This window comes from Salvelinus alpinus, chromosome 11, assembly GCF_045679555.1.
Source record: "Salvelinus alpinus chromosome 11, SLU_Salpinus.1, whole genome shotgun sequence".
In the NCBI taxonomy this organism is placed as follows: Eukaryota; Metazoa; Chordata; class Actinopteri; order Salmoniformes; family Salmonidae; genus Salvelinus; species Salvelinus alpinus.
This window is the reverse complement of record NC_092096.1, coordinates 1,379,658-1,447,492: the sequence shown is the minus strand read 5'-3', so window position 1 is coordinate 1,447,492 and position 67,835 is coordinate 1,379,658. Positions and strand designations below refer to the sequence as shown.

The window sequence follows — 67,835 nt, the reverse complement described above, 5'->3', positions numbered from 1 at the left end:
CTGGCTGGATTACACTCTAAAGAAGACCTGGCTGGATTACACTCTAAAGAAGACCTGGCTGGATTACACTCTAAATAAGACCTGGCTGGATTACACACTAAAGAAGACCTGGCTGGATTACACTCTAAATAGGACCTGGCTGGATTACACTCTAAAGAAGACCTGGCTGGGTTACACTAAAGAAGACCTGGCTGGATTACACTCTAAAGAAGACCTGGCTGGATTACACTCTAAAGAAGACCTGGCTGGATTACACTCTACAGAAGACCTGGCTGGGTTACACTCTAAATAGGACCTGGCTGGATTACACTCTAAAGAAGACCTGGCTGGATTACACTCTAAAGAAGATCTGGCTGGATTACACTCTAAAGAAGACATGGCTGGATTACACTCTAAAGAAGACCTGGCTGGATTACACTAAAGAAGACCTGGCTGGGTTACACTATAGAAGACCTGGTTGGATTACACTCTAAAGAAGACCTGGCTGGATGGATGAGGAGAGAGGAGAGGGCCAGTAAACCCCAGATATGACCTGGTTGATGAGGAGAGAGGAGAGGGTCAGTAAAACCCAGATCTGACCTGGTTGATGAGGAGAGAGGAGAGGGCCAGTAAACCCCAGATCTGACCTGGTTGATGAGGAGAGAGGAGAGGGTCAGTTAAACCCAGATCTGACCTGGTTGATGAGGAGAGAGGAGAGGGTCAGTAAAACCCAGATCTGACCTGGTTGATGAGGAGAGGGTCAGTAAAACCCAGATCTGACCTGGTTGTTGAGGAGAGAGGAGAGGGTCAGTAAAACCCAGATCTGACCTGGTTGATGAGGAGAGGGTCATTAAAACCCAGAACTGACCTGGTTGATGAAGAGAGAGGAGAGGGGGTCAGTAAAACCCAGAACTTACCTGGTTGATGAGGAGAGGGTCATTTAAACCCAGATCTGACCTGGTTGATGAGGAGAGAGGAGAGGGTCAGTAAAACCCAGATCTGACCTGGTTGATGAGGAGAAAGGAGAGAGGCCAGTAAAACCCAGATCTGACCTGGTTGATGAGGAGAAAGGAGAGAGGCCAGTAAACCCAGATCTGACCTGGTTGATGAGGAGAGAGGAGAGGGTCAGTTAAACCCAGATCTGACCTGGTTGATGAGGAGAAAGGAGAGAGGCCAGTAAACCCAGATCTGACCTGGTTGATGAAGAGAGAGGAGAGGGTCAGTAAACCCCAGATCTGACCTGGTTGATGAGGAGAGAGGAGAGGGTCAGTAAAACCCAGATCTGACCTGGTTGATGAGGAGAGAGGAGAGGGTCAGTAAAACCCAGATCTGACCTGGTTGGTGAGGAGAGAGGAGAGGGTCAGTAAAACCCAGATCTGACCTGGTTGATGAGGAGAGAGGAGAGGGCCAGTAAAACCCAGATCTGACCTGGTTGATGAGGAGAGAGGAGAGGGCCAGTAAAACCCAGATCTGACCTGGTTGATGAGGAGAGAGGAGAGGGCCAGTAAAACCCAGATCTGACCTGGTTGATGAGGAGAGGGTCAGTAAAACCCAGATCTGACCTGGTTGATGAGGAGAGAGGAGAGGGTCAGTAAAACCCAGATCTGACCTGGTTGATGAGGAGAGAGGAGAGGGCCAGTAAACCCCAGATCTGACCTGGTTGATGAGAAGAGAGGAGAGGGTCAGTAAAACCCAGAGTTGACCTGGTTGATGAGGAGAGAGGAGAGGGTCAGTAAAACCCAGATCTGACCTGGTTGATGAGGAGAGGGTCAGTAAAACCCAGATCTGACCTGGTTGATGAGGAGAGAGGAGAGGGCCAGTAAAACCCAGATCTGACCTGGTTGATGAGGAGAGAGGAGAGGGCCAGTAAAACCCAGATCTGACCTGGTTGATGAGGAGAGGGCCAGTAAAACCCAGATCTGACCTGGTTGATGAGGAGAGAGGAGAGGGTCAGTAAAACCCAGATCTGACCTGGTTGATGAGGAGAGAGGGTCAGTAAAACCCAGATCTGACCTGGTTGATTAGGAGAGAGGAGAGGGCCAGTAAAACCCAGATCTGACCTGGTTGATGAGGAGAGAGGGTCAGTAAAACCCAGATCTGATCTGGTTGATGAGGAGAGGATCAGTAAAACCCAGATCTGACCTGGTTGATGAGGAGAGGATCAGTAAAACCCAGATCTGACCTGATTGATGAGGAGAGAGGAGAGGGCCAGTAAAACCCAGATCTGACCTGGTTGATGAGGAGAGAGGAGAGGGTCAGTAAAACCCAGAACTAGTCTTCAGTGAAGAGGAGGATACTGAGTATATCAACACAACTACATTTTGTAAACAACTCATAGCCCCTTCACCACATGACTACTACAGTACGCACGCACGCACGCACGCACGCACACCAAATCTATTCCAGTTTCTAGGGCATTTCACCACATGCCTTGTGAAAACAAAATCTGTTAAATATCACTGATAAATAAACACAACTCAGCTTCCTGCTAAATATGTTAAATAACACTGAATAAGTAAGAACAGCGAGTTACACAAATATTTCTCTGTAATCTTTTGTTCATGTTCCCAATCCTCCTCTCAACACAGCTGTTGTCCTGTTTACAGCTGTTGTCCTGTTTACAGCTGTTGTCCTGTTTACAGCTGTTGTCCTGTTTACAGCTGTGGTCCTGTTTACAGCTGTTGTCCTGTTTACAGCTGTTGTCCTGTTTACAGCTGTTGTCCTGTTTACAGCTGTTGTCCTGTTTACAGCTGTGGTCCTGTTTACAGCTGTTGTCCTGTTTACAGCTGTTGTCCTGTTTACAGCTGTTGTCCTGTTTACAGCTGTGGTCCTGTTTACAGCTGTTGTCCTGTTTACAGCTGTTGTCCTGTTTACAGCTGTTGTCCTGTTTACAGCTGTTGTCCTGTTTACAGCTGTTGTCCTGTTTACAGCTGTGGTCCTGTTTACAGCTGTTGTCCTGTTTACAGCTGTTTACAGCTGTTGTCCTGTTTACAGCTGTTGTCCTTTTTACAGCTGTTGTCCTGTTTACAGCTGTGGTCCTGTTTACAGCTGTTGTCCTGTTTACAGCTGTGGTCCTGTTTACAGTTGTTGTCCTGTTTACAGCTGTTTACAGTTGTTGTCCTGTTTACAGCTGTTGTCCTGTTTACAGCTGTTGTCCTGTTTACAGCTGTGGTCCTGTTTACAGCTGTTGTCCTGTTTACAGCTGTTTACAGCTGTTGTCCTGTTTACAGCTGTGGTCCTGTTTACAGCTGTTGTCCTGTTTACAGCTGTGGTCCTGTTTACAGCTGTTGTCCTGTTTACAGCTGTTTACAGTTGTTGTCCTGTTTACAGCTGTGGTCCTGTTTACAGCTGTGGTCCTGTTTACAGCTGTTGTCCTGTTTACAGCTGTTTTCCTGTTTACAGTTGTTGTCCTGTTTACAGCTGTTTTCCTGTTTACAGCTGTTGTCCTGTTTACAGCTGTTGTCCTGTTTACAGCTGTTGTCCTGTTTACAGCTGTTGTCCTGTTTACAGCTGTGGTCCTGTTTACAGCTGTTGTCCTGTTTACAGCTGTTGTCCTGTTTACAGCTGTTGTCCTGTTTACAGCTGTTGTCCTGTTTACAGCTGTGGTCCTGTTTACAGCTGTTGTCCTGTTTACAGCTGTTGTCCTGTTTACAGCTGTTGTCCTGTTTACAGCTGTGGTCCTGTTTACAGCTGTTGTCCTGTTTACAGCTGTTGTCCTGTTTACAGCTGTTGTCCTGTTTACAGCTGTTGTCCTGTTTACAGCTGTTGTCCTGTTTACAGCTGTGGTCCTGTTTACAGCTGTTGTCCTGTTTACAGCTGTTTACAGCTGTTGTCCTGTTTACAGCTGTTGTCCTTTTTACAGCTGTTGTCCTGTTTACAGCTGTGGTCCTGTTTACAGCTGTTGTCCTGTTTACAGCTGTGGTCCTGTTTACAGCTGTTGTCCTGTTTACAGCTGTTTACAGTTGTTGTCCTGTTTACAGCTGTGGTCCTGTTTACAGCTGTGGTCCTGTTTACAGCTGTTGTCCTGTTTACAGCTGTTTTCCTGTTTACAGTTGTTGTCCTGTTTACAGCTGTTTTCCTGTTTACAGCTGTGGTCCTGTTTACAGCTGTGGTCCTGTTTACAGCTGTTGTCCTGTTTACAGCTGTTTTCCTGTTTACAGTTGTTGTCCTGTTTACAGCTGTTTTCCTGTTTACAGCTGTTGTCCTTTTTACAGCTGTTGTCCTGTTTACAGCTGTGGTCCTGTTTACAGCTGTTGTCCTGTTTACAGCTGTTGTCCTGTTTACAGCTGTTGTCCTGTTTACAGCTGTTGTCCTGTTTACAGCTGTGGTCCTGTTTACAGCTGTTGTCCTGTTTACAGCTGTTTACAGTTGTTGTCCTGTTTACAGCTGTTGTCCTGTTTACAGCTGTTTACAGTTGTTGTCCTGTTTACAGCTGTTGTCCTGTTTACAGCTGTTGTCCTGTTTACAGCTGTTTTCCTGTTTACAGTTGTTGTCCTGTTTACAGCTGTTTTCCTGTTTACAGCTGTTGTCCTGTTTACAGCTGTTGTCCTGTTTACAGCTGTTGTCCTGTTTACAGCTGTTGTCCTGTTTACAGCTGTGGTCCTGTTTACAGCTGTGGTCCTGTTTACAGTTGTTGTCCTGTTTACAGCTGTTTTCCTGTTTACAGTTGTTGTCCTGTTTACAGCTGTGGTCCTGTTTACAGCTGTTGTCCTGTTTACAGCTGTGGTCCTGTTTACAGCTGTGGTCCTGTTTACAGCTGTTGTCCTGTTTACAGCTGTTGTCCTGTTTACAGCTGTTTTCCTGTTTACAGCTGTGGTCCTGTTTACAGCTGTGGTCCTGTTTACAGCTGTTGTCCTGTTTACAGCTGTTGTCCTGTTTACAGCTGTTTTCCTGTTTACAGCTGTGGTCCTGTTTACAGCTGTGGTCCTGTTTACAGTTGTTGTCCTGTTTACAGCTGTTGTCCTGTTTACAGCTGTTGTCCTGTTTACAGCTGTTGTCCTGTTTACAGCTGTTTGTCCTGTTTACAGCTGTTGTCCTGTTTACAGCTGTTGTCCTGTTTACAGCTGTTGTCCTGTTTACAGCTGTGGTCCTGTTTACAGCTGTTTACAGTTGTTGTCCTGTTTACAGCTGTTGTCCTGTTTACAGCTGTTGTCCTGTTTACAGCTGTTGTCCTGTTTACAGTTGTTGTCCTGTTTACAGCTGTTGTCCTGTTTACAGTTGTTGTCCTGTTTACAGCTGTTGTCCTGTTTACAGCTGTTGTCCTGTTTACAGCTGTTGTCCTGTTTACAGTTGTTGTCCTGTTTACAGCTGTTGTCCTGTTTACAGTTGTTGTCCTGTTTACAGTTGTTGTCCTGTTTACAGTTGTTGTCCTGTTTACAGCTGTTGTCCTGTTTACAGCTGTTGTCCTGTTTACACAAGTCATCGTATGTTCACAGAGCACATCTTTAGCCTTCCCAAAGAGAAGTCATTTAACTAAACTCAGTGTGTGTTTCCGATGCTAGTCTACTCATCAGCTTGTCTGACGCGGTAACATGAGATACTCTGAGGAGACAACACAAACATCAAGCTGCTTTTAGCGGTAACATGAGATACTCTGAGGAGACAACACAAACATCAAGCTGCTTCTAGCGGTAACATGAGATACTCTGAGGAGACAACACAAACATCAAGCTGCTTCTAGCGGTAACATGAGATACTCTGAGGAGACAACACAAACATCAAGCTGCTTCTAGCGGTAACATGAGATACTCTGAGGAGACAACATGTTCTTGTTAATTCACTGGGCAGATGAAAGGGTTTGGCTTAGAGCACAAAGCTCTGCATCAGAGTGTGTGTTAGACCCCCTTAGAGAGAGAGAGAGTGTGTGTGTGTGTGTGTGTGTGTGTGTGTGTGTGTGTGTTTGTGTCAAAGCAGCACTAACGAGAAAGAGGAAAGCTTTGAGACACTTAGAGCAGAAACACACACACACACACACACAGACAGGAAGACACATGAGGACGGTGATCTTAAACCACTGAAATAACAGATTATGACTCGGCTGTTGTATTTTAGCAGCAGAAGCTGTAATTATGCAGGATGACACATGAAAGGTTGGTAGAGGTCAGGTGACTCTCATTACAGCTTGGGTCTGTGGTTTATTAATACAGGTAGATTCATAACAGCTTGGGTCTGTGGTTTATTAATACAGGCAGATTCATAACAGCTTGGGTCTGTCGTTTATTAATACAGGCAGATTCATAACAGCTTGTGTCTGTCGTTTATTAATACAGGTAGATTCATAACAGCTTGTGTCTGTCGTTTATTAATACAGGTAGATTCATAACAGCTTGTGTCTGTCGTTTATTAATACAGGCAGATTCATAACAGCAGGTGTCTGTGGTTTATTAATACAGGCAGATTCATAACAGCTTGGGTCTGTGGTTTATTAATACAGGCAGATTCATAACAGCTTGGGTCTGTCGTTTATTAATACAGGTAGATTCATAACAGCTTGGGTCTGTCGTTTATTAATACAGGCAGATTCATAACAGCTTGGGTCTGTCGTTTATTAATACAGGCAGATTCATAACAGCTTGTGTCTGTCGTTTATTAATACAGGCAGATTCATAACAGCAGGTGTCTGTGGTTTATTAATACAGGCAGATTCATAACAGCAGGTGTCTGTGGTTTATTAATACAGGTAGATTCATAACAGCTTGGGTCTGTCGTTTATTAATACAGGCAGATTCATAACAGCTTGGGTCTGTCGTTTATTAATACAGGCAGATTCATAACAGCTTGGGTCTGTGGTTTATTAATACAGGCAGATTCATAACAGCAGGTGTCTGTGGTTTATTAATACAGGCAGATTCATAACAGCTTGGGTCTGTCGTTTATTAATACAGGCAGATTCATAACAGCTTGGGTCTGTCGTTTATTAATACAGGCAGATTCATAACAGCTTGGGTCTGTGGTTTATTAATACAGGCAGATTCATAACAGCTTGGGTCTGTCGTTTATTAATACAGGTAGATTCATAACAGCTTGGGTCTGTCGTTTAGTAATACAGGCAGATTCATAACAGCAGGTGTCTGTAGTTTAGTAATAGAGGTAGATGATATCAGTCCAAGACAGGGACTTCCTGCTCCCCACTGGACACAGTTTAACCAGTTATCAACAAACGTGAATTCAACGTGAAATCAACTAAATAATGACCCATGTCATTGGATTTAGTTATTTTTTTAATGAAATGCCCTTAAATTGTTGACTTTGATTCATTTGGATGAAATGTTGAGGAAAAGATGATTCAACTAGTTTTACCCAGTGGGTCTCCCTACCCTCCCTCCCCTCCTTCTCACCTCTCCCCTTTCTCCTCCCTTCCTCTCCCCTCCCCCTTTCTCCCCTCTTCCTCCTCTCCCTTCCTCCTCCCTCCCATCTTCCTCCTCTCCCCTCTCCCTTCCTCCTCTCTTCTGAAAGTCTACATGAACTCAGACTCTACATAATGAATCAGTTTAGGAGGGAACCCCGTAGTGGGAAGAGACATGGTAAAATAAAAAATAAAAAAAGTGATTACAAAATGTCACAATACATTATTTACCATTAATTTCTATTGGGCACCAAATAATCTGAAACACAACCAAAATAAACAGCAAATGCATCCAACAAGTTTATAGAGTCACCAGCTTCATGTAGTCATTGTCTGCTATGAATATAGGACCAGAAACCTAACTTTTACCTGTTATATTACAATATGTTGTTGTAAAACTAACTTCTCTCTCCCCTCCCATCTCTCCTCTCTCACCCCCTCCCTCCCATCTCTCCCCCTCCCTATCTCCCCGCTCCTCCTCTCCCCCCCCCCTCCTCCTCCCCCCTCCCTATCTAGATGCTGGGAAACCTAACAGTAGTGCCCATCAAGGTTCCTCAGGTCAGCTCTCTACACCGGCTGTCTGGACAGGCCTCCACTGTTCTACCGCACGCACGCACGCACGCACGCACGCACGCACGCACGCACGCACGCACGCACGCACGCACGCACGCACGCACGCACGCACGCACGCACGCACGCACGCACGCACGCACGCACGCACGCACGCACGCACGCACGCACGCACGCACGCACGCACGCACGCACGCACGCACGCACGCACGCACGCACGCACGCACGCACGCACGCACGCACGCACGCACGCACGCACGCACGCACGCACGCACGCACGCACGCACGCACGCACGCACGCACGCACGCACGCACGCACGCACGCACGCACACACACACACACACACACACACACACACACACACACACACACACACACACACACACACACACACACACACACACACACACACACACACACACACACACACACACACACACACACACACACACACACACACACACACACACACACACACACACACACACAGACAATGGTCTGAACCAGTAACCCTCTGATTAATAGAGGGACATTGTGTCAGACTGCTGGGAGGCTGTATTGGGTCTGAACCAGTAACCCTCTGATATATAGAGGGACATTGTGTTAGACTGCTGGGAGGCTGTAATGGGTCTGAACCAGTAACCCTCTGATATATAGAGGGACATTGTGTCAGACTGCTGGGAAGCTGTATTGGGTCTGAACCAGTAACCCTCTGATATATAGGGACATTGTGTTAGACTGCTGGGAGGCTGTAATGGGTCTGAACCAGTAACCCTCTGATATATAGAGGGACATTGTGTCAGACTGCTGGGAGGCTGTATTGGGTCTGAACCAGTAACCCTCTGATATATAGAGGGACATTGTGTTAGACTGCTGGGAGGCTGTATTGGGTCTGAACCAGTAACCCTCTGATATATAGAGGGACATTGTGTTAGACTGCTGGGAGGCTGTATTGGGTCTGAACCAGTAACCCTCTGATATATAGAGGGACATTGTGTCAGACTGCTGGGAGGCTGTATTGGGTCTGAACCAGTAACCCTCTGATATATAGAGGGACATTGTGTTAGACTGCTGGGAGACTGTATTGGGTCTGAACCAGAAACCCTCTGATATATAGAGGAACATTGTGTCAGACTGCTGGGAGGCTGTATTGGGTCTGAACCAGTAACCCTCTGATATATAGAGGGACATTGTGTCAGACTGCTGGGAGGCTGTATTGGGTCTGAACCAGTAACCCTCTGATATATAGAGGGACATTGTGTCAGACTGCTGGGAAGCTGTATTGGGTCTGAACCAGTAACCCTCTGATATATAGAGGGACATTGTGTCAGACTGCTGGGAGGCTGTATTGGGTCTGAACCAGTAACCCTCTGATATATAGAGGGACATTGTGTTAGACTGCTGGGAGGCTGTATTGGGTCTGAACCAGTAACCCTCTGATATATAGAGGGACATTGTGTCAGACTGCTGGGAAGCTGTATTGGGTCTGAACCAGTAACCCTCTGATATATAGAGGGACATTGTGTCAGACTGCTGGGAGGCTGTATTGGGTCTGAACCAGTAACCCTCTGATATATAGAGGAACATTGTGTCAGACTGCTGGGAGGCTGTATTGGGTCTGAACCAGTAACCCTCTGATATATAGAGGAACATTGTGTCAGACTGCTGGGAGGCTGTATTGGGTCTGAACCAGTAACCCTCTGATATATAGAGGGACATTGTGTCAGACTGCTGGGAGGCTGTATTGGGTCTGAACAAGTAACCCTCTGATATATAGAGGGACATTGTGTCAGACTGCTGGGAGGCTGTATTGGGTCTGAACCAGTAACCCTCTGATATATAGAGGGACATTGTGTCAGACTGCTGGGAAGCTGTATTGGGTCTGAACCAGTAACCCTCTGATATATAGAGGGACATTGTGTCAGACTGCTGGGAGGCTGTATTGGGTCTGAACCAGTAACCCTCTGATATATAGAGGAACATTGTGTCAGACTGCTGGGAGGCTGTATTGGGTCTGAACCAGTAACCCTCTGATATATAGAGGGACATTGTGTTAGACTGCTGGGAGGCTGTATTGGGTCTGAACCAGTAACCCTCTGATATATAGAGGGAACATTGTGTTAGACTGCTGGGAGGCTGTATTGGGTCTGAACCAGTAACCCTCTGATATATAGAGGGACATTGTGTCAGACTGCTGGGAGGCTGTATTGGGTCTGAACCAGTAACCCTCTGATATATAGAGGGACATTGTGTCAGACTGCTGGGAGGCTGTATTGGGTCTGAACCAGTAACCCTCTGATATATAGAGGGACATTGTGTCAGACTGCTGGGAGGCTGTATTGGGTCTGAACCAGTAACCCTCTGATATATAGAGGGACATTGTGTTAGACTGCTGGGAGGCTGTATTGGGTCTGAACCAGTAACCCTCTGATATATAGAGGGACATTGTGTCAGACTGCTGGGAGGCTGTATTGGGTCTGAACCAGTAACCCTCTGATATATAGAGGAACATTGTGTCAGACTGCTGGGAGGCTGTATTGGGTCTGAACCAGTAACCCTCTGATATATAGAGGGACATTGTTTTAGACTGCTGGGAGGCTGTAATGGGTCTGAACCAGTAACCCTCTGATATATAGAGGGACATTGTGTTTATCAGACTGCTGGGAGGCTGTATTGGGTCTGAACCAGTAACCCTCTGATATATAGAGGGACATTGTGTCAGACTGCTGGGAGGCTGTATTGGGTCTGAACCAGTAACCCTCTGATATATAGAGGGACATTGTGTTAGACTGCTGTGAGGCTGTATTGGGTCTGAACCAGTAACCCTCTGATATATAGAGGGACATTGTGTTAGACTGCTGGGAGGCTGTAATGGGTCTGAACCAGTAACCCTCTGATATATAGAGGGACATTGTGTTAGACTGCTGGGAGGCTGTAATGGGTCTGAACCAGTAACCCTCTGATATATAGAGGGACATTGTGTTTATCAGACTGCTGGGAGGCTGTATTGGGTCTGAACCAGTAACCCTCTGATATATAGAGGGACATTGTGTCAGACTGCTGGGAGGCTGTATTGGGTCTGAACCAGTAACCCTCTGATATATAGAGGGACATTGTGTTAGACTGCTGGGAGGCTGTATTGGGTCTGAACCAGTAACCCTCTGCTGAAGTAACCAACAGGTGGCAGCACCATTAACCATTAACCAAAAACCAGCCTGAAACTCTTTCTAAAGACTGTTGACATCTAGTGGAAGCCCTGGGAACTGCAATCTGGGAGGACTTGGGCTTATAATTATAGTACTAGCCATTGAAAATAGTGGTAAGACACATTTTTTTGGGAGGGGGGTGGTTTGTCCTCGGGGTTTCGCCTGCCATATCAGTTCTGTTATACTCACAGACATAATTTTAACAGTTTTAGACACGTTAGAGTGTTTTCTCTCTAAATCTACCAATTATATGCAAATCCTAGCTTCTGGGCCTGAATAACAGGCAGTTTACTTTGGGCACGCTTTTCATCCGGACGTGAAAATGCTGCCCCCTATCCCAAAGAAGTTTTAACATGCTCCTTCTCTCCCTCCCTCCTCTGCAGGTTCAGCCAAAGAGTGTGATCCCAGCCAGCCTCCTCCTCAACCACAGCCCTGTGTCTCTCCCTAAGGAGCAGCCAGCCAGCCAGAAACAGTCATCCTGTCAGGCCCTCAGTCTCCTCAACCTCCAGAGAGCTACCGCTGTAGTCAGCCCTAAGAGCCACGCCCACAACTTTAACCACACCCACAGCTCTAGCCACACCCTCACCCAGAGCCACACCCTCACCCAGAGCCACACCCTCGGCCCGGCCCTGCCTACAGCCAACAGCACGTTCAGCCCAGAACGCCTCTCCATAGGCCAGGGAGACACAGCCACCAGCACAACCTCCTCACCCCCTCCCCAGCCCCAGACCCTGGCCTATCTCCAGCCCCAGACCCTGGCCTCTCCCCTGGCCCAGACCCTGGCGTCTCCCCTGGCTCAGACCCTGGCCTCTCTCCAGCCCCAGACCCTGGCCTCTCTCCAGCCCCAGACCCTGGCCTCTCCCCTGGCCCAGACCCAGTCTCTCTCCCCGGCCCAGACCCAGTCTCCCACCCCGGCCCAGACCCAGTCTCTCACCCCGGCCCAGACCCAGTCTCTCACCCCGGCCCAGACCCAGTCTCTCTCCCCGGCCCAGACCCAGTCTCTCTCCCCGGCCCAGACCCAGTCTCTCTCCCCGGCCCAGACCCAGTCTCTCTCCCCGGCCCAGACCCAGTCTCTCTCCCTGGCCCAGACCCAGTCTCTCTCCCTGGCCCTAGCCTGGCCTGGAGGCCTCTCCCCCATCTCCCCCACCTCTACCAGCCCAACAGCCACCTCAGTCTCAGTTGCCCCCGGTGGGACCTTCTCCATCATCTCTGCCTCGCCGCCCGCCGACACCGGGAACAACAGGGTGTGGACCATCAGTGAGGCAGTCAAGGTCCAGCCGCTGGTCTTCAGCACTGACAATAAGGTTAAAGACTGTCCTTGTCCTACACATTCTTCTGTCAGTCCTACCAGCCCTACTGACTGTCTCTGTCTGCATGGTCTCTACAATCACACACTTCACGCTGATCTAACTCTTCTGTCAGTCCTACCAGCCCTACTGACTGTCTCTGTCTGCATGGTCTCTACAATCACACACTTCATGCCGATCTAACTCTTCTGTCAGTCCTCCCAGCCCTACTGACTGTCTCTGTCTGCATGGTCTCTACAATCACACACTTCCTGCTGATCTAACTCTTCTGTTAGTCCTATCAGCCCTACTGACTGTCTCTGTCTGCATGGTCTCTACAATCACACACTTCCTGCTGATCTAACTCTTCTGTCAGTCCTCCCAGCCCTACTGACTGTCTCTGTCTGCATGGTCTCTACAATCACACACTTCCTGCTGATCTAACTCTTCTGTCAGGCCTCACATTACAGGCATCATTACAGGTATCATTACAGGTATCATTACAGGCATCATTACAGGCATCATTACAGGCATCATTACAGGTATCATCAGGCATCATTACAGGCATCATTACAGGCATCGTTACAGGCATCATTACAGGCATCGTTACAGGTATCATTACAGGCATCGTTACAGGTATCATCAGGCATCATTACAGGCATCATTACAGGCATCATTACAGGTATCATCAGGCATCATTACAGGCATCATTACAGGCATCGTTACAGGCATCATTACAGGCATCATTACAGGCATCATTACAGGTATCATCAGGCATCATTACAGGCATCATTACAGGCATCGTTACAGGCATCATTACAGGCATCATTACAGGTATCATCAGGCATCATTACAGGCATCATTACAGGCATCAATACAGGCATCATTACAGGCATCATTACAGGCATCATTACAGGCATCAATACAGGCATCATTACAGGCATCATTACAGGCATCATTACAGGTAGAATTGGGCTTTATCATTCCTAATTTAAATCAATCACAATTTAATTGTTTACCTTCCCTTCCCACTAAATAGTACTAATACTAACCCTAACCCTTCCCAATAAATAGTTATTAGAACCAACAGCCAATTAACTGACTAATGCTTAACGCTCTCCCTGCCTGCGTGTGTGTGTGTGTGTGTGTGTGTGTGTGTGTGTGTGTGTGTGTGTGTGTGTGTGTGTGTGTGTGTGTGTGTGTGTGTGTGTGTGTGTGTGTGTGTGTGTGTGTGTGTGTGTGTGTGTGTGTGTGTGTGTGTGTGTGTGTGTGTGTGTGTGTGTGTGTGTGTGTGTGTGTGTGTGTGCGTGCGCGTGTGTGTGTGTGTGTGTTTTCCCAGTTGAAAATAATCCAGCCAGCGGCTGCTCCCCCCAGCTCCTCCCAGGACTCCCCAGGAGGACCCCAGGGGGCCGACAACCCCTCCACCTCTCCCTCCTCTACACCAGCCAAGAAGAAGAAGAAGCAGAAGGACGAGGACCCAGAGGTAAAACCACTATCCTAAATGATTATACCTCAATGACAAGAACTCAAACCGTGTTGTATTAGAGGATAAAGAAAAGCTTGTCTTTTATATTACATTACATAAATTATTACATCAATAAGGATTAAAAAGCCAATAAACCATTATCATTTATCTAACCACACACTAACTATTAGGTTCTCTGATATGGTGCTACTGCTAACTATTATGTTCCCTGATATGGTGCTACTGCTAACTATTAGGTTCTCTGATATGGTGCTACTGCTAACTGTTAGGTTCTCTGATATGGTGCTACTGCTAACTATTAGATTCTCTGATATGGTGCTACTGCTAACTATTAGGTTCTCTGATATGGTGCTACTGCTAACTGTTAGGTTCTCTGATATGGTGCTACTGCTAACTGTTAGGTTCTCTGATATGGTGCTACTGCTAACTATTAGGTTCTCTGATATGGTGCTACTGCTAACTATTAGGTTCTCTGATATGGTGCTACTGCTAACTGTTAGGTTCTCTGATATGGTGCTAATGCTAACTATTAGGTTCTCTGATATGGTGCAACTGCTAACTGTTCGGTTCTCTGATATGGTGCTACTGCTAACTATTAGGTTCTCTGGTATGGTGCTACTGCTAACTGTTAGGTTCTCTGATATGGTGCTACTGCTAACTGTTAGGTTCTCTGATATGGTGCTACTGCTAACTGTTAGGTTCTCTGATATGGTGCTACTGCTAACTATTAGGTTCTCTGATATGGTGCTACTGCTAACTGTTAGGTTCTCTGATATGGTGCTACTGCTAACTATTAGATTCTCTGATAAGGTGCTACTGCTAACTATTAGGTTCCCTGATATGGTGCTACTGCTAACTATTAGGTTCTCTGATATGGTGCTACTGCTAACTGTTAGGTTCTCTGATATGGTGCTACTGCTAACTATTAGATTCTCTGATATGGTGCTACTGCTAACTGTTCGGTTCTCTGATATGGTGCTACTGCTAACTATTGGGTTCTCTGATATGGTGCTACTGCTAACTATTGGGTTCTCTGATATGGTGCTACTGCTAACTATTAGGTTCTCTGATATGGTGCTACTGCTAACTGTTCGGTTCCCTGATATGGTGCTACTGCTAACTATTAGATTCTCTGATATGGTGCTACTGCTAACTATTAGGTTCTCTGATATGGTGCTACTGCTAACTATTAGGTTCTCTGATATGGTGCTGCTGCTAACTATTAGGTTCTCTGATATGGTGCTACTGCTAACTATTATGTTCTCTGATATGGTGCTACTGCTAACTGTTAGGTTCTCTGATATGGTGCTACTGCTAACTATTAGGTTCTCTGATATGGTGCTACTGCTAACTATTAGGTTCTCTGATATGGTGCTAATGCTAACTATTAGGTTCTCTGATATGGTGCAACTGCTAACTATTAGGTTCTCTGATATGGTGCTACTGCTAACTATTAGGTTCTCTGATATGGTGCTAATGCTAACTATTAGGTTCTCTGATATGGTGCTACTGCTAACTATTAGGTTCCCTGATATGGTGCTACTGCTAACTATTAGGTTCTCTGATATGGTGCTAATGCTAACTATTAGGTTCTCTGATATGATGCTAATGCTAACTATTAGGTTCTCTGATATGGTGCTAATGCTAACTATTAGGTTCTCTGATATGGTGCTACTGCTAACTATTAGGTTCTCTGATATGGTGCTAATGCTAACTATTAGGTTCCCTGATATGATGCTAATGCTAACTATTAGGTTCTCTGATATGATGCTAATGCTAACTATTAGGTTCTCTGATATGGTGCTAATGCTAACGGTTAGGTTCTCTGATATGGTGCTACTGCTAACGGTTAGATTCTCTGATATGGTGCTAATGCTAACGGTTAGGTTCTCTGATATGGTGCTAATGCTAACGGTTAGGTTCTCTGATATGGTGCTACTGCTAACGGTTAGGTTCTCTGATATGGTGCTAATGCTAACGGTTAGGTTCTCTGATATGGTGCTAATGCTAACTATTAGATTCTCTGATATGATGCTAATGCTAACTATTAGCTGCTAACTCAGAGCTGGAGCAGATATCAATCTATCTGATCACTCTAACTCTGATTGGTTAATCCATCTAATTATCATAATAATCCCAGATAATCCCAGATAATCCTGACTCAGCCTTCCTTTCCCTGGAAATCCCTCTATCACTCCTCCCCCTCTCCCCCCACTATCCCTGGTCTCCCCTTCTCCCCCCTCTATCACTCCTCCCCCTCTCCCCCCTCTATCCCTGGTCCCCCTCTATCCCTCGTCCCCCTCTCCCCCCTCTATCACTCCTCCCCCTCTCCCCCCACTATCCCTGGTCCCCCTCTATCCCTCGTCCCCCTCGTCCACCTCTATCCCTGGTCCCCCTATATCCCTGGTCTCCCCCTCTCCCCCCTCTATCACTCCTCCCCCTCTCCCCCCACTATCCCTGGTCCCCCTCTATCCCTCGTCCCCCTCGTCCACCTCTATCCCTCGTCCCTCTATATCCCTGGTCTCCCCCTCTCCCCCCTCTATCACTCGTCCCCCTCGTCCCCCTATATCCCTGGTCCCCCACTATCCCTGGTCCCCCTCTATCCCTCGTCCCCCTATATCCCTGGTCCCCCTCGTCCACCTCTATCCCTGGTCCCCCTATATCCCTGGTCCCCCTCTATCCCTGGTCCCCCTATATCCCTGGTCCACCTCTATCCCTGGTCCCCCTATATCCCTGGTCTCCCCCTCATGATATACTGATTCAACAAGCAGTAACTAATGAGAGTGATTCACTATGGACTGACTGATTCAACAAGCAGTAACTAATGAGAGTGATTCACTATGGACTGACTGATTCAACAAGCAGTAACTAATGAGAGTGATTCACTATGGACTGACTGATTCAACAAGCAGTAACTAATGAGAGTGATTCACTATGGACTGACTGATTCAGCAAGCAGTAACTAATGAGAGTGATTCACTATGGACTGACTGATTCAACAAGCAGTAACTAATGAGAGTGATTCACTATGGACTGACTGATTCAACAAGCAGTAACTAATGAGAGTGATTCACTATGGACTGACTGATTCAGCAAGCAGTAACTAATGAGAGTGATTCACTATGGACTGACTGATTCAACAAGCAGTAACTAATGAGAGTGATTCACTATGGACTGACTGATTCAACAAGCAGTAACTAATGAGAGTGATTCACTATGGACTGACTGATTCAACAAGCAGTAACTAATGAGAGAGATTCACTATGGACTGACTGATTCAACAAGCAGTAACTAATGAGAGTGATTCACTATGGACTGACTGATTCAACAAGCAGTAACTAATGAGAGAGATTCACTATGGACTGACTGATTCAACAAGCAGTAACTAATGAGAGTGATTCACTATGGACTGACTGATTCAACAAGCAGTAACTAATGAGAGAGATTCACTATGGACTGACTGATTCAACAAGCAGTAACTAATGAGAGAGATTCACTATGGACTGACTGATTCAACAAGCAGTAACTAATGAGAGTGATTCACTATGGACTGACTGATTCAACAAGCAGTAACTAATGAGAGAGATTCACTATGGACTGACTGATTCAACAAGCAGTAACTAATGAGAGTGATTCACTATGGACTGACTGAATCAACAAGCAGTAACTAATGAGAGTGATTCACTATGGACTGACTGATTCAACAAGCAGTAACTAATGAGAATGATTCACTATGGACTGACTGAATCAACAAGCAGTAACTAATGAGAGTGATTCACTATGGACTGACTGATTCAACAAGCAGTAACTAATGAGAGTGATTCACTATGGACTGACTGAATCAACAAGCAGTAACTAATGAGAGTGATTCACTATGGACTGACTGATTCAACAAGCAGTAACTAATGAGAGTGATTCACTATGGACTGACTGATTCAACAAGCAGTAACTAATGAGAGAGATTCACTATGGACTGACTGATTCAACAAGCAGTAACTAATGAGAGTGATTCACTATGGACTGACTGATTCAACAAGCAGTAACTAATGAGAGTGATTCACTATGGACTGACTGATTCAACAAGCAGTAACTAATGAGAGAGATTCACTATGGACTGACTGATTCAACAAGCAGTAACTAATGAGAGTGATTCACTATGGACTGACTGATTCAACAAGCAGTAACTAATGAGAGTGATTCACTATGGACTGACTGATTCAACAAGCAGTAACTAATGAGAGTGATTCACTATGGACTGACTGAATCAACAAGCAGTAACTAATGAGAGTGATTCACTATGGACTGACTGATTCAACAAGCAGTAACTAATGAGAGTGATTCACTATGGACTGACTGATTCAACAAGCAGTAACTAATGAGAGTGATTCACTATGGACTGACTGATTCAGCAAGCAGTAACTAATGAGAGTGATTCACTATGGACTGACTGATTCAACAAGCAGTAACTAATGAGAGTGATTCACTATGGACTGACTGAATCAACAAGCAGTAACTAATGAGAGTGATTCACTATGGACTGACTGATTCAACAAGCAGTAACTAATGAGAGTGATTCACTATGGACTGACTGAATCAACAAGCAGTAACTAATGAGAGTGATTCACTATGGACTGACTGATTCAACAAGCAGTAACTAATGAGAGAGATTCACTATGGACTGACTGATTCAACAAGCAGTAACTAATGAGAGTGATTCACTATGGACTGACTGAATCAACAAGCAGTAACTAATGAGAGTGATTCACTATGGACTGACTGAATCAACAAGCAGTAACTAATGAGAGTGATTCACTATGGACTGACTGAATCAACAAGCAGTAACTAATGAGAGTGATTCACTATGGACTGACTGATTCAACAAGCAGTAACTAATGAGAGTGATTCACTATGGACTGACTGATTCAACAAGCAGTAACTAATGAGAGTGATTCACTATGGACTGACTGATTCAACAAGCAGTAACTAATGAGAGAGATTCACTATGGACTGACTGATTCAACAAGCAGTAACTAATGAGAGAGATTCACTATGGACTGACTGATTCAACAAGCAGTAACTAATGAGAGAGATTCACTATGGACTGACTGAATCAACAAGCAGTAACTAATGAGAGAGATTCACTATGGACTGACTGAATCAACAAGCAGTAACTAATGAGAGAGATTCACTATGGACTGACTGAATCAACAAGCAGTAACTAATGAGAGAGATTCACTATGGACTGACTGAATCAACAAGCAGTAACTAATGAGAGAGATTCACTATGGACTGACTGAATCAACAAGCAGTAACTAATGAGAGTGATTCACTATGGACTGACTGATTCAACAAGCAGTAACTAATGAGAGTGATTCACTATGGACTGACTGAATCAACAAGCAGTAACTAATGAGAGTGATTCACTATGGACTGACTGATTCAACAAGCAGTAACTAATGAGAGTGATTCACTATGGACTGACTGATTCAACAAGCAGTAACTAATGAGAGTGATTCACTATGGACTGACTGAATCAACAAGCAGTAACTAATGAGAGTGATTCACTATGGACTGACTGATTCAACAAGCAGTAACTAATGAGAGTGATTCACTATGGACTGACTGAATCAACAAGCAGTAACTAATGAGAGTGATTCACTATGGACTGACTGATTCAACAAGCAGTAACTAATGAGAGTGATTCACTATGGACTGACTGAATCAACAAGCAGTAACTAATGAGAGTGATTCACTATGGACTGACTGATTCAACAAGCAGTAACTAATGAGAGTGATTCACTATGGACTGACTGATTCAACAAGCAGTAACTAATGAGAGTGATTCACTATGGACTGACTGATTCAACAAGCAGTAACTAATGAGAGTGATTCACTATGGACTGACTGAATCAACAAGCAGTAACTAATGAGAGTGATTCACTATGGACTGACTGATTCAACAAGCAGTAACTAATGAGAGTGATTCACTATGGACTGACTGATTCAACAAGCAGTAACTAATGAGAGAGATTCACTATGGACTGACTGATTCAACAAGCAGTAACTAATGAGAGTGATTCACTATGGACTGACTGAATCAACAAGCAGTAACTAATGAGAGTGATTCACTATGGACTGACTGAATCAACAAGCAGTAACTAATGAGAGAGATTCACTATGGACTGACTGAATCAACAAGCAGTAACTAATGAGAGTGATTCACTATGGACTGACTGAATCAACAAGCAGTAACTAATGAGAGTGATTCACTATGGACTGACTGATTCAACAAGCAGTAACTAATGAGAGAGATTCACTATGGACTGACTGATTCAACAAGCAGTAACTAATGAGAGTGATTCACTATGGACTGACTGAATCAACAAGCAGTAACTAATGAGAGTGATTCACTATGGACTGACTGATTCAACAAGCAGTAACTAATGAGAGTGATTCACTATGGACTGACTGAATCAACAAGCAGTAACTAATGAGAGTGATTCACTATGGACTGACCGATGTGTTCAGGAGAGATGGGTCACGTGATATGAAACACAGGAGTCACTGGTGGAGACATCACAACGGTTCCATTACTCCAGGTGTTGCTGTTGCTAGGAAACCACACATACTAGCCCTTCTCTCACCCTGCCCACCTCTACCTGGAGTAATTGAGGGAGAAAACAAGCCTATAACACTGTAGTAGTAGAACATTCCAGAGATTGTAGAAGAGAGTGAGAGTGGCAGGGTGAAAGAGAGTGTTGGATAGGGAGGGAGGAAGGGAGGGAGGGAGAGACCCAGAGGGAGGGAGGGAGGGAGGGAGTGACCCAGGCAGGGAGGGAGGAAGGGAGAGACCCAGACAGGGAGGGAGGGACCCAGAAGGGAGGGAGGGAGGGAGGGAGGGAGTGACCCAGGCAGGGAGGGAGGACGGGAGAGAGCCAGACAGGGAGGGAGGGAGGGAGGGAAAACTCTTCATGAATAAGCCACCTGTATGGTATTCATATGGGTGTCACACTCTAACGTGTCCCCTCTCCACTTGTATGTTATTCATATGGGTGTCACACTGTAACATGTCCCCTCTCCACCTGTATGGTATTCATATGGGTGTCACACTGTAACATGTCCTCTCTCCACCTGTATGGTATTCATATGGGTGTCACACTGTAACATGTCCCCTCTCCACCTGTATGGTATTCATTTGGGTGTCACACTCTAACATGTCCCCTCTCCACCTGCATGGTATTCATATGGGTGTCACACTGTAACATGTCCCCTCTCCACCTGTATGTTATTCATATGGGTGTCACACCGTAACGTGTCCCCTCTTCTCTACAGAAAATGTCCTTCATGGTGGCTCTTGGCCTGGTCACTACAGAGACACTGGAAGGTGAGTTCTTCCTCTGACACTAATAGAATTCAACTCGTCAGAATGTAAAAAAGGCATTGGCACATCGTCGCCGTCTTGTTGCAGGTGGTACCAATGAGATACCTTGGAAGAACAGAGAAACCCACACACTGCTCTGGCGAGTACCACTGTTTTTACTAAAGCTTTACCTGTCGGCTTCTCGGCCTTCGTCAGCGCTTGAAAAAAATGATTTGAAAAAAATAAGACTCTGACGAAGGTCGACAGGTGAGCTTTAATTAAAAACAGGGATACTAGCCAGAGCAGTGTGTGGGTCTCTCTGTTCTTCCAAGGTATCTCATCATACCAACCGTTTTATGTCTGTGTTAAAACGTGTTCATCCTCACATCAGCGGCAGATACACATTTTACCTGGTCGGTCGGTCGGTCGGTCGGACGGACGGACAGACCGTCTGTCTGTCTGTCTGTCTGTCCCATCTTCCTGTACTGGCTGTCTACCTGTCTGTCTGTCCCATCTACCTGTACTGTCTGTCTGGCTGGCTGTCTACATGTCTGTCTGTCCCATCTACCTGGTCTGTCTGTCTGTCTGTCTTTTCTGGCTGTACCGGTTGTGTCTACCTGTCTGTGTATCTGTCCCATCTACCTGTCTTGTCTGTCCCATCTAGTTGTACCCGGCTGTATCTACCTGTCTTGTCTGTCCCATCTAGTTGTACCCGGCTGTATCTACCTGTCTTGTCTGTCCCATCTAGTTGTACCGGCTGTGTCTACCTGTCTGTCTGTCCCATCTAGCTGTACCGGCTGTGTCTACCTGTCTGTCTGTCCCATCTAGCTGTACCGGCTGTGTCTACCTGTCTGTCTGTCCCATGTAGCTTTATCGGCTGTGCCTACCTGTCTGTCTGTCCCATCTAGCTGTACCGGCTGTGTCTACCTGTCTGTCCCATCTACCTGTACCGGCTGTGTCTACCTGTCTGTCTGTCCCATCTACCTGTACCGGCTGTGTCTACCTGTCTGTCCCATCTACCTGTACCGGCTGTGTCTACCTGTCTGTCCCATCTACCTGTACCGGCTGTGTCTACCTGTCTGTCTGTCCCATCTACCTGTACCGGCTGTGTCTACCTGTCTGTCCCATCTACCTGTACCGGCTGTGTGTACCTGTCTGTCTGTCCCATCTACCTGTACCGGCTGTGTCTACCTGTCTGTCTGTCCCATCTACCTGTACCGGCTGTGTCTACCTGTCTGTCTGTCCCATCTACCTGTACCGGCTGTGTCTACCTGTCTGTCTGATCTACCTGTACCGGCTGTGTGTACCTGTCTGTCCCATCTACCTGTACCGTCTGTCTACCTGTCTGTCCCATCTACCTGTACCGGCTGTGTGTATCTAATCCTCTGTAACATAAGCCTTTGTTCCTCTACCGTGACAGAGATCCAGATCAAGAGACAGGAGAGGAAGAGACGAAGCACGGCCAACCCAGCCTACAGCGGCCTGGTCCAACCAGAGGTAACACACAATGGACCCTTTTTGTCTGGTTCAAACAGCTGCAACAGCTGATATTATCTGAAAGTAGGTCAGAACTGTACAGGAGAGATATGTGTGTTTGAAATGCGTTCAGAGATGTTTAGGAGATACAGTATGTTACATTTAATGTTAATTTATGATGTAGAGTAGTACTAGTCGGTGTGATTTAGAGTTTAGGTAAGGGTCGATGTCCGCGCTGAAATCTTAATTAGCAGAATTACTCTGATGGCCTTAGTCTCTGATGGCCTCAGTCTCCGATGGCCTCAGTCTCCGATGGCCTCAGTCTCCGATGGCCTCAGTCTCCGATGGCCTCAGTCTCCGATGGCCTCAGTCTCCGATGGCCTCAGTCTCCGATGGCCTCAGTCTCCGATGGCCTCAGTCTCCGATGGCCTCAGTCTCCGATGGCCTCAGTCTCCGATGGCCTTAGTCTCTGGTGGCCTTAGTCCCTGATGGCCTTAGTCCCTGATGGCCTTAGTCTCTGGTGGCCTTAGTCCCTGATGGCCTTAGTCTCTGATGGCCTTAGTCTCTGATGGCCTTAGTCTCTGATGAGTTCAGTCTCTGATGGGTTCAGTCTCTGATGGGTTCAGTCTCTGATGGCCTTAGTCTCCGATGGCCTTAGTCTCCGATGGCCTTAGTCTCCGATGGCCTTAGTCTCCGATGGCCTTAGTCTCTGGTGGCCTTAGTCTCTGGTGGCCTTAGTCTCTGGTGGCCTTAGTCTCTGATGGCCTTAGTCTCTGATGGGTTCAGTCTCTGATGGCCTTAGTCTCCGATGGCCTTAGTCTCCGATGGCCTTAGTCTCCGATGGCCTTAGTCTCCGATGGCCTCAGTCTCCGATGGCCTCAGTCTCCGATGGCCTCAGTCTCCGATGGCCTCAGTCTCCGATGGCCTCAGTCTCTGATGGCCTCAGTCTCTGATGGCCTCAGTCTCTGATGGCCTCAGTCTCTGATGGCCTTAGTCTCTGATGGCCTTAGTCTCTGATGGCCTTAGTCTCTGATGGCCTCAGTCTCTGGTGGCCTCAGTCTCTGGTGGCCTCAGTCTCTGGTGGCCTTAGTCTCTGATGGCCTCAGTCTCTGGTGGCCTTAGTCTCTGATGGCCTTAGTCTCTGATGGCCTCAGTCTCTGGTGGCCTTAGTCTCTGATGGCCTCAGTCTCTGGTGGCCTTAGTCTCTGATGGCCTGATGGCCTTAGTCTCTGATGGCCTTAGTCTCTGATGGCCTCAGTCTCTGATGGCCTCAGTCTCTGGTGGCCTTAGTCTCTGATGGCCTTAGTCTCCGGTGGCCTCAGTCTCCGGTGGCCTCAGTCTCCGGTGGCCTCAGTCTCTGGTGGCCTCAGTCTCTGATGGCCTTAGTCTCTGGTGGCCTTAGTCTCCGATGGCCTTAGTCTCCGATGGCCTTAGTCTCTGGTGGCCTCAGTCTCTGATGGCCTCAGTCTCTGATGGCCTTAGTCTCTGGTGGGTTCAGTTTAGACAGGCCTTAGTCTCCGATGGCCTTAGTCTCCGATGGCCTCAGTCTCTGATGGCCTTAGTCTCCGATGGCCTTAGTCTCTGATGGCCTTAGTCTCCGGTGGCCTTAGTCTCCGGTGGCCTTAGTCTCCGGTGGCCTTAGTCTCCGGTGGCCTTAGTCTCCGGTGGCCTTAGTCTCCGGTGGCCTTAGTCTCCGGTGGCCTCAGTCTCCGATGGCCTCAGTCTCCGATGGCCTCAGTCTCCGATGGCCTTAGTCTCTGATGGCCTCAGTCTCCGATGGCCTTAGTCTCCGATGGCCTCAGTCTCTGATGGCCTTAGTCTCTGATGGGTTCAGTTTAGACAGGCCTTAGTCTCCGATGGCCTTAGTCTCTGATGGGTTCAGTTTAGACAGGCCTTAGTCTCTGATGGTTCTGTGATGTTTAGCTGCACTTTGTTTCATGTCTGTTGGAGCTGGTGCCTTGTCCTTTCCACATAACGTAACTGAACATCATGTCGGACTCTTCCCAAAACGTGTGCTACAATCGTTCTACTAAAGGGCTTTCCGTGTAACGTGGAGGAATTCAGTGAATGGTGTTGAGAGTCGATTAGCAGAGCCTAAAAAAACGTGTCTTCTCATAATTCCTGTTGTGTGTTTGAGGTGAAGGAAGTAAACATTTTCTCTGTCTCTCTCCTCACTTTCTACCTTCCAGCGTAAACGCCTTGCATCAAATTACCTGAACAACCCACTCTTCCTGTCAGTGAGAGGTAAAACACATTTATACTTCCCCCATCAACACAACTAGACAGGACTGGTAAAACACATGTATACTTCCCCATCAACACAACTAGACAGGACTGGTAAAACACATTTATACTGACCCCATCAACACATCTAGACAGGATTGGTAAAACACATTTATACTGACCCCATCAACACAACTAGACAGGACTGGTAAAACACATGTATACTTCCCCCATCAACACAACTAGACAGGACTGGTAAAACACATTTATACTTCCCCATCAACACAACTAGACAGGACTGGTAAAACACATTTATACTTCCCCATCAACACAACTAGACAGGACTGGTAAAACACATTTATACTGACCCCATCAACACAACTAGACAGGACTGGTAAAACACATGTATACTTCCCCCATCAACACAACTAGACAGGACTGGTAAAACACATTTATACTTCCCCATCAACACAACTAGACAGGACCGGTAAAACACGTGTATACTGACCCATCAACACAACTAGACAGGACTGGTAAAACACATTTATACTGACCAATCAACACAACTAGACAGGACTGGTAAAATACATTTATACTGACCAATCAACACAACTAGACAGGACTGGTAAAACACATTTATACCGCCCCATCAACACAACTAGACAGGACTGGTAAAACACATTTATACTTCCCCATCAACACATCTAGACAGGACTGGTAAAACACATTTATACTGACCCCATCAACACAACTAGACAGGACTGGTAAAACACATTTATACCCCCCCATCAACACAACTAGACAGGACTGGTAAAACACATGTATACTTCCCCATCAACACATCTAGACAGGACTGGTAAAACACATTTATACTTCCCCATCAACACAACTAGACAGGACTGGTAAAACACATGTATACTGACCCCATCAACACAACTAGACAGGACTGGTAAAACACATTTATACTTCCCCCATCAACACAACTAGACAGGACTGGTAAAACACATTTATACTGACCCCATCAACACAACTAGACAGGACTGGTAAAACACATTTATACTGACCCCATCAACACATCTAGACAGGACTGGTAAAACACATTTATACTTCCCCATCAACACAACTAGACAGGACTGGTAAAACACATTTATACTTCCCCATCAACACATCTAGACAGGACTGGTAAAACACATGTATACTGACCCCATCAACACAACTAGACAGGACTGGTAAAACACATGTATACTGACCCCATCAACACAACTAGACAGGACTGGTAAAACACATTTATACTTCCCCATCAACACAACTAGACAGGACTGGTAAAACACATTTATACTTCCCCATCAACACAACTAGACAGGACTGGTAAAACACATTTAGACTGACCCCATCAACACAACTAGACAGGACGGGTAAAACACATTTATACTGACCCCATCAACACAACTAGACGGGACTGGTAAAACACATTTATACTGACCAATCAACACAACTAGACAGGACTGGTAAAACACATTTATACTTCCCCATCAACACAACTAGACAGGACTAGACAGGACTAGACACAACTAGACAGGACTGGTAAAACACATTTATACTGACCCCATCAACACAACTAGACAGGACGGGTAAAACACATTTATACTGACCCCATCAACACATCTAGACAGGACTGGTAAAACACATTTATACTGACCCCATCAACACATCTAGACAGGACTGGTAAAACACATTTATACTGACCCCATCAACACATCTAGACAGGACTGGTAAAACACATTTATACTGACCCCATCAACACATCTAGACAGGACTGGTAAAACACATTTATACCTCCCCATCAACACAACTAGACAGGACTGGTAAAACACATTTATACTTCCCCCATCAACACAACTAGACAGGACTGGTAAAACACATTTATACTGGCCCCATCAACACAACTAGACAGGACTGGTAAAACACATTTATACTGACCCATCAACACAACTAGACAGGACTGGTAAAACACATTTATACTGACCCCATCAACACAACTAGACAGGACTGGTAAAACACATTTATACTGACCCCATCAACACAACTAGACAGGACTGGTAAAACACATTTATACTGACCCCATCAACACAACTAGACAGGACTGGTAAAACACATTTATACTGACCCCATCAACACAACTAGACAGGACTGGTAAAACACATTTGTACTTCCCCATCAATAAATTGCACATCTATACACATTATAGCTGGACTTTGTGGTTGACAAGAAAGAGATCCAGGCCACAGAGCATGGACTGTAATTACACTGTATTCTACTAGACTAGAGCATGGACTGTAATTACACTGTATTCTACTAGACTAGAGCATGGACTGTAATTACACTGTATTCTACTAGACTAGAGCATGGACTGTAATCACACTGTATCCTACTAGACTAGAGCATGGACTGTAATTATACTGTATCCTACTAGACTAGAGCATGGACTGTAATTATACTGTATCCTACTAGACTAGAGCATGGACTGTAATTATACTGTATCCTACTAGACTAGAGCATGGACTGTAATCACACTGTATCCTACTAGACTAGAGCATGGACTGTAATTATACTGTATCCTACTAGACTAGAGCATGGACTGTAATTATACTGTATCCTACTAGACTAGAGCATGGACTGTAATTATACTGTATCCTACTAGACTAGAGCATGGACTGTAATTATACTGTATCCTACTAGACTAGAGCATGGACTGTAATTATACTGTATCCTACTAGACTAGAGCATGGACTGTAATTATACTGTATCCTACTAGACTAGAGCATGGACTGTAATTATACTGTATCCTACTAGACTAGAGCATGGACTGTAATTATACTGTATCCTACTAGACTAGAGCATGGACTGTAATTATACTGTATCCTACTAGACTAGAGCATGGACTGTAATTATACTGTATTCTACTAGACTAGAGCATGGACTGTAATTATACTGTATCCTACTAGACTAGAGCATGGCCTGTAATTATACTGTATCCTACTAGACTAGAGCATGGACTGTAATTATACTGTATCCTACTAGACTAGAGCATGGACTGTAATTATACTGTATCCTACTAGACTAGAGCATGGACTGTAATTATACTGTATCCTACTAGACTAGAGCATGGACTGTAATTATACTGTATCCTACTAGACTAGAGCATGGACTGTAATTATACTGTATCCTACTAGACTAGAGCATGGACTGTAATTATACTGTATCCTACTAGACTAGAGCATGGACTGTAATTATACTGTATCCTACTAGACTAGAGCATGGACTGTAATTACACTGTATCCTACTAGACTAGAGCATGTCTGTGTTGATCTGAGCTGTGTTCCCCAGAACAGAGATGTTGCAGGTCTGTTGCTTAATGTTTCCCGGTCTAAAACCCTGCTGCTGCACCCCTCACCTCTCTGGCCCAAACTGCTGCACCCCTCCCCTCTCTGGCCCAAACTGCTGCACCCCTCCCCTCTCTGGCCCAAACTGCTGCTAACCCCTCCCCTCTCTGGCCCAAACTGCTGCACCCCTCCCCTCTCTGGCCCAAACTGCTGCTAACCCCTCCCCTCTCTGGCCCAAACTGCTGCACCCCTCCCCTCTCTGGCCCAAACTGCTGCTAACCCCTCTCCTCTCTGGCCCAAACTGCTGCTAACCCCTCCCCTCTCTGGCCCAAACTGCTGCACCCCTCCCCTCTCTGGCCCAAACTGCCGCTAACCCCTCCCCTCTCTGGCCCAAACTGCCGCTAACCCCTCCCCTCTCTGGCCCAAACTGCCGCTAACCCCCCATGTCTTCACCTGTTGTCAGCTACTAACCTGTTATCTGCTTCCTGTGTTACGCACGCTAGCCACTGGGGACTACAGATGGAAGGTACGTACCGTAGCAAGAGATGAGGGACGATGTAATCAGAGAGATGAGGGACGATGTAATAAGAGAGATGAGGGACGATGTAATCAGAGAGATGAGGGACGATGTAATCAGAGAGATGAGGGACGATGTAATCAGAGAGATGAGGGTCGATGTGAGGAACAGTTTTTAGACGATGTAATCAGAGAGATGAGGGTCGATGTAATCAGAGAGATGAGGGTCGATGTGAGGAACAGTTTTTAGACGATGTAATCAGAGAGATGAGGGACGATGTAATCAGAGAGATGAGGGACGATGTAATCAGAGAGATGAGGGTCGATGTGAGGAACAGTTTTTAGACGATGTAATAAGAGAGATGAGGGACGATGTAATCAGAGAGATGAGGGTCGATGTAATAAGAGAGATGAGGGACGATGTAATCAGAGAGATGAGGGACGATGTAATCAGAGAGATGAGGGACGATGTAATCAGAGAGATGAGGGACGATGTAATCAGAGAGATGAGGGACGATGTAATCAGAGAGATGAGGGACGATGTAATCAGAGAGATGAGGGACGATGTAATCAGAGAGATGAGGGACGATGTAATCAGAGAGATGAGGGACGATGTCATCAGAGAGATGAGGAACGATGTAATCAGAGTGATGAGGGACGATGTAATCAGAGAGATGAGGGACGATGTGATCAGAGAGATGAGGGACGATGTAATCAGAGAGATGAGGGACGATGTAATCAGAGAGATGAGGGTCGATGTGAGGAACAGTTTTTAGACGATGTAATCAGAGAGATGAGGGTCGATGTGAGGAACAGTTTTTAGACGATGTAATCAGAGCGATATTCAGTGTGTCACTGGATCAATCAATCAATCGTTCAATACTTTACAGTGGACCTACAGTCAAAAGCCCCCCCCCCCCTAAAAAAGTGGATGTTATTTAGACTTGACCTCACTGTGGTATTTGAACGGCAGGCTGGAAGAGAAGCACTGACAGCCCGTACGTCCTGAGGTACTGAACCGTCTGTGTGTCTGTCCGACAGGAAGAGCTGGAGCACGACGACCACTGCTCTGTGTGTAAGGAGGACGGAGAGCTGCAGCTATGCCACAACTGCCCCAGAGCCTACCACCCTGACTGCCTGCACCCTCCTCTCAGAACACCGCCCCGGGGGGTCTGGGTCTGCACCAAGTGTCAGAAGAAGGTGGGACGATAGAGGGGGGTAATACATCTGGTTGGGGTAGAATGGATACTTTGTAATGCTACATATTTAGACAAAAACAACACTACTGAATGGCATCTGACTATAACAACACTACTGAATGGCATCTATTGACTATAACAACACTACTGAATGACATCTGACTATAACAACACTACTGAATGGCATCTATTGACTATAACAACACTACTGAATGACATCTGACTATAACAACACTACTGAATGACATCTACTGACTATAACAACACTACTGAATGACATCTGACTATAACAACACTACTGAATGACATCTACTGACTATAACAACACTACTGAATGACATCTATTGACTATAACAACACTACTGAATGACATCTGACTATAACAACACTACTGAATGGCATCTGACTATAACAACACTACTGAATGGCATCTACTGACTATAACAACACTACTGAATGACATCTGACTATAACAACACTACTGAATGACATCTGACTATAACAACACTACTGAATGACATCTACTGACTATAACAACACTACTGAATGACATCTGACTATAACAACACTACTGAATGACATCTGACTATAACAACACTACTGAATGACATCTACTGACTATAACAACACTACTGAATGACATCTGACTATAACAACACTACTGAATGACATCTGCTGACTATAACAACACTACTGAATGACATCTACTGACTATAACAACACTACTGAATGACATCTGACTATAACAACACTACTGAATGACATCTGACTATAACAACACTACTGAATGACATCTGACTATAACAACACTACTGAATGGCATCTGACTATAACAACACTACTGAATGACATCTGACTATAACAACACTACTGAATGACATCTGACTATAACAACACTACTGAATGGCATCTGACTATAACAACACTACTGAATGACATCTGACTATAACAACACTACTGAATGACATCTGACTATAACAACACTACTGAATGACATCTACTGACTATAACAACACTACTGAATGACATCATCTGACTATAACAACACTACTGAATGACATCTACTGACTATAACAACACTACTGAATGACATCTGACTATAACAACACTACTGAATGACATCTGCTGACTATAACAACACTACTGAATGACATCTGACTATAACAACACTACTGAATGACATCTGACTATAACAACACTACTGAATGACATCTGCTGACTATAACAACACTACTGAATGACATCTGACTATAACAACACTACTGAATGACATCTACTGACTATAACAACACTACTGAATGACATCTGACTATAACAACACTACTGAATGACATCTGACTATAACAACACTACTGAATGACATCTACTGACTATAACAACACTACTGAATGACATCTACTGACTATAACAACACTACTGAATGACATCTGACTATAACAACACTACTGAATGACATCTACTGACTATAACAACACTACTGAATGACATCTGACTATAACAACACTACTGAATGACATCTACTGACTATAACAACACTACTGAATGACATCTGACTATAACAACACTACTGAATGACATCTGACTATAACAACACTACTGAATGACATCTGCTGACTATAACAACACTACTGAATGACATCTGACTATAACAACACTACTGAATGACATCTGACTATAACAACACTACTGAATGACATCTGACTATAACAACACTACTGAATGACATCTACTGACTATAACAACACTACTGAATGACATCTGACTATAACAACACTACTGAATGACATCTACTGACTATAACAACACTACTGAATGACATCTGACTATAACAACACTACTGAATGACATCTACTGACTATAACAACACTACTGAATGACATCTACTGACTATAACAACACTACTGAATGACATCTGACTATAACAACACTACTGAATGACATCTGACTATAACAACACTACTGAATGACATCTACTGACTATAACAACACTACTGAATGACATCTGACTATAACAACACTACTGAATGACATCTGACTATAACAACACTACTGAATGACATCTACTGACTATAACAACACTACTGAATGGCATCTGACTATAACAACACTACTGAATGACATCTGACTATAACAACACTACTGAATGACATCTGACTATAACAACACTACTGAATGACATCTACTGACTATAACAACACTACTGAATGACATCTACTGACTATAACAACACTACTGAATGACATCTGACTATAACAACACTACTGAATGACATCTACTGACTATAACAACACTACTGAATGACATCTGACTATAACAACACTACTGAATGACATCTACTGACTATAACAACACTACTGAATGACATCTGACTATAACAACACTACTGAATGACATCTGACTATAACAACACTACTGAATGACATCTACTGACTATAACAACACTACTGAATGACATCTACTGACTATAACAACACTACTGAATGACATCTACTGACTATAACAACACTACTGAATGACATCTGACTATAACAACACTACTGAATGACATCTACTGACTATAACAACACTACTGAATGACATCTGACTATAACAACACTACTGAATGACATCTGCTGACTATAACAACACTACTGAATGACATCTACTGACTATAACAACACTACTGAATGACATCTGACTATAACAACACTACTGAATGACATCTGACTATAACAACACTACTGAATGACATCTGACTATAACAACACTACTGAATGACATCTACTGACTATAACAACACTACTGAATGACATCTATTGACTATAACAACACTACTGAATGACATCTGACTATAACAACACTACTGAATGACATCTACTGACTATAACAACACTACTGAATGACATCTACTGACTATAACAACACTACTGAATGACATCTACTGACTATAACAACACTACTGAATGACATCTGACTATAACAACACTACTGAATGACATCTGCTGACTATAACAACACTACTGAATGACATCTGACTATAACAACACTACTGAATGACATCTACTGACTATAACAACACTACTGAATGACATCTGACTATAACAACACTACTGAATGACATCTATTGACTATAACAACACTACTGAATGACATCTACTGACTATAACAACACTACTGAATGACATCTACTGACTATAACAACACTACTGAATGACATCTACTGACTATAACAACACTACTGAATGACATCTACTGACTATAACAACACTACTGAATGACATCTGACTATAACAACACCACTGAATGACATCTACTGACTATAACAACACTACTGAATGACATCTACTGACTATAACAACACTACTGAATGACATCTACTGACTATAACAACACTACTGAATGACATCTGACTATAACAACACTACTGAATGACATCTACTGACTATAACAACACTACTGAATGACATCTATTGACTATAACAACACTACTGAATGACATCTACTGACTATAACAACACTACTGAATGACATCTACTGACTATAACAACACTACAGAATGACATCTGACTATAACAACACTACTGAATGACATCTACTGACTATAACAACACTACTGAATGACATCTGACTATAACAACACTACTGAATGACATCTGACTATAACAACACTACTGAATGACATCTACTGACTATAACAACACTACTGAATGACATCTGACTATAACAACACTACTGAATGACATCTGACTATAACAACACTACTGAATGACATCTACTGACTATAACAACACTACTGAATGACATCTGACTATAACAACACCACTGAATGACATCTACTGACTATAACAACACTACTGAATGACATCTACTGACTATAACAACACTACTGAATGACATCTGACTATAACAACACTACTGAATGACATCTACTGACTATAACAACACTACTGAATGACATCTGACTATAACAACACTACTGAATGACATCTACTGACTATAACAACACTACTGAATGACATCTGACTATAACAACACTACTGAATGACATCTACTGACTATAACAACACTACTGAATGACATCTGCTGACTATAACAACACTACTGAATGACATCTGCTGACTATAACAACACTACTGAATGACATCTGACTATAACAACACTACTGAATGACATCTGCTGACTATAACAACACTACTGAATGACATCTACTGACTATAACAACACTACTGAATGACATCTACTGACTATAACAACACTACTGAATGACATCTACTGACTATAACAACACTACTGAATGACATCTACTGACTATAACAACACTACTGAATGACATCTACTGACTATAACAACACTACTGAATGACATCTACTGACTATAACAACACTACTGAATGACATCTACTGACTATAACAACACTACTGAATGACATCTGCTGACTATAACAACACTACTGAATGACATCTGACTATAACAACACTACTGAATGACATCTACTGACTATAACAACACTACTGAATGACATCTGCTGACTATAACAACACTACTGAATGACATCTGACTATAACAACACTACTGAATGACATCTACTGACTATAACAACACTACTGAATGACATCTATTGACTATAACAACACTACTGAATGACATCTGACTATAACAACACTACTGAATGACATCTGACTATAACAACACTACTGAATGACATCTGCTGACTATAACAACACTACTGAATGACATCTACTGACTATAACAACACTACTGAATGACATCTATTGACTATAACAACACTACTGAATGACATCTACTGACTATAACAACACTACTGAATGACATCTACTGACTATAACAACACTACTGAATGACATCTGCTGACTATAACAACACTACTGAATGACATCTGACTATAACAACACTACTGAATGACATCTACTGACTATAACAACACTACTGAATGACATCTGACTATAACAACACTACTGAATGACATCTACTGACTATAACAACACTACTGAATGACATCTACTGACTATAACAACACTACTGAATGACATCTATTGACTATAACAACACTACTGAATGACATCTACTGACTATAACAACACTACTGAATGACATCTGACTATAACAACACTACTGAATGACATCTGACTATAACAACACTACTGAATGACATCTGCTGACTATAACAACACTACTGAATGACATCTACTGACTATAACAACACTACTGAATGACATCTGACTATAACAACACTACTGAATGACATCTGACTATAACAACACTACTGAATGACATCTGACTATAACAACACTACTGAATGACATCTGACTATAACAACACTACTGAATGACATCTGACTATAACAACACTACTGAATGACATCTGACTATAACAACACTACTGAATGACATCTGACTATAACAACACTACTGAATGACATCTGACTATAACAACACTACTGAATGACATCTGACTATAACAACACTACTGAATGACATCTGACTATAACAACACTACTGAATGACATCTGACTATAACAACACTACTGAATGACATCTGACTATAACAACACTACTGAATGACATCTGACTATAACAACACTACTGAATGACATCTGACTATAACAACACTACTGAATGACATCTGACTATAACAACACTACTGAATGACATCTGACTATAACAACACTACTGAATGACATCTACTGACTATAACAACACTACTGAATGACATCTACTGACTATAACAACACTACTGAATGACATCTGACTATAACAACACCACTGAATGACATCTGACTATAACAACACTACTGAATGACATCTACTGACTATAACAACACTACTGAATGACATCTACTGACTATAACAACACTACTGAATGACATCTGACTATAACAACACTACTGAATGACATCTACTGACTATAACAACACTACTGAATGACATCTGACTATAACAACACTACTGAATGACATCTACTGACTATAACAACACTACTGAATGACATCTATTGACTATAACAACACTACTGAATGACATCTACTGACTATAACAACACTACTGAATGACATCTGACTATAACAACACTACTGAATGACATCTGACTATAACAACACTACTGAATGACATCTGACTATAACAACACTACTGAATGACATCTGCTGACTATAACAACACTACTGAATGACATCTGACTATAACAACACTACTGAATGACATCTGACTATAACAACACTACTGAATGACATCTGACTATAACAACACCACTGAATGACATCTGACTATAACAACACTACTGAATGACATCTGACTATAACAACACTACTGAATGACATCTACTGACTATAACAACACTACTGAATGACATCTGACTATAACAACACTACTGAATGACATCTGACTATAACAACACTACTGAATGACATCTGACTATAACAACACTACTGAATGTAGTATATGAAGGGAAGTTAACTGTTTCCATCGTCCTCCATTTTGTTAACTTGTATTTTCCTTCCTCCTGAAGGTTCTGAACAAAGAGAACATGTCGTGGCCACAGAACTTTGTCCAGTCCTATGTTACACACAAGACGGGTGAGAATGGACACCTTTACCTAGCTGGCATGTGGCAGTTGGGCCTGCACTGTGTGTGTTATGCTGTGTTAATACTAGGTGTGTGTGTGTGTGTTATGCTGTGTTAATACTAGTTGTGTGTGTGCTGTGTTAATACTAGTTGTGTGTGTGTTATTCTGTGTTAATACTAGGTGTGTGTGTGTGTGTGTTATGCTGTGTTAATACTAGTTGTGTGTGTGTTATGCTGTGTTAATACTAGGTGTGTGTGTGTTATGCTGTGTTAATACTAGGTGTGTGTGTGTTATGCTGTGTTAATACTAGGTGTATGTGTGTGTGTGTTATGCTGTGTTAATACTAGGTGTGTGTGTGTGTGTTATGCTGTGTTAATACTAGGTGTGTGTGTGTTTTATGCTGTGTTAATACTAGGTGTGTGTGTGTGTTATGCTGTGTTAATACTAGTTGTGTGTGTGTTATGCTGTGTTAATACTAGGTGTGTGTGTGTTATGCTGTGTTAATACTAGGTGTGTGTGTGTGTGTGTTATGCTGTGTTAATACTAGTTGTGTGTGTGTTATGCTGTGTTAATACTAGGTGTATTGTGTGTGTGTGTTATGCTGTGTTAATACTAGTTGTGTGTGTGTTATGCTGTGTTAATACTAGGTGTATTGTGTGTGTGTGTTATGCTGTGTTAATACTAGGTGTGTGTGTGTGTGTTATGCTGTGTTAATACTAGGTGTGTGTGTGTTATGCTGTGTTAATACTAGGTGTATTGTGTGTGTGTGTTATGCTGTGTTAATACTAGGTGTGTGTGTGTGTGTTATGCTGTGTTAATACTAGGTGTGTGTGTGTTATGCTGTGTTAATACTAGGTGTATTGTGTGTTTAGTGAGAGAGGGGGAGAAGAGGAGTCTGCTCAGGAGGAATGTAGAGCTGAAGAAGGAGTGTGCTCACCTGGAGGAGCAGGACCAGCAACTCAGCAAGTCCCTCACGGTATGACCTCTGACCCCTGACACACTCACAACACAGTACAGCAGGACCAACAACTCAGAAAGTCCCTCACGGTATGACCTCTGACCCCTGACACACTCACAACACAGTACAGCAGGACCAACAACTCAGCAAGTCCCTCAAGGTATGACCTCTGACCCCTGACACACTCACAACACAGTACAGCAGGACCAACAACTCAGAAAGTCCCTCACGGTATGACCTCTGACCCCTGACACACTCACAACACAGTACAGCAGGACCAGAGGCTCAGCAAGACCATCATGGTATGACCTCTGACCCCTGACACACTCACAACACAGTACAGCAGGACCAGAGGCTCAGCAAGTCCCTCACGGTATGACCTCTGACCCCTGACACACTCACAACACAGTACAGCAGGACCAGAGGCTCAGAAAGACCTCATGGCATGACCTCTAAACCAAAACTAACAAATAAGCAATATATACCCTAGACTAGGTTAATCCCTCACTCATACCTAGAATGTGGTTTTACCACACTGCGAGTTTGATTGAATTACAGCAGAGATCCTGCATATAATGTTGAGATGGTCTCCACCCTATCAATGGGAGGCGTTGACCCAAAGGTGGGTAGGCAGGTGGTCTACTTATCGCTGTATTCCTGCATGGACAGATTTTCACGAGAGTGGATCCTCTCGCCCCTTCCTCTCTGATTATTGTGTTAGAATGGGAACAGAGTGATTTCCATTGTGATCAGGAGCTCAACAGTGAAGCATAAATACTAACTAACTAGCCAGAAGGAGCTCAACAGTGAACCATAAATACTAACTAACTAGCCAGAAGGAGCTCAACAGTGAAGCATAAATACTAACTAACTAGCCAGAAGGAGCTCAACAGTGAACCATAAATACTAACTAACTAGCCAGAAGGAGCTCAACAGTGAAGTATACTACTACTAACTAGCCAGAAGGAGCTCAACAGTGAAGTATAGGACTACTAACTAGCCAGAAGGAGCTGAACAGTGAAGTATACTACTACTAACTAGTCAGAAGGAGCTCAACATTGAAGTATACTACTACTAACTAGCCAGAAGGAGCTCAACAGTGAAGTATACTACTACTAACTAGCCAGAAGGAGCTCAACAGTGAAGCATACTACTACTAACTAGTCAGAAGGAGCTCAACATTGAAGTATACTACTACTAACTAGCCAGAAGGAGCTCAACAGTGAAGTATAAATACTAACTAACTAGCCAGAAGGAGCTCAACAGTGAAGCATACTACTACTAACTAGCCAGAAGGAGCTCAACAGTGAAGTATACTACTACTAACTAGCCAGAAGGAGCTCAACAGTGAAGTATACTACTACTAACTAGTCAGAAGGAGCTCAACATTGAAGTATACTACTACTAACTAGCCAGAAGGAGCTCAACAGTGAAGTATACTACTACTAACTAGCCAGAAGGAGCTCAACAGTGAAGTATACTACTACTAACTAGTCAGAAGGAGCTCAACAGTGAAGCATACTACTACTAACTAGCCAGAAGGAGCTCAACAGTGAAGTATACTACTACTAACTAGTCAGAAGGAGCTCAACAGTGAAGTATACTACTACTAACTAGCCAGAAGGAGCTCAACAGTGAAGTATACTACTACTAACTAGCCAGAAGGAGCTCAACAGTGAAGTATACTACTACTAACTAGCCAGAAGGAGCTCAACAGTGAAGTATACTACTACTAACTAGCCAGAAGGAGCTCAACAGTGAAGTATACTACTACTAACTAGCCAGAAGGAGCTCAACAGTGAAGTATACTACTACTAACTAGCCAGAAGGCGCTCAACAGTGAAGTATTGTACTACTAACTAGCCAGAAGGAGCTCAACAGTGAAGTATACTACTACTAACTAGCCAGAAGGAGCTGAACAGTGAAGTATACTACTACTAACTAGCCAGAAGGAGCTCAACAGTGAAGTATACTACTACTAACTAGTCAGAAGGAGCTCAACAGTGAAGTATACTACTACTAACTAGCCAGAAGGAGCTCAACAGTGAAGTATAGTACTACTAACTAGCCAGAAGGAGCTCAACAGTGAAGTATACTTCTACTAACTAGCCAGAAGGAGCTCAACAGTGAAGCTACTACTACTACTAACTAGCCAGAAGGAGCTCAACAGTGAAGTATACTACTACTAACTAGCCAGAAGGAGCTCAACAGTGAAGTATACTACTACTAACTAGCCAGAAGGAGCTCAACAGTGAAGTATACTACTACTAACTAGTCAGAAGGAGCTCAACAGTGAAGTATACTACTAACTAACTAGCCAGAAGGAGCTCAACAGTGAAGTATACTACTACTAACTAGCCAGAAGGAGCTCAACAGTGAAGTATACTACTACTAACTAGCCAGAAGGAGCTCAACAGTGAAGTATACTACTACTAACTAGCCAGAAGGAGCTCAACAGTGAAGTATAGTACTACTAACTAGCCAGAAGGAGCTCAACAGTGAAGTATACTACTACTAACTAGCCAGAAGGAGCTCAACAGTGAAGTATACTACTACTAACTAGCCAGAAGGCGCTCAACAGTGAAGTATTGTACTACTAACTAGCCAGAAGGAGCTCAACAGTGAAGTATACTACTACTAACTAGCCAGAAGGAGCTGAACAGTGAAGTATACTACTACTAACTAGCCAGAAGGAGCTCAACAGTGAAGTATACTACTACTAACTAGTCAGAAGGAGCTCAACAGTGAAGTATACTACTACTAACTAGCCAGAAGGAGCTCAACAGTGAAGTATAGTACTACTAACTAGCCAGAAGGAGCTCAACAGTGAAGTATACTTCTACTAACTAGCCAGAAGGAGCTCAACAGTGAAGTATACTACTACTAACTAGCCAGAAGGAGCTCAACAGTGAAGTATACTACTACTAACTAGCCAGAAGGAGCTCAACAGTGAAGTATACTACTACTAACTAGCCAGAAGGAGCTCAACAGTGAAGTATACTACTACTAACTAGCCAGAAGGACCTCAACAGTGAAGTATACTACTAACTAGTCAGAAGGAGCTCAACAGTGAAGTATACTACTACTAACTAGCCAGAAGGAGCTCAACAGTGAAGTATAGTACTACTAACTAGTCAGAAGGAGCTCAACAGTGAAGTATACTACTAACTAGTCAGAAGGAGCTCAACAGTGAAGTATACTACTACTAACTAGTCAGAAGGAGCTCAACAGTGAAGTATACTACTACTAACTAGCCAGAAGGAGCTCAACAGTGAAGTATACTACTAACTAGTCAGAAGGAGCTCAACAGTGAAGTATACTCCTACTAACTAGCCAGAAGGAGCTCAACAGTGAAGTATACTACTACTGACTAGCCAGAAGGAGCTCAACAGTGAAGTATACTACTACTAACTAGCCAGAAGGAGCTCAACAGTGAAGTATAGTACTACTAACTAGCCAGAAGGAGCTCAACAGTGAAGTATACTACTACTAACTAGCCAGAAGGAGCTCAACAGTGAAGTATACTACTACTAACTAGCCAGAAGGAGCTCAACAGTGAAGTATACTACTACTAACTAGCCAGAAGGAGCTCAACAGTGAAGTATAGTACTACTAACTAGCCAGAAGGAGCTCAACAGTGAAGTATACTACTACTACCTAGCCAGAAGGAGCTCAACAGTGAAGTATACTACTACTAACTAGCCAGAAGGAGCTCAACAGTGAAGTATACTACTACTAACTAGTCAGAAGGAGCTCAACAGTGAAGTATACTACTACTAACTAGTCAGAAGGAGCTCAACAGTGAAGTATACTACTACTAACTAGCCAGAAGGAGCTCAACAGTGAAGTATACTACTACTAACTAGCCAGAAGGAGCTCAACAGTGAAGGATAGTACTACTAACTAGCCAGAAGGAGCTCAACAGTGAAGTATACTACTACTAACTAGCCAGAAGGAGCTCAACAGTGAAGTATACTACTACTAACTAGCCAGAAGGAGCTCAACAGTGAAGTATAGTACTACTAACTAGCCAGAAGGAGCTCAACAGTGAAGTATACTACTACTAACTAGCCAGAAGGAGCTCAACAGGTGAAGTATAGTACTACTAACTAGCCAGAAGGAGCTCAACAGTGAAGTATACTACTACTAACTAGCCAGAAAGAGCTCAACAGTGAAGTATACTACTACTAACTAGTCAGAAGGAGCTCAACAGTGAAGTATACTACTACTAACTAGCCAGAAGGAGCTCAACAGTGAAGTATACTACTACTAACTAGCCAGAAAGAGCTCAACAGTGAAGTATACTACTACTAACTAGCCAGAAGGAGCTCAACAGTGAAGCATACTACTACTAACTAGCCAGAAGGAGCTCAACAGTGAAGTATACTACTACTAACTAGCCAGAAGGAGCTCAACAGTGAAGCATACTACTACTAACTAGCCAGAAGGAGCTCAACAGTGAAGTATACTACTACTAACTAGTCAGAAGGAGCTCAACAGTGAAGTATACTACTAACTAACTAGCCAGAAGGAGCTCAACAGTGAAGTATACTACTACTAACTAGTCAGAAGGAGCTCAACAGTGAAGCATACTACTACTACTAACTAGCCAGAAGGAGCTCAACAGTGAAGTATACTACTACTAACTAGCCAGAAAGAGCTCAACAGTGAAGTATACTACTACTAACTAGTCAGAAGGAGCTCAACAGTGAAGTATACTACTACTAACTAGCCAGAAGGAGCTCAACAGTGAAGTATACTACTACTAACTAGCCAGAAAGAGCTCAACAGTGAAGTATACTACTACTAACTAGCCAGAAGGAGCTCAACAGTGAAGCATACTACTACTAACTAGCCAGAAGGAGCTCAACAGTGAAGCATACTACTACTAACTAGCCAGAAGGAGCTCAACAGTGAAGCATACTACTACTAACTAGCCAGAAGGAGCTCAACAGTGAAGTATACTACTACTAACTAGTCAGAAGGAGCTCAACAGTGAAGTATACTACTAACTAACTAGCCAGAAGGAGCTCAACAGTGAAGTATACTACTACTAACTAGTCAGAAGGAGCTCAACAGTGAAGCATACTACTACTACTAACTAGCCAGAAGGAGCTCAACAGTGAAGTATACTACTACTAACTAGTCAGAAGGAGCTCAACAGTGAAGTATACTACTACTAACTAGTCAGAAGGAGCTCAACAGTGAAGTATACTACTACTAACTAGTCAGAAGGAGCTCAACAGTGAAGTATACTACTAACTAACTAGCCAGAAGGAGCTCAACAGTGAAGTATACTACTACTAACTAGCCAGAAGGAGCTCAACAGTGAAGTATACTACTACTAACTAGCCAGAAGGAGCTCAACAGTGAAGTATACTACTACTAACTAGCCAGAAGGAGCTCAACAGTGAAGTATACTACTACTAACTAGCCAGAAGGAGCTCAACAGTGAAGTATACTACTAACTAACTAGCCAGAAGGAGCTCAACAGTGAAGTATACTACTACTAACTAGCCAGAAGGAGCTCAACAGTGAAGTATACTACTACTAACTAGCCAGAAGGAGCTCAACAATGAAGTATACTACTACTAACTAGCCAGAAGGAGCTCAACAGTGAAGTATACTACTAACTAACTAGTCAGAAGGAGCTCAACAGTGAAGTATACTACTACTAACTAGTCAGAAGGAGCTCAACAGTGAGGTATACTACTACTAACTAGCCAGAAGGAGCTCAACAGTGAAGTATACTACTACTAACTAGCCAGAAGGAGCTCAACAGTGAAGTATACTACTACTAACTAGCCAGAAGGAGCTCAACAGTGAAGTATACTACTACCAACTAGCCAGAAGGAGCTCAACAGTGAAGTGTACTACTACTAACTAGCCAGAAGGAGCTCAACAGTGAAGTGTACTACTACTAACTAGCCAGAAGGAGCTCAACAGTGAAGCATAAATACTAACTAACTAGTCAGAAGGAGCTCAACAGTGAAGTATACTACTACTAACTAGCCAGAAGGAGCTCAACAGTGAAGTATACTACTAACTAGTCAGAAGGAGCTCAACAGTGAAGTATACTACTACTAACTAGTCAGAAGGAGCTCAACAGTGAAGTATACTACTACTAACTAGTCAGAAGGAGCTCAACAGTGAAGTGTACTACTACTAACTAGCCAGAAGGAGCTCAACAGTGAAGTATAAATACTAACTAGTCAGAAGGAGCTCAACAGTGAAGTATACTACTACTAACTAGCCAGAAGGAGCTCAACAGTGAAGTATACTACTACTAACTAGTCAGAAGGAGCTCAACAGTGAAGTATACTACTACTAACTAGCCAGAAGGAGCTCAACAGTGAAGTATACTACTACTAACTAGTCAGAAGGAGCTCAACAGTGAAGCATACTACTACTACTAACTAGCCAGAAGGAGCTCAACAGTGAAGTATACTACTACTACTAACTAGCCAGAAGGAGCTCAACAGTGAAGTATACTACTACTAACTAGTCAGAAGGAGCTCAACAGTAAAGCATACTACTACTAACTAGCCAGAAGGAGCTCAACAGTGAAGTATACTACTACTAACTAGCCAGAAAGAGCTCAACAGTGAAGTATACTACTACTAACTAGCCAGAAGGAGCTCAACAGTGAAGCATACTACTACTAACTAGCCAGAAGGAGCTCAACAGTGAAGCATACTACTACTAACTAGCCAGAAGGAGCTCAACAGTGAAGCATACTACTACTAACTAGCCAGAAGGAGCTCAACAGTGAAGTATACTACTACTAACTAGTCAGAAGGAGCTCAACAGTGAAGTATACTACTAACTAACTAGCCAGAAGGAGCTCAACAGTGAAGTATACTACTACTAACTAGTCAGAAGGAGCTCAACAGTGAAGCATACTACTACTACTAACTAGCCAGAAGGAGCTCAACAGTGAAGTATACTACTACTAACTAGTCAGAAGGAGCTCAACAGTGAAGTATACTACTACTAACTAGTCAGAAGGAGCTCAACAGTGAAGTATACTACTACTAACTAGTCAGAAGGAGCTCAACAGTGAAGTATACTACTAACTAACTAGCCAGAAGGAGCTCAACAGTGAAGTATACTACTACTAACTAGCCAGAAGGAGCTCAACAGTGAAGTATACTACTACTAACTAGCCAGAAGGAGCTCAACAGTGAAGTATACTACTACTAACTAGCCAGAAGGAGCTCAACAGTGAAGTATACTACTACTAACTAGCCAGAAGGAGCTCAACAGTGAAGTATACTACTAACTAACTAGCCAGAAGGAGCTCAACAGTGAAGTATACTACTACTAACTAGCCAGAAGGAGCTCAACAGTGAAGTATACTACTACTAACTAGCCAGAAGGAGCTCAACAATGAAGTATACTACTACTAACTAGCCAGAAGGAGCTCAACAGTGAAGTATACTACTAACTAACTAGTCAGAAGGAGCTCAACAGTGAAGTATACTACTACTAACTAGTCAGAAGGAGCTCAACAGTGAGGTATACTACTACTAACTAGCCAGAAGGAGCTCAACAGTGAAGTATACTACTACTAACTAGCCAGAAGGAGCTCAACAGTGAAGTATACTACTACTAACTAGCCAGAAGGAGCTCAACAGTGAAGTATACTACTACCAACTAGCCAGAAGGAGCTCAACAGTGAAGTGTACTACTACTAACTAGCCAGAAGGAGCTCAACAGTGAAGTATACTACTACTAACTAGCCAGAAGGAGCTCAACAGTGAAGCATAAATACTAACTAACTAGTCAGAAGGAGCTCAACAGTGAAGTATACTACTACTAACTAGCCAGAAGGAGCTCAACAGTGAAGTATACTACTAACTAGTCAGAAGGAGCTCAACAGTGAAGTATACTACTACTAACTAGTCAGAAGGAGCTCAACAGTGAAGTATACTACTACTAACTAGTCAGAAGGAGCTCAACAGTGAAGTGTACTACTACTAACTAGCCAGAAGGAGCTCAACAGTGAAGTATAAATACTAACTAGTCAGAAGGAGCTCAACAGTGAAGTATACTACTACTAACTAGCCAGAAGGAGCTCAACAGTGAAGTATACTACTACTAACTAGCCAGAAGGAGCTCAACAGTGAAGTATACTACTACTAACTAGCCAGAAGGAGCTCAACAGTGAAGTATAGTACTACTAACTAGCCAGAAGGAGCTCAACAGTGAAGTATACTACTACTAACTAGCCAGAAGGAGCTCAACAGTGAAGTATACTACTACTAACTAGCCAGAAGGCGCTCAACAGTGAAGTATTGTACTACTAACTAGCCAGAAGGAGCTCAACAGTGAAGTATACTACTACTAACTAGCCAGAAGGAGCTGAACAGTGAAGTATACTACTACTAACTAGCCAGAAGGAGCTCAACAGTGAAGTATACTACTACTAACTAGTCAGAAGGAGCTCAACAGTGAAGTATACTACTACTAACTAGCCAGAAGGAGCTCAACAGTGAAGTATAGTACTACTAACTAGCCAGAAGGAGCTCAACAGTGAAGTATACTTCTACTAACTAGCCAGAAGGAGCTCAACAGTGAAGTATACTACTACTAACTAGCCAGAAGGAGCTCAACAGTGAAGTATACTACTACTAACTAGCCAGAAGGAGCTCAACAGTGAAGTATACTACTACTAACTAGCCAGAAGGAGCTCAACAGTGAAGTATACTACTACTAACTAGCCAGAAGGAGCTCAACAGTGAAGTATACTACTAACTAGTCAGAAGGAGCTCAACAGTGAAGTATACTACTACTAACTAGCCAGAAGGAGCTCAACAGTGAAGTATAGTACTACTAACTAGTCAGAAGGAGCTCAACAGTGAAGTATACTACTAACTAGTCAGAAGGAGCTCAACAGTGAAGTATACTACTACTAACTAGTCAGAAGGAGCTCAACAGTGAAGTATACTACTACTAACTAGCCAGAAGGAGCTCAACAGTGAAGTATACTACTAACTAGTCAGAAGGAGCTCAACAGTGAAGTATACTCCTACTAACTAGCCAGAAGGAGCTCAACAGTGAAGTATACTACTACTAACTAGCCAGAAGGAGCTCAACAGTGAAGTATACTACTACTAACTAGCCAGAAGGAGCTCAACAGTGAAGTATAGTACTACTAACTAGCCAGAAGGAGCTCAACAGTGAAGTATACTACTACTAACTAGCCAGAAGGAGCTCAACAGTGAAGTATACTACTACTAACTAGCCAGAAGGAGCTCAACAGTGAAGTATACTACTACTAACTAGCCAGAAGGAGCTCAACAGTGAAGTATAGTACTACTACCTAGCCAGAAGGAGCTCAACAGTGAAGTATACTACTACTACCTAGCCAGAAGGAGCTCAACAGTGAAGTATACTACTACTAACTAGCCAGAAGGAGCTCAACAGTGAAGTATACTACTACTAACTAGTCAGAAGGAGCTCAACAGTGAAGTATACTACTACTAACTAGTCAGAAGGAGCTCAACAGTGAGGTATACTACTACTAACTAGCCAGAAGGAGCTCAACAGTGAAGTATACTACTACTAACTAGCCAGAAGGAGCTCAACAGTGAAGGATAGTACTACTAACTAGCCAGAAGGAGCTCAACAGTGAAGTATACTACTACTAACTAGCCAGAAAGAGCTCAACAGTGAAGTATACTACTACTAACTAGCCAGAAGGAGCTCAACAGTGAAGTATAGTACTACTAACTAGCCAGAAGGAGCTCAACAGTGAAGTATACTACTACTAACTAGCCAGAAGGAGCTCAAAGGTGAAGTATAGTACTACTAACTAGCCAGAAGGAGCTCAACAGTGAAGTATACTACTACTAACTAGCCAGAAAGAGCTCAACAGTGAAGTATACTACTACTAACTAGTCAGAAGGAGCTCAACAGTGAAGTATACTACTACTAACTAGACAGAAGGAGCTCAACAGTGAAGTATACTACTACTAACTAGCCAGAAAGAGCTCAACAGTGAAGTATACTACTACTAACTAGCCAGAAGGAGCTCAACAGTGAAGCATACTACTACTAACTAGCCAGAAGGAGCTCAACAGTGAAGTATACTACTACTAACTAGCCAGAAGGAGCTCAACAGTGAAGCATACTACTACTAACTAGCCAGAAGGAGCTCAACAGTGAAGTATACTACTACTAACTAGTCAGAAGGAGCTCAACAGTGAAGTATACTACTAACTAACTAGCCAGAAGGAGCTCAACAGTGAAGTATACTACTACTAACTAGTCAGAAGGAGCTCAACAGTGAAGCATACTACTACTACTAACTAGCCAGAAGGAGCTCAACAGTGAAGTATACTACTACTAACTAGCCAGAAAGAGCTCAACAGTGAAGTATACTACTACTAACTAGTCAGAAGGAGCTCAACAGTGAAGTATACTACTACTAACTAGCCAGAAGGAGCTCAACAGTGAAGTATACTACTACTAACTAGCCAGAAAGAGCTCAACAGTGAAGTATACTACTACTAACTAGCCAGAAGGAGCTCAACAGTGAAGCATACTACTACTAACTAGCCAGAAGGAGCTCAACAGTGAAGCATACTACTACTAACTAGCCAGAAGGAGCTCAACAGTGAAGTATACTACTAACTAACTAGCCAGAAGGAGCTCAACAGTGAAGTATACTACTACTAACTAGTCAGAAGGAGCTCAACAGTGAAGCATACTACTACTACTAACTAGCCAGAAGGAGCTCAACAGTGAAGTATACTACTACTAACTAGTCAGAAGGAGCTCAACAGTGAAGTATACTACTACTAACTAGTCAGAAGGAGCTCAACAGTGAAGTATACTACTACTAACTAGTCAGAAGGAGCTCAACAGTGAAGTATACTACTAACTAACTAGCCAGAAGGAGCTCAACAGTGAAGTATACTACTACTAACTAGCCAGAAGGAGCTCAACAGTGAAGTATACTACTACTAACTAGCCAGAAGGAGCTCAACAGTGAAGTATACTACTACTAACTAGCCAGAAGGAGCTCAACAGTGAAGTATACTACTACTAACTAGCCAGAAGGAGCTCAACAGTGAAGTATACTACTAACTAACTAGTCAGAAGGAGCTCAACAGTGAAGTATACTACTACTAACTAGTCAGAAGGAGCTCAACAGTGAAGTATACTACTACTAACTAGTCAGAAGGAGCTCAACAGTGAGGTATACTACTACTAACTAGCCAGAAGGAGCTCAACAGTGAAGTATACTACTACTAACTAGCCAGAAGGAGCTCAACAGTGAAGTATACTACTACTAACTAGCCAGAAGGAGCTCAACAGTGAAGTATACTACTACCAACTAGCCAGAAGGAGCTCAACAGTGAAGTGTACTACTACTAACTAGCCAGAAGGAGCTCAACAGTGAAGTATACTACTACTAACTAGCCAGAAGGAGCTCAACAGTGAAGCATAAATACTAACTAACTAGTCAGAAGGAGCTCAACAGTGAAGTATACTACTACTAACTAGCCAGAAGGAGCTCAACAGTGAAGTATACTACTAACTAGTCAGAAGGAGCTCAACAGTGAAGTATACTACTACTAACTAGTCAGAAGGAGCTCAACAGTGAAGTATACTACTACTAACTAGTCAGAAGGAGCTCAACAGTGAAGTGTACTACTACTAACTAGCCAGAAGGAGCTCAACAGTGAAGTATAAATACTAACTAGTCAGAAGGAGCTCAACAGTGAAGTATACTACTACTAACTAGCCAGAAGGAGCTCAACAGTGAAGTATACTACTACTAACTAGTCAGAAGGAGCTCAACAGTGAAGTATACTACTACTAACTAGCCAGAAGGAGCTCAACAGTGAAGTATACTACTACTAACTAGTCAGAAGGAGCTCAACAGTGAAGCATACTACTACTACTAACTAGCCAGAAGGAGCTCAACAGTGAAGTATACTACTACTACTAACTAGCCAGAAGGAGCTCAACAGTGAAGTATACTACTACTAACTAGTCAGAAGGAGCTCAACAGTAAAGCATACTACTACTAACTAGCCAGAAGGAGCTCAACAGTGAAGTATACTACTACTAACTAGCCAGAAAGAGCTCAACAGTGAAGTATACTACTACTAACTAGCCAGAAGGAGCTCAACAGTGAAGCATACTACTACTAACTAGCCAGAAGGAGCTCAACAGTGAAGCATACTACTACTAACTAGCCAGAAGGAGCTCAACAGTGAAGCATACTACTACTAACTAGCCAGAAGGAGCTCAACAGTGAAGTATACTACTACTAACTAGTCAGAAGGAGCTCAACAGTGAAGTATACTACTAACTAACTAGCCAGAAGGAGCTCAACAGTGAAGTATACTACTACTAACTAGTCAGAAGGAGCTCAACAGTGAAGCATACTACTACTACTAACTAGCCAGAAGGAGCTCAACAGTGAAGTATACTACTACTAACTAGTCAGAAGGAGCTCAACAGTGAAGTATACTACTACTAACTAGTCAGAAGGAGCTCAACAGTGAAGTATACTACTACTAACTAGTCAGAAGGAGCTCAACAGTGAAGTATACTACTAACTAACTAGCCAGAAGGAGCTCAACAGTGAAGTATACTACTACTAACTAGCCAGAAGGAGCTCAACAGTGAAGTATACTACTACTAACTAGCCAGAAGGAGCTCAACAGTGAAGTATACTACTACTAACTAGCCAGAAGGAGCTCAACAGTGAAGTATACTACTACTAACTAGCCAGAAGGAGCTCAACAGTGAAGTATACTACTAACTAACTAGCCAGAAGGAGCTCAACAGTGAAGTATACTACTACTAACTAGCCAGAAGGAGCTCAACAGTGAAGTATACTACTACTAACTAGCCAGAAGGAGCTCAACAATGAAGTATACTACTACTAACTAGCCAGAAGGAGCTCAACAGTGAAGTATACTACTAACTAACTAGTCAGAAGGAGCTCAACAGTGAAGTATACTACTACTAACTAGTCAGAAGGAGCTCAACAGTGAGGTATACTACTACTAACTAGCCAGAAGGAGCTCAACAGTGAAGTATACTACTACTAACTAGCCAGAAGGAGCTCAACAGTGAAGTATACTACTACTAACTAGCCAGAAGGAGCTCAACAGTGAAGTATACTACTACCAACTAGCCAGAAGGAGCTCAACAGTGAAGTGTACTACTACTAACTAGCCAGAAGGAGCTCAACAGTGAAGTATACTACTACTAACTAGCCAGAAAGAGCTCAACAGTGAAGCATAAATACTAACTAACTAGTCAGAAGGAGCTCAACAGTGAAGTATACTACTACTAACTAGCCAGAAGGAGCTCAACAGTGAAGTATACTACTAACTAGTCAGAAGGAGCTCAACAGTGAAGTATACTACTACTAACTAGTCAGAAGGAGCTCAACAGTGAAGTATACTACTACTAACTAGTCAGAAGGAGCTCAACAGTGAAGTGTACTACTACTAACTAGCCAGAAGGAGCTCAACAGTGAAGTATAAATACTAACTAGTCAGAAGGAGCTCAACAGTGAAGTATACTACTACTAACTAGCCAGAAGGAGCTCAACAGTGAAGTATACTACTACTAACTAGCCAGAAGGAGCTCAACAGTGAAGTATACTACTACTAACTAGTCAGAAGGAGCTCAACAGTGAAGCATACTACTACTACTAACTAGCCAGAAGGAGCTCAACAGTGAAGTATACTACTACTACTAACTAGCCAGAAGGAGCTCAACAGTGAAGTATACTACTACTAACTAGTCAGAAGGAGCTCAACAGTAAAGCATACTACTACTACTAACTAGCCAGAAGGAGCTCAACAGTGAAGTATACTACTACTAACTAGCCAGAAGGAGCTCAACAGTGAAGTATACTACTACTAACTAGTCAGAAGGAGCTCAACAGTGAAGTATACTACTACTAACTAGCCAGAAGGAGCTCAACAGTGAAGTATACTACTACTAACTAGTCAGAAGGAGCTCAACAGTGAAGCATACTACTACTACTAACTAGCCAGAAGGAGCTCAACAGTGAAGTATACTACTACTACTAACTAGCCAGAAGGAGCTCAACAGTGAAGTATACTACTACTAACTAGTCAGAAGGAGCTCAACAGTAAAGCATACTACTACTACTAACTAGCCAGAAGGAGCTCAACAGTGAAGTATACTACTACTAACTAGCCAGAAGGAGCTCAACAGTGAAGTATACTACTACTAACTAGTCAGAAGGAGCTCAACAGTGAAGTATACTACTACTAACTAGTCAGAAGGAGCTCAACAGTGAAGTATACTACTACTAACTAGTCAGAAGGAGCTCAACAGTGAAGTATACTACTAACTAACTAGCCAGAAGGAGCTCAACAGTGAAGTATACTACTACTAACTAGCCAGAAGGAGCTCAACAGTGAAGTATACTACTACTAACTAGCCAGAAGGAGCTCAACAGTGAAGTATACTACTACTAACTAGCCAGAAGGAGCTCAACAGTGAAGTATACTACTACTAACTAGCCAGAAGGAGCTCAACAGTGAAGTATACTACTACTAACTAGCCAGAAGGAGCTCAACAGTGAAGTATACTACTACTAACTAGCCAGAAGGAGCTCAACAGTGAAGTATACTACTACTAACTAGCCTGAAGGAGCTCAACAGTGAAGTATACTACTACTAACTAGCCAGAAATCTTCATCAGTACTTACACATGTTTATGTTCCTGTGTCTCTGTCCCAGAAGAAGGTGATGGACGTGCGGGAGCGTCTGATTGGTCAACAGAGGGACACCCAGTCCTCCCTGGAGCGTCTCAAGGCTCTGATTCGTCTGATCCAAAGAGACCAGATGATCCAGGTTACCATGACAGCCACCGCCACCACCACCGGAGTGTCCCTGCTCTCCCTGCCCTGGATCAAACCCTCCGCCACCACCACCGCCGCCACACACACAGTGCCCCCTGCTGGACCGTCTATGCTACTGCAGCAGAAGAGTCTGGTCATGCCACAGTCTCAGACACAGAGCCAGGCCCAGGGCAATGTCTGAGCTCTAGTAGTACCACCCCAGCCCACCAGAGGGCACAGTTCACAGTTCAAGCCTGCGCCCCAAACAGCACTCTATTCCCTATATAGTGCAGAACTTTTAATAACGGACCCATAGGGGAAGTTTCAAAGACATGTCCATTTGGCATCAGATCCCTGGTCTAAAGTAGTGTACTATATAGGGAATAGGGCTCTGGTCTAAAGTAGTGTACTATATAGGGAATAGGGCTCTGGTCTAAAGTAGTGCACTATTATGGAATAGGGCTCTGGTCTATAGTAGTGCACTATATAGGAAATAGGGCTCTGGTCTATAGTAGTGCACTATATAGGGAATAGGGCTCTGGTCTATAGTAGTGCACTATATAGGGAATAGGGCTCTGGTCTATAGTAGTGTACTATATAGGGAATAGGACTCTGGTCTAAAGTAGTGCACTATATAGGGAATAGGGCTCTGGTATAGGGAATAGGGTGCCATTTAGGACTCAAACGAAGAATCCATGCCACGTGGCCACCTGCGGAATGGCAGGACACCTCACAGAGACATTGAAGACAATTTTTTTGTTGTTGAAGAAGAAGAAGTCAGAGACTCCATTGAAACCATTAGTGAACAGGACGGTTGAAGAGGTGAAGGGGGGATGAACGAGAAAACACAACAAATTAACATCTTCCTTTTCACTACATTTCATGACAAGTATTTTTTAAACCCAACACCTACAGTGCTTACGAGATTTATTTTATTTATAGTTTTTTTTAAATTATTATTATTGTAATTATTAATGTTTCTTGGCCTTAATGTATTTATTATGACTGTCAGAAGCTAGATCACAGTGCTGCAAATTAAATAGGTATTTTCTGTGTGGCTGAAAAATATTTTAGATTTGTTTTTTAATTTTTTTAAAAACTGGTATAATAATTGTTCTGCATATATAGAGAGAGAGACAACGCTAGAGTAGTTAGTTACAAATGAACAATGGAAGGATATGAAGAAGTGGGAACAAAGGACTGCTATAAATCAGAGTTGGTCTCTGTGAACAATATTAGCCATAATTATCAGGTGATTAAGTGGGGAAAAGGCCCGTGGGAGAAGTTTTCATTGTGTATGTACGGAAAAAGCATACAAGCCTTCAAAAACAAAAAACAAGAGAATCACATTTTTTTCTTCAGTATTAGTATAGTTTAAAGAAAAAAAAGTATTTAAAGATGACTACAGAATTTAGTCTTTCTAGAGGAGAGTTTAGTATTTTCATGCTTGTTGATGACTTAGTTTGAGTATTGAGGAGTATTGATGAAAGGGATCTATCGTTGTATATAGGTTGTATAATTATCCCCGGTCCTTCTCCATGTTATTGTTACTGGATTCACAACAACAACAACATGTTCCTGCCCCCCCCCCCACAGCTGCACTCAAAAGCGGCCATTTTGAAACGTCCTGTAATTGTGTGATCCAAACCATTTTAATCCCTTTCTTTTCACCACTATAGAAAATATGCCAAAAAACCATTATATTTAGTACTGGGAAATCCTGTGTACGTATCAAATATGTCTGGCATGCTTTTTATCCCTGCCTGGTTTTATATATTTAAAAAATATATTTTGTCGCTTTCACACTATTTTTTATTTTTTTTAAAACTCTAGTTGTGTGATGATGTTCGTTATGATGACTTGACATTTGAAGAGCCTGATGATTTGAACTGTTTCTAGTCTGCTAGACGGTACAAACGAACTGTTTCTAGTCTGCTAGACGGTACAAACAAACTGTTTCTAGTCTGCTAGACGGGACAAATGAACAGGTTTCTAGTCTGCTAGACGGTACAAACGAACTGTTTCTAGTCTGCTAGACGGTACAAACGAACAGGTTTCTAGTCTGCTAGACGGTACAAACGAACAGGTTTCTAGTCTGCTAGACGGTACAAACGAACTGTTTCTAGTCTGCTAGACGGTACAAACGAACAGGTTTCTAGTCTGCTAGACGGTACAAACGAACAGGTTTCTAGTCTGCTAGACGGTACAAACGAACTGTTTCTAGTCTGCTAGACGGTACAAACAAACAGGTTTCTAGTCTGCTAGACGGTACAAACGAACAGGTTTCTAGTCTGCTAGACGGTACAAACGAACTGTTTCTAGTCTGCTAGACGGTACAAACGAACAGGTTTCTAGTCTGCTAGACGGTACAAACGAACAGGTTTCTAGTCTGCTAGACGGTACAAACGAACAGGTTTCTAGTCTGCTAGACGGTACAAACGAACAGGTTTCTAGTCTGCTAGACGGTACAAACGAACAGGTTTCTAGTCTGCTAGACGGTACAAATGAACTGTTTCTAGTCTGCTAGACGGGACAAATGAACAGGTTTCTAGTCTGCTAGACGGTACAAATGAACAGGTTTCTAGTCTGCTAGACGGTACAAATGAACAGGTTTCTAGTCTGCTAGACGGTACAAATGAACAGGTTTCTAGTCTGCTAGACGGTACAAATGAACTGTTTCTAGTCTGCTAGACGGTACAAATGAACTGTTTCTAGTCTGCTAGACGGGACAAACGAACAGGTTTCTAGTCTGCTAGACGGTACAAACGAACAGGTTTCTAGTCTGCTAGACGGGACAAATGAACAGGTTTCTAGTCTGCTAGACGGGACAAACGAACAGGTTTCTAGTCTGCTAGACGGTACAAACGAACAGGTTTCTAGTCTGCTAGACGGGACAAACGAACAGGTTCCTAGTCTGCTAGACGGTACAAATGAACTGTTTCTAGTCTGCTAGACGGTACAAATGAACTGGTTTCTAGTCTGCTAGACGGTCCAAATGAACAGGTTTCTAGTCTGCTAGACGGTACAAACGAACTGTTTCTAGTCTGCTAGACGGTACAAATGAACTGTTTCTAGTCTGCTAGACGGTACAAATGAACTGTTTCTAGTCTGCTAGACGGGACAAATGAACTGGTTTCTAGTCTGCTAGACGGTACAAATGAACTGTTTCTAGTCTGCTAGACGGTCCAAATGAACTGGTTTCTAGTCTGCTAGATGTTACAAATGAACTGTTTCTAGTCTGCTAGACGGTCCAAATGAACAGGTTTCTAGTCTGCTAGACGGTACAAATGAACAGGTTTCTAGTCTGCTAGACGGTCCAAATGAACTGGTTTCTAGTCTGCTAGACGGTACAAATGAACAGGTTTCTAGTCTGCTAGACGGTACAAATGAACTGGTTTCTAGTCTGCTAGACGGTACAAATGAACTGGTTTCTAGTCTGCTAGACGGTACAAATGAACAGGTTTCTAGTCTGCTAGACGGTACAAACGAACAGGTTTCAAGTCTGCTAGACGGTACAAACAAACACTGCCTCGAGAACAACTAGATCCAACCAGGGTTTCTTTACTCTATAATTTAGTTAACAATCAAACACCAGCGAAGGGGGATGGGGAGGACAACTGTCATATCATTCTGCAACAGTTCAGTGTTGATCTGTAGATCGACTTCCTGCTGTCACAATGGGGGTCCTAAAGGTGTTGAACATATTTCTGTCTGATTGGTCTTAACTAATTCACCATGTGTTTCTGGTGATCAAATCAACGCTGTGTCGTGGGATCCCTCTAGTCTGAAATGACACACTGAGGAACAAATAAATACATGGGGAATCAAGAGAAAATATATCACTCCAAAAGAGAGAGGACGACATATTATAATCTGTATTTGTGTGGAACCAAAACTGCTCAAATGAGAAGGAAAATGCAATAATTAGAAGAGATCACCGATACTAATACATATCGAAAAGAAAAAAAACTTGTTTTCTACACAGAGCCTGACCGAAATCTATGATGTAGAACACTTTGGACTAGAGTTGTTGACAGAGCTAGGGCTATAGAGAGGACTGATCCAACTGGCATCCATACCAAGCCTCAAAACACACTGAGGACATCCATATCAAGCCTCAAAACACACTGAGGACATCCATATCAAGCCTCAAAACACACTGAGGACATCCATATCAAGCCTCAAAACACACTGAGGACATCCATACCAAGCCTCAAAACACACTGAGGACATTCATATCAAGCCTCAAAACACACTTTAATTATGAATGAGTAGTTTGTATGGACTCTCTCTCTCTCTGTCTCTCTCTGTCTCTCTCTCTGTCTCTCTCTCTATCTATCCATCTAATAGGGCTTTACCATTCCTTAGTCTTGTCCAACATTCAATACATATCATGAGCTCTACCTCCTCCAACATGGAATAGCACCGACAGACCGTGACAGAGACGAGCATCTGCACAGCATACGGTCTACCACTCTGATGGGAATCAAATCCCCAAGAGAGGGGACTGAACGACTGGTGTCATATCAGTGTTCCGTGTTGCATCAAGGTAGACGTTCAACCCCCCACCCCCTAAAAACCAACAGATCTAGGATCAGCTCAACCTAACTTTAACATGAGGAGAATACAGAATACACAAAAACATAACTCGACTCCAGATCAGCGGTTTAGCGAAGCAGCTTCTACCACCTCCACAGTGTGTCCTTCATCCATTATCCCCATCAAGAGGGGTGTCCCAGACTACATCACCCAGAATCCTCCGGGAGAAACTGTGTAGTGTTTAAATACAAATCTATTTTAATACACTCAAGACACAACCTTTGAACAAATGATAAAAACATAAATCTCTTTTTTTTAATTTTTCTATATTATTTTTTATCAACGATGAACAAAAAAAATATAAGAAAATAAACATTGGACTGTTTTTTTTCTATGGTTTGCCAATTATGCATATTAATGCATATTAATGCATATTAATGAGCTTGCGATGTTCAATGTGTTGTTTTGCCACGAGGAGGACGGAGAGGATAAAACAGGAGAGACGACTACATTTTATTATTATTATTTTTTACACGGAAATGTCTTTTGGCTGTTAAAGTAGTGTATTTTTTTCTTCCTTTGGCATTGATGACAAGGGGGCTGTCCAGTGGATAGCGTGTACAGGGAAGTGTTTTGTCTATTGCCAATGTAGTTGTATCTTGATGGTGATGCATTTAAAAGTTGATTGATGGACGTTGGTAAATGGTTAATAAGAGTAGTCTCACTTTTTTTCTACCAAGTTCTTATGAAAAATCGATTCATTAAATAAATAAAATTCAAGAACAAAACACTGTGTGGAAACTTGATCCTTTGATGTGTTGTGATGGTAACACACTGGGTGGAAACTTGTTACGTTGATGTGTTGTGATGGTAAAACACTGTGGAAACTTGATACTGTGATGTGTGATGGTAAAACACTGTGTGGAAACGTGATACTGTGATGTGTGTGATGGTAAAACACTAATTAATTCATCTGTATCTTCACAACTATAACTGGTTCGGCATGTATTCATTTTGTGAGGTGTTTACCAAAGTTTATTTGCCATCAAGTAGTATGCTTTATTTCAAAAGTTAAAAAGAAATGATATTCCTGGTTAAGTTCAGATGTTATTTTATTAAATGTTAAAACATCGTTCTACTTGCGGTGAAGCCGCATTTACATCACATTCAGTCACCTAGCAGACCCTCCCATCCAGAGATACATCACATTCAGTCACCTAGCAGACCCTCCCATCCAGAGATCCATCACATTCAGTCACCTAGCAGACACTCCCATCCAGAGATCCATCACATTCAGTCACCTAGCAGACACTCCCATCCAGAGATCCATCACATTCAGTCACCTAGTAGACACTCCCATCCAGAGATCCATCACATTCAGTCACCTAGCAGACACTCCCATCCAGAGATCCATCACATTCAGTCACCTAGTAGACACTCCCATCCAGAGATCCATCACATTCAGTCACCTAGCAGACACTCCCATCCAGAGATCCATCACATTCAGTCACCTAGCAGACACTCCCATCCAGAGATCCATCACATTCAGTCACCTAGCAGACACTCCCATCCAGAGATCCATCACATTCAGTCACCTAGCAGACACTCCCATCCAGAGATCCATCACATTCAGTCACCTAGCAGACACTCCCATCCAGAGATCCATCACATTCAGTCACCTAGCAGACCCTCCCATCCAGAGATCCATCACATTCAGTCACCTAGCAGACCCTCCCATCCAGAGATCCATCACATTGTCACCTAGCAGACCCTCCCATCCAGAGATCCATCACATTCAGTCACCTAGCAGACCCTCCCATCCAGAGATCCATCACATTCAGTCACCTAGCAGACCCTCCCATCCAGAGATCCATCACATTCAGTCACCTAGCAGACCCTCCCATCCAGAGATCCATCACATTCAGTCACCTAGCAGACACTCCCATCCAGAGATCCATCACATTCAGTCACCTAGCAGACCCTCCCATCCAGAGATCCATCACATTCAGTCATCTAGCAGACACTCCCATCCAGAGATCCATCACATTCAGTCACCTAGCAGACACTCCCATCCAGAGATCCATCACATTCAGTCACCTAGCAGACCCTCCCATCCAGAGATACATCACATTCAGTCACCTAGCAGACACTCCCATCCAGAGATCCATCACATTCAGTCACCTAGCAGACACTCCCATCCAGAGATCCATCACATTCAGTCACCTAGCAGACACTCCCATCCAGAGATCCATCACATTCAGTCACCTAGCAGACACTCCCATCCAGAGATCCATCACATTCAGTCACCTAGCAGACACTCCCATCCAGAGATCCATCACATTCAGTCACCTAGCAGACCCTCCCATCCAGAGATACATCACATTCAGTCACCTAGCAGACACTCCCATCCAGAGATCCATCACATTCAGTCACCTAGCAGACACTCCCATCCAGAGATCCATCACATTCAGTCACCTAGCAGACACTCCCATCCAGAGATCCATCACATTCAGTCACCTAGCAGACACTCCCATCCAGAGATCCATCACATTCAGTCACCTAGCAGACACTCCCATCCAGAGATCCATCACATTCAGTCACCTAGCAGACACTCCCATCCAGAGATCCATCACATTCAGTCACCTAGCAGACACTCCCATCCAGAGATCCATCACATTCAGTCACCTAGCAGACACTCCCATCCAGAGATCCATCACATTCAGTCACCTAGCAGACACTCCCATCCAGAGATCCATCACATTCAGTCACCTAGCAGACACTCCCATCCAGAGATCCATCACATTCAGTCACCTAGCAGACCCTCCCATCCAGAGATCCATCACATTCAGTCACCTAGCAGACACTCCCATCCAGAGATCCATCACATTCAGTCACCTAGCAGACACTCCCATCCAGAGATCCATCACATTCAGTCACCTAGCAGACACTCCCATCCAGAGATCCATCACATTCAGTCACCTAGCAGACACTCCCATCCAGAGATCCATCACATTCAGTCACCTAGCAGACACTCCCATCCAGAGATCCATCACATTCAGTCACCTAGCAGACACTCCCATCCAGAGATCCATCACATTCAGTCACCTAGCAGACACTCCCATCCAGAGATCCATCACATTCAGTCACCTAGCAGACACTCCCATCCAGAGATCCATCACATTCAGTCACCTAGCAGACACTCCCATCCAGAGATCCATCACATTCAGTCACCTAGCAGACACTCCCATCCAGAGATCCATCACATTCAGTCACCTAGCAGACACTCCCATCCAGAGATCCATCACATTCAGTCACCTAGCAGACACTCCCATCCAGAGATCCATCACATTCAGTCACCTAGCAGACACTCCCATCCAGAGATCCATCACATTCAGTCACCTAGCAGACACTCCCATCCAGAGATCCATCACATTCAGTCACCTAGCAGACACTCCCATCCAGAGATCCATCACATTCAGTCACCTAGCAGACACTCCCATCCAGAGATCCATCACATTCAGTCACCTAGCAGACACTCCCATCCAGAGATCCATCACATTCAGTCACCTAGCAGACACTCCCATCCAGAGATCCATCACATTCAGTCACCTAGCAGACACTCCCATCCAGAGATCCATCACATTCAGTCACCTAGCAGACACTCCCATCCAGAGATCCATCACATTCAGTCACCTAGCAGACACTCCCATCCAGAGATCCACAGGAGCAACCAGGGTCAAGCCCCCCCGCACAGGGTCAACCAGGGTCACAGGAGCAACCAGGGTCAACCAGGGTCAAGCCCCCCCCGCCCAGGGTCAACCAGGGTCAAGCCCCCCCGCCCAGGGTCAACCAGGGTCAACCAGGGTCAAGCCCCCCCGCCCAGGGTCAACCAGGGTCAACCAGGGTCAAGCCCCCCACGCCCAGGGTCAAAGGAGCAACCAGAGTCAAGCCCCCCCGCCCAGGGTCAACCAGGGTCACAGAAGCAACCAGAGTCAAGCACCCCCGCCCAGGGGCACGGCCAACACATCTCCCACCAAGTCAAATCGGGGAGCAGCGACCAGCGACCTATCGTCCATCGGCCCAAGCTCGCAACCGCCAGGCCACCAAACATCCATGATCCCCGAACAGTTCCCGGCCGTTGCCCCGCAACCATGAAGGCCCACAGTCGTCATCCTCCCCCTCTCCCCCTGGAAAAGAACGCTCTCCATCCCCAAACCACCACCCCTCAACAACCAACAAAATTAACAAATAGACAAAAACAAGACAAACCTAAACAGCAAGGCATCTAGGACAACAAATCAAAACAGCAAGGCATCTAGGACAACAAATCTAAACAGCAAGGCATCTAAGACAACAAATCAAAACAGCAAGGCATCTAGAACAACAACTCAAAACAGCAAGGCATCTAGGACAACAAATCAAAACAGCAAGGCATCTAGGACAACAAATCAAAACAGCAAGGCATCTAGAACAACAAATCAAAACAGCAAGGCATCTAGGACAACAAATCAAAACAGCAAGGCATCTAGAACAACAAATCAAAACAGCAAGGCATCTAGGACAACAAAAATCTAAACAGCAAGGCATCTAGGACAACAAATCAAAACAGCAAGGCATCTAGGACAACAAATCAAAACAGCAAGGCATCTAGGACAACAAATCTAAACAGCAAAGCATCTAGGACAACAAATCAAAACAGCAAGGCATCTAAGACAACAAATCAAAACAGCAAGGCATCTAGGACAACAAATCAAAACAGCAAGGCATCTAGGACAACAAATCAAAACAGCAAGGCATCTAGAACAACAAATCAAAACAGCAAGGCATCTAAGACAACAAATCAAAACAGCAAGGCATCTAGAACAACAAATCAAAACAGCAAGGCATCTAGAACAACAAATCAAAACAGCAAGGCATCTAGGACAACAAATCAAAACAGCAAGGCATCTAAGACAACAAATCAAAACAGCAAGGCATCTAGAACAACAAATCAAAACAGCAAGGCATCTAGAACAACAAATCAAAACAGCAAGGCATCTAGGACAACAAATCAAAACAGCAAGGCATCTAAGACAACAAATCAAAACAGCAAGGCATCTAGAACAACACCAATCTAAACAGCAAGGCATCTAAGACAACAAATCAAAACAGCAAGGCATCTAGGACAACAAATCAAAACAGCAAGGCATCTAGAACAACAAATCAAAACAGCAAGGCATCTAGGACAACAAAAACCTAAACAGCAAGGCATCTAGGACAACAAATCAAAACAGCAAGGCATCTAGGACAACAAATCAAAACAGCAAGGCATCTAGGACAACAAAAATCTAAACAGCAAGGCATCTAGGACAACAAATCAAAACAGCAAGGCATCTAGGACAACAAATCAAAATAGCAAGGCATCTAGGACAACAAATCAAAACAGCAAGGCATCTAGGACATCAAAAATCAAAACATCTAGGACAACAAATCTAAACAGCAAGGCATCTAGAACAACACCAATCTAAACAGCAAGGCATCTAGGACAACAAATCAAAACAGCAAGGCATCTAGGACAACAAATCAAAACAGCAAGGCATCTAGGACAACAAATCAAAACAGCAAGGCGAGATGTCTCTTCTTTACCTTGTAAATCTTCATGGGCTTTTTCTAAGATAGAAATGAAAGAAAAATAAATCACTAGCTCAGATTTACCGAGTATGAAATTGTAATTCCCCTAATGCAATAAAAGCATCCCATATTACAGTATATCAGGGCTTATCTTCAACCTCTACGTCTACATAATGGTAAAGTTTTTTTAGTATTTAATACATTTAAGGGCCGTAAAGATGCCCTCTGTTCATTCTCCATATTCTGTCATTCTCCAAGTGTATTTTCTATGGGTGAAACATGATACTGGAGAATGATCTGATGTCACCAGGTCATGGATTTTAGAAACCAGTAAATTGTTGAGAGCTTTTAAAATAAAATAAAAAAATAGTCAATTCTCAAATAGATTTTATTTCAGAGTTTTTTTGTAGTTGGGAATAGTCAATCACCAGGTATCCTGTAAATTATTTGTAGAAATGAAAATATTTAGCCTCTTTGGAGTTGCCTTGAATTTGCTTTTTTTTTTTTATTGCTACGTGTGTCAATCTTATCTAATGTATGATGTAGCTCACCTACTAAAATAATACTTCCTGTCTGGATTTCATCTAATATTGCTTGAATTCTAGCTAAAACCCCCAGATTTGCCCCTGGTGTGATATATAATGAAATCAATGTGTATTTTTCACCACGTAGGGTACAATTCAATAGTAGAAAACATCCTTGGTCTGTGTGCTGGGATAAGGGAGTACTATTATTATCAGGATACCTACACCTCTGCTGTTACTACAGTAGGGGGCAGTATAGACCTCTGCTGTTACTACAGTAGGGGGCAGTATAGACCTCTACCTACACCTCTGCTGTTACTACAGTAGGGGGCAGTATAGACCTCTACCTACACCTCTGCTGTTACTACAGTAGGTGGCAGTATAGACCTCTACCTACACCTCTGCTGTTACTACAGTAGGGGGCAGTATAGACCTCTGCTGTTACTACAGTAGGGGGCAGTATAGACCTCTACCTACACCTCTGCTGTTACTACAGTAGGGGGCAGTATAGACCTCTACCTACACCTCTGCTGTTACTACAGTAGGTGGCAGTATAGACCTCTACCTACACCTCTGCTGTTACTACAGTAGGGGGCAGCATAGACCTCTGCTGTTATTACAGTAGGGGGCAGTATAGACCTCTACCTACACCTCTGCTGTTATTACAGTAGGGGGCAGTATAGACCTCTACCTACACCTCTGCTGTTACTACAGTAGGGGGCAGTATAGACCTCTACCTACACCTCTGCTGTTACTACAGTAGGTGGCAGTATAGACCTCTACCTACACCTCTGCTGTTACTACAGTAGGTGGCAGTATAGACCTCTACCTACACCTCTGCTGTTATTACAGTAGGTGGCAGCATAGACCTGTGCTGTTACTACAGTAGGTGGCAGTATAGACCTCTGCTGTTACTACAGTAGGGGGCAGTATAGACCTCTGCTGCTACTACAGTAGGTGGCAGTATAGACCTCTGCTGTTACTACAGTAGGGGGCAGTATAGACCTCTGCTGTTACTACAGTAGGTGGCAGTATAGACCTCTGCTGTTACTACAGTAGGTGGCAGTATAGACCTCTGCTGCTACTACAGTAGGGGGCAGTATAGACCTCTGCTGCTACTACAGTAGGGGGCAGTATAGACCTCTGCTGTTACTACAGTAGGTGGCAGTATAGACCTCTGCTGTTACTACAGTAGGTGGCAGTATAGACCTCTGCTGTTACTACAGTAGGTGGCAGTATAGACCTCTGCTGTTACTACAGTAGGGGGCAGTATAGACCTCTGCTGCTACTACAGTAGGGGGCAGTATAGACCTCTGCTGTTACTACAGTAGGTAGCAGTATAGACCTCTGCTGTTACTACAGTAGGTATCAGTATAGACCTCTGCTGTTACTACAGTAGGGGGCAGTATAAACCTCTGCTGTTACTACAGTAGGTGGCAGTATAGACCTCTGCTGTTACTACAGTAGGGGGCAGTATAGACCTCTGCTGCTACTACAGTAGGGGGCAGTATAGACCTCTGCTGTTACTACAGTAGGGGGCAGTATAGATCTCTGCTGTTACTACAGTAGGGGGCAGTATAGACCTCTGCTGTTACTACAGTAGGGGGCAGTATAGGCCTCTGCTGTTACTACAGTAGGGGGCAGCATAGACCTCTGCTGTTACTACAGTAGGGGGCAGTATAGACCTCTGCTGTTACTACAGTAGGTAGCAGTATAGACCTCTGCTGTTACTACAGTAGGTAGCAGTATAGACCTCTGCTGTTACTACAGTAGGGGGCAGTATAGACCTCTGCTGCTACTACAGTAGGGGGCAGTATAGACCTCTGCTGTTACTACAGTAGGGGGCAGTATAGATCTCTGCTGTTACTACAGTAGGGGGCAGTATAGACCTCTGCTGTTACTACAGTAGGGGGCAGTATAGGCCTCTGCTGTTACTACAGTAGGGGGCAGCATAGACCTCTGCTGTTACTACAGTAGGGGGCAGTATAGACCTCTGCTGTTACTACAGTAAGGGGCAGTATAGACCTCTGCTGTTACTACAGTAGGTAGCAGTATAGACCTCTGCTGTTACTACAGTAGGTAGCAGTATAGACCTCTGCTGTTACTACAGTAGGGGGCAGTATAGACCTCTGCTGTTACTACAGTAGGTGGCAGTATAGACCTCTGCTGTTACTACAGTAGGGGGCAGTATAGACCTCTGCTGCTACTACAGTAGGGGGCAGTATAGATCTCTGCTGTTACTACAGTAGGGGGCAGTATAGACCTCTGCTGTTACTACAGTAGGGGGCAGTATAGACCTCTACCTACACCTCTGGTGTTACTACAGTAGGTGGCAGTATAGACCTCTACCTACACCTCTGCTGTTACTACAGTAGGGGGCAGCATAGACCTCTGCTGTTATTACAGTAGGGGGCAGTATAGACCTCTACCTACACCTCTGCTGTTATTACAGTAGGGGGCAGTATAGACCTCTACCTACACCTCTGCTGTTACTACAGTAGGTGGCAGTATAGACCTCTACCTACACCTCTGCTGTTATTACAGTAGGTGGCAGCATAGACCTGTGCTGTTACTACAGTAGGGGGCAGTATAGACCTCTGCTGTTACTACAGTAGGGGGCAGTATAGACCTCTGCTGCTACTACAGTAGGTGGCAGTATAGACCTCTGCTGTTACTACAGTAGGGGGCAGTATAGACCTCTGCTGTTACTACAGTAGGGGGCAGTATAGACCTCTGCTGTTACTACAGTAGGGGGCAGTATAGACCTCTGCTGTTACTACAGTAGGGGGCAGTATAGACCTCTGCTGTTACTACAGTAGGTGGCAGTATAGACCTCTGCTGTTACTACAGTAGGTGGCAGTATAGACCTCTGCTGTTACTACAGTAGGGGGCAGTATAGACCTCTGCTGCTACTACAGTAGGGGGCAGTATAGACCTCTGCTGTTACTACAGTAGGTGGCAGTATAGACCTCTGCTGTTACTACAGTAGGGGGCAGTATAGATCTCTGCTGTTATTACAGTAGGGGGCAGTATAGACCTCTGCTGTTACTACAGTAGGGGGCAGTATAGACCTCTGCTGTTACTACAGTAGGGGGCAGTATAGACCTCTGCTGTTACTACAGTAGGGGGCAGTATAGACCTCTGCTGTTACTACAGTAGGGGGCAGTATAGACCTCTGCTGTTACTACAGTAGGGGGCAGTATAGGCCTCTGCTGTTACTACAGTAGGTGGCAGTATAGACCTCTGCTGTTACTACAGTAGGGGGCAGCATAGACCTCTGCTGTTACTACAGTAGGGGGCAGTATAGACCTCTGCTGTTACTACAGTAGGTAGCAGTATAGACCTCTGCTGTTACTACAGTAGGTGGCAGTATAGACCTCTGCTGTTACTATAGTAGGGGGCAGTATAGACCTCTGCTGTTACTACAGTAGGGGGCAGTATAGACCTCTGCTGTTACTACAGTAGGGGGCAGTATAGACCTCTGCTGTTACTACAGTAGGGGGCAGTATAGGCCTCTGCTGTTACTACAGTAGGGGGCAGCATAGACCGCTGCTGTTACTACAGTAGGGGGCAGTATAGACCTCTGCTGTTACTACAGTAAGGGGCAGTATAGACCTCTGCTGTTACTACAGTAGGGGGCAGTATAGACCTCTGCTGTTACTACAGTAGGGGGCAGTATAGACCTCTGCTGTTACTACAGTAGGTGGCAGTATAGACCTCTACCTACACCTCTGCTGTTACTACAGTAGGGGGCAGTATAGACCACTACCTACACCTCTGCTGTTACTACAGTAGGGGGCAGTATAGACCTCTACCTACACCTCTGCTGTTACTACAGTAGGGGGCAGTATAGACCTCTACCTACACCTCTGCTGTTACTACAGTAGGGGGCAGTATAGACCTCTACCTACACCTCTGCTGTTACTACAGTAGGGGGCAGTATAGACCTCTGCTGTTACTACAGTAGGGGGCAGTATAGACCTATACTGTTACTACAGTAGGTGGCAGTATAGACCTCTGCTGTTACTACAGTAGGGGGCAGTATAGATCTCTGCTGTTATTACAGTAGGTGGCAGTATAGACCTCTGCTGTTACTACAGTAGGGGGCAGTATAGACCTCTGCTGTTACTACAGTAGGGGGCAGTATAGACCTCTGCTGTTACTACAGTAGGGGGCAGTATAGACCTCTGCTGTTACTACAGTAGGGGGCAGTATAGGCCTCTGCTGTTACTACAGTAGGTGGCAGTATAGACCTCTGCTGTTACTACAGTAGGGGGCAGCATAGACCTCTGCTGTTACTACAGTAGGGGGCAGTATAGACCTCTGCTGTTACTACAGTAGGTGGCAGTATAGACCTCTACCTACACCTCTGCTGTTACTACAGTAGGGGACAGTATAGACCTCTACCTACACCTCTGCTTTTACTACAGTAGGGGGCAGTATAGACCTCTACCTACACCTCTGGTGTTACTACAGTAGGGGGCAGTATAGACCTCTGCTGTTACTACAGTAGGGGGCAGTATAGACCTCTACCTACACCTCTGCTGTTACTACAGTAGGTGGCAGTATAGACCTCTGCTGTTACTACAGTAGGGGGCAGTATAGACCTCTGCTGTTACTACAGTAGGGGGCAGTATAGACCTCTGCTGTTATTACAGTAGGTGGCAGTATAGACCTCTGCTGTTACTACAGTAGGGGGCAGTATAGACCTCTGCTGTTACTACAGTAGGGGGCAGTATAGACCTCTGCTGTTACTACAGTA

General features: G+C 43.6%; 1 protein-coding gene across 1 annotated transcript; it reads left to right on the top strand.

Moving 5' to 3' along the window:
- The first annotated feature begins 7,840 nt into the window (after positions 1-7,840).
- Positions 7,841-57,727, top strand: phf21b (PHD finger protein 21B). Its single transcript, XM_071334286.1, has 11 exons — positions 7,841-7,882; positions 11,485-12,405; positions 13,727-13,870; positions 21,206-21,257; positions 22,654-22,730; positions 24,899-24,953; positions 28,819-28,841; positions 29,873-30,031; positions 36,535-36,601; positions 37,464-37,567; positions 52,300-57,727. The coding sequence occupies exons 1-11, from the start codon at positions 7,841-7,843 to the stop codon at positions 52,600-52,602; spliced, it is 1,947 nt and encodes a 648-aa protein (XP_071190387.1). The 3' UTR covers positions 52,603-57,727.
- Positions 57,728-67,835: the final 10,108 nt, after the last annotated feature.

What these genes read in the sequence shown, in the direction of transcription:
- phf21b (XM_071334286.1), top strand. Translation starts at nt 7,841, where the DNA reads ATGCTGGGAAACCTAACAGTAGTGCCCATCAAGGTTCCTCAG. An exon ending in TCTTCAGCACTGACAATAAG is followed by an intron (nt 12,406 to 13,726) that starts GTTAAAGACTGT and finishes GTGTTTTCCCAG; the next exon opens with TTGAAAATAATCCAGCCAGC. An exon ending in AACTCAGCAAGTCCCTCACG is followed by an intron (nt 37,568 to 52,299) that starts GTATGACCTCTG and finishes TCTCTGTCCCAG; the next exon opens with AAGAAGGTGATGGACGTGCG.